This window comes from Gavia stellata, chromosome 16 (assembly GCF_030936135.1).
Source record: "Gavia stellata isolate bGavSte3 chromosome 16, bGavSte3.hap2, whole genome shotgun sequence".
NCBI classification, from domain to species: Eukaryota; Metazoa; Chordata; class Aves; order Gaviiformes; family Gaviidae; genus Gavia; species Gavia stellata.
Window position 1 is genome coordinate 14,038,350 of NC_082609.1, and position 72,089 is coordinate 14,110,438.

The following is a 72,089-nucleotide window of genomic DNA, read 5'->3' on the forward strand; positions in this document are numbered from 1 at the left end:
CAATTTATTCCACAGTTACTCCAGAGTGAAACGTTGATGTGTTGAGTATAAGAAAATATGTATTTGAGACATTCTGGATCTAATAGGTATTCATCTTACTCACAGCTACTGTAATAAATTACCATTTCTACATTAGTTTGTTACCTTACCTACAACCCAAAACCCAGTGACCTGTAGGATTCTGAGAGAAAAATATGGATTCTCTAGACATATAAGAAGTCATCCAGGCAACACAGTAGTTTAAGTGAGTCTGAGTAAGAGACAAACAAGCTCACACTCTCTCTCGCCCTTTTGTTGTATTTCACTCTTGTGTAAAAGCAAACAAAAAACTGCCGAAGCTTAAATGAGAAGTTCATTATTTCACCTTCCTTCAAGTCTAAAACGAGTTTAAGGTTTTTAATTATACTTTTGGAATAAAAATCAAGTATAGAAATACCCATATCTGAGAAGTAAGTTTATAAGAAAGTTACCTTTATCCAAAAATTATGTGGAAACGAATTAAATTTAACTCTAAGTCTTGACAAGAAAATAAACCTCATAGGGTAATAGTTGGTAAAGACATTAAATACACGTCTGCAAAGTGGGTTTGTTCCTTTAGGAGTACGCATTTAGAAATCAACCTAAGGAAATGTACTCAAGGAGAGAATATTAAGCAACGTATTACAATCTCTTCAATCACTTGTCTAACTTTTCTATCTTGTGCAGTCTTGCATATTTTTATCCAGGCAGCTTTATCTTTATATCAAAGACAATGACATTGAATGTGACTATGCTCTGACTGCAAATCCTTGATAGTCTACCATCTACGTGACTGATTAGAAACCCATTTATCTACTACCACACAACTAATATAAGACCAGCACAGATTTACCTGGCCTTTTTCACTGTGCATTTGGGCTTAACATTCTCTCTACACAATGTAGAAAAGGACTGACCTCCAGCAATCTTGAGACTTAAAAATCTGTGTTCACTGATTCTTGAAAAGTGAAGAATACCAGGCTAGAAACCACCTCTCTCTTGTCAAACAGTTCCTGTTCACTGTAAAGAAACAATCACCACCATCATTATTATTATATAGTCACAGGGATTTCTATTAGTTAACACTGTTGGATTCACTAAGCTTCACACCAATTCAGGCCCAGTGAACCTGCAGTTGCCAGGGCCTCCTACCCCAGGTGCTGCTGCTAAAGGGTTTCTGTCTCACCTGGAGCTTGCACTTTACACCTGTGCTGGAAACATACCCAAACAATCATAGAACCCATGTGTGCTGGGTTGACAGTCACATACAGAGAACTTGCTTCTTCTAGATTAGGATTGGGACACTTGCCAATGCAGTCAAGATAGCAAAGTTTATGCAAGATTCAGAAAAATAGAGAATATACAGTAGAACTTGCTTCTCCCCTACTATAACCGTCTGTCCTGGGACAAAGGATACTATTCTCGTCCTGATAAATTAACTTCAGTTCTGAATGACTCTGTAAAGACTACCTATATTGAAATAATAAAGGATTATTAACACCAAGTACAGTTAACATAGCCTAGTGAATCAGATTTTTGCTTCCCGTATAGCATCTCTGAGGTATGAGAGAACATCCTCTTTTAATACAGGTCTGTCTTTCAAACACACACTACTGAAATAGCATAAGAAAATTGTGAACCTGACTACAGAGATGAGATCATCTGGAGAAACAGCAAGGTTTCAAAAAGTACTTACAGAATGATCACTGAGCCATCAGCTCTACTGTTGGTGATGGTGCTTAAAAAATATGACTGAAACATGTAGAAGCACAGGATGACACAGACTGTTAAATAGTATTGCTGTCACTCCCCAATTCCTTTCCCTCTGCAATTGGGAATAGGAAACAGTTGCTGCCATTAACTAAGAGCATGTTTGTCAGTTGATATTGAAAGGTGGCTGCTGTGGCAAATGGCAAAAATGCTAACAAAGAAAAGGTCTTTCAAGTACTGAGGCAACGGAGAGTTACACAGCTTACTCCTATGTGGTTCCTACCATGTTTGTTTTGCAGTGTTCCACCTCTATACAGCAGGGAAAGAGCCTACGGGCTTCAGTTTGGTTTAGGTTATTTGTAGATGACACGTGTATGAGGCATCTAGAGAGAGCCATCAGCTTCCATAGAATGATTCATGGATGCTTTGCATTTCCCAGAAAGCTTTAATCATTATGACTGATAGAAATCACTAAGAAAAACAAGAAACCACACAATACTTGTATTGATTAATACACTACACAGCCAGTTCCATCGGTAGTTTGAAATGTCATTTGTATACCTGCATGGTAGTTGGAACAAGTACTAACAACTGAACAGCAGTCTGTCTCATATCCTTCAAAAATGTTTAATGAAGAATTTGTTTAATTTGCTGCCCAGCAGATCTGCCAAAAGCAAGCCTCCTTCCTTTACTGAAGTGTTTATGCTAGACTGCACATTGACTAATGTCTAAGAATCAACCTGAGATTTGGAACAATATGTTACGGTTTCTGTCTGTTTGGACCTTTGATTTTCCTGGAGATAAAAGCTAACTCAAGTTCAATCTCCTGTGCATACAGGCTCAAATATTTAAGCATTAAATATGTAAAAATAAGAATGTATGTTTGTATATGTGTTTGCAGGTGCATAACAAATTTGTACATATCAATTAGAAAATTATTTTTCATTGTGGTCGAGCTTTGTACAGGACAAGAATAAGTACGACAAAGGCACCTTTACCATAGTGTGCTCCCTCTGTTCTGAGAGCCTTGTGCCAGCTCCCCGTGTCGCAAGGTACCAATAAGGTAATCTGTGAGCAGATGACTCACCCGCACTCAGTGCTACCAGTGGCAGGGTGGGGTGAGCAGCACAGGTAGCAATATGTGAATGCATTCTCCCTGAAGATTTGTGAAGGCAGAGGAAATATACTGAAAAGGTAAACAGAGGAAACACTGTCCTGTGACAGAAAAATGACCATGAAGGAATAGCAATCTAGCATGCATCTCATTTACACAGAATTGTACATGGATAAAACTATTTTACCTATATCTCCACTTTATATCATCTACAAAATTAATGTCTTCACTGGGAAATAAATAGAGCTAGTAAAAAAAAAAAAAAAACCCAAACCAAAACCAAAAGAAATCCAAATTTTTTCCACAAAGTAAGGGCACTTTTTAAAGAAAGTTTCCCTATGTCTTTTCCATTAATTTAGTAATCACATCCACGTAATAAAAGCTTATTTCTTCTTATCTAGTGTGTAGATGCTGAGGAAAAAGAAATGGGGGGGGGACACATCTCTGTCAGGGTCTGAACAGTTAGCACGTACCAGATTAACTGCAAATACCAGAGACTTGACTGCAGTCTTGTAGCCTTTGTGCCAAATTTGTCATATTTTAACTTGCTAGTTGCCACAGAAACTTCAGTCAGAATATCTATTTTCATTTCAAAATTCCTCAGTTTCAAGAAGAAAACAAACACATTTCTCAAGAAGTTTTCAGCTGTTGCAAAAATTCATCTAATTTTCAGCAGTAGTATTCCCAAATGAATCAGAAATATCATCTTTCATCACAGTGCTAATGACATCCTACAAGGTGATAAAATTAAGAGCTGGAAAGTGTAATCTTGCCACCACACTTCTCAATTCGCCATTTACTTCTTCCAAGCTGTTGTCCACTTCATGCCACTTTCTCAACAAATTTCCAAATTGTTTGCTTAAATGCCCAAAGCATATGTTGCTGGCAAGCCTTTTATAAGAAAACATTTCCATTATTCTCACGAGAACCTGGTCTCCCAAGAAACTTCTCTTCTCCATGATCACTATTCCTTTATAAAGCTTGCTCAGATCACTTACTTACAAAATCAAAATTTCCAAATAATTTTCTCAGCTCTGTCTATTCTCAAACTGGCCTGATAACCACAGTATCATTAAAACTTACTGGTGCTTTGATCTTCTCTGAGAAAGGAATCTGTGCGTTTGATAGTGTGAGCATTTCTCTTCATAATTAGAAAACAAATACCAGACTATACAACTTTTTGTTTCAAAGAATTTCAAAACTGCTGAGAAAGGGAATGTAACTATTTCACTCTTGAAAATCCCAAATCCACAAAAAGAAAACATTAACTGAAAGTTCAAGACAAATTAGATTTAAAAAAATCTATGCAAAGCCTATTTCAGCTCATGACCATCTAGCTCTGCAACGGACAGTAAAGTCCCTTCTACTGTCTGCAAAGGCTGTTTTTAGCATTTTTAGAAGGTAGGCTGGAATATTTTGAATGGCTGTGAGATTTTTAAGCCTGTCTCTGACTCTTCTCTGCAAATTCCTTACAAAGAATATTATCATGTCATTTTCCTGCAAGGAAATCACAGACTGAAATTATGAGACTCATTCAAACACTGCAGTCCACTTGCCCACTTGCTTTGCCATCAGAGATCCAGGCTGCCATGCAAGAATTGCTAGGCTAGACTGAGAAGTGAGGTAATAATAGACAGCTAAGGGAGTCCAGAGAGCATTCAAGCTGATGCATGTGTATGCTTTCCTCTAGCTCCTTCAATACACATATTACACTAAGCTGGAGTTGCTCTAAACTCTTGTTGATTCACTGTACTTGGATTCGCATTCAGCTCCCAACTTGCAACTTACACTCCTTTATTTACAGCATTCATTAATTCATTTCAACAGTAGTATAGCAAACACAGCAAAGCCCAGTGCTGTGCAGCAGTATGAAAGCTAGCTCAGGGACTGAAAAGGGAATAGCTGTGTAGCACAGAATCCCATGCTAATTTACTTTGTTACTCCTGTAAATTATGCTTTTCAGCAGGCAAGCTGGCATTGAGAGGTGTGCGCTATGCTCTTTACGGTAGCAATACTAAGCTTCGATAACCGAACATGCTGCTGCTAGACCTCACTTAACTGTTGGCTGGGATTCAACACAACTGTCCTGTTTGAGGACAAGTGTCATGATCTATATTTATATTTTGAAGGCAAATACTGAATTGTTTATCTGTCCAAACCATCCCTTTAGCTTGCCTTATCTTAAGTGGAAAGGATAAACAGAGCACAGTGAATTCCTAGAACATTTAAATTCATATATTGTTTCTGGTCTCTGTTTTCTTTTTTTGTTTTCTCCACAAAGCACTTATTTTTCAGTCTAAACAAGTTAAGAAGTAGGCCTCCATGAATGGGCATATACCTAAACCCAAATTTCTTAGACCCTGCACTTACGTAGATGCTTTATCGATAAGACCATCCCAGATGTCCCAGAACAGCTGTTGCACTGTAGGTCCAACCTGGTCCAAAAAGTAAATGTATTAAACTCCCTCCATGTCCAGGGGAAAAACCCAAATATTCCATTTCTCGGACTCACATTCTGGTCTACTCTTAGTGAATGATACAGACTGTTTTTCTTTTTACACAATAGAGTCTTATTTGGAACAGGGTGCTATTGAACAAAAGGCGGATGTAAATTGTATGATTAACAGAAAATATGTTTTTGTCTAATTCACAACAATGCCAAGTGAAGTAAAGGAATGGTTGGTGGCCCAATGTAGCACTGGGCTTTTAATGCCTGGGAGATGCTTATTAAAAGAAGCTACTAAAATAAACCTTTTAAAAAAAGACAAATTGGATGTGTGCAATTAAGCTGGGAGATGCTGATTGGACAAGGCACGTGTTTAATTTTTAAAAAGTTTGCTTCTCTTGTACACTTTGTGAATGAAATTAGAATCCTCCTGCTAAATTTTTGCCAAGACTCCTTTTTCCTTTCATTCAAAAAGGAAAAGGACATTATTCCAAGAGGAGATGTAAGGTAAGCCACAGAACATAAATCTCTTAGCAGTGAATAAAGTGATTCAGAAAAAGAAAAAAAATACTTTAAAATGTGTTTACATATTTAATACTAATGGAAGCACATTTGCAAAATGGGTATTAGTGGTGTTTATATGCTAAATGCAGTTTTAATGTTCTGAGAAGAGTGATGCACACAAAAGCCTCGAACAGTCAGTAAGGTCAAACATTTGAAAAATGTGGTAAAGTTTCAAACTAGTAGGTTTTAAATTAGGATCAGATAGGAGAACATTACCCCAGAAGGTTCTGATTTGCTGGTTTCCCTTTTCTACTTTTCTTTTTCTACCTAGTAGTTTGTACAAGCTTTTGATTTTTCATAGATGCAGTGCTATTGTCTGTGAAAAAATTAATACAGACAAATGGTTCCGAGTATCAACAAAAATACTGAGCTATACTAGCTCATGATGAAGTCACAGAGATCATATCTTTGGTGTATTCATAGAGCACTAAAGCCTCTCAGGAATTTGGGTTCACAACTGTTCAAAGACAGAGCCAGAGCTCTGGCTGTGTGCAGCCAGCCCACCTATGTGATTATATGATGCTACTGCCTATGACAACAGGGAAAGGGACTCAACAACAGAGGATATCCTGTTTTTTTTATCACATTCTTATACTGTCTTGGTTTCATAGCATCATGACCTCTCTTAAATGCAAAACTTGAGCACAGAACCCCGGTGTTGGACTTTATCTAGTCTTACTGCTGAGTAAATACACGGTTCTCCTCGTTTCATGCAAATACTTCCTTTCCATTGCTTGATAATTAAATATATTTGCTTAGAAGCTGGTAATGCAAATGCAGTTTATGCAACAAATTTTTATGAAAACAATTAATTTGCTTTGGTCTAGTTATTTGTTCCTCTGTATTACCATGAGGAAAGAAAATGGACCCAATTGCTTTGTTTACAGTGTAGCTAAATGACATAGGTGCTACATCATTAATTAGCTTATAAGACGTAATAAGGTCACAGAAAAAGCTGGAGCCGTTCTGAACTTCTTTTCCTTTAGGGCTGGCTACATTAACACACTTACTGAAGGAGGGGACAGTAATGATCCAGCCAGTACTTATCAGGATAAAATTAGTAATGATATACAATCCCAGTGGTTTAAAAGTAAGGAGCTCCAATTCTTACAAAAGTCCTAGTAATACCCTGGTTTAAAGTCCGAGTGAAATCTGTGTATGTAACCCTCCAAAACAGCTTAGTATTAAAAAAAATGAAAATCCAAAAACCTGAACCAGAACCAACTTTTACTGTTCCATGTTCATACATTAATATGTTTAGATATTCGAGCCCTCTGTCCAGTTCTGAAGGACTGATCATGAGGAAATCTGTTGAGAAAGGTCAAAAAAACCCAGTGAATTGGAAACTGTAGGTTTGCTGGGATTTTTTTTCAAAGTTCTAATGATGCAGAAGCTGCATAATAATCTCCCTGTGAACCATAAACATAATAAAAGCTGAGGCCATTTCTAACATAATCTCTATCAGCAAGATGCCAGCGCTTTTCCAGATTTCCTAACGGGTCCCTGCTAATTCCATGCCAAAACTAGCAGTGGATTTCTTCCTTTTAATCTCCCGTAATGCCTTACTCGATTATTGTCACTGCTCTCCGACTGCGCACCGTCCCTTCAAACCCTAATTCCCCCCCGGAACAGTCAGATGAGGCTGAACGGCGGTGGCGAATCCAAAGGACACACGCGGCCGCGGACACCCCTCACCTCCCCACCCCGGGCAGAGGGCGGCCGAGGACCCGGGGGAAGGGGGTGAGCCAGCCGGACTCTCCGGTATCCCCACCCGGCGGAGCCCCTGGCCGAGAGGAGGAGGATGAGCACCCACACTTGCTCCAGGTGACGGGTCTGAGGGCACCCTCGCACCCTCGCACATACCTGAGGCATGGCTCTGCTCATCGCCTGGGTATGCGTCGCTGTGAGGTGAGTGAGCCCCCCCAGCCCTGCCGACCCCCAAAGGCTCCCTCAAGCCCCGCCGCAGCCCGGAGGAGCAGGCGAGGGGGGCCCAGGCCCACTTCCCTCCTCTGTTCTCCCCTGGGGCCGGTCCCGCGGCAGGCGCGAGTTTGGCGGGAGGGCTGAGGCGAGGGGACGGAGGTGCGAGTTTGGCGGGAGGGCTGAGGCGAGGGGACGGAGGTGCGAGTTGGGCGGGAGGGCTGAGGCGAGGGGACGGAGGTGCGAGTTTGGCGGGAGGGCTGAGGCGAGGGGACGGAGGTGCGAGTTGGGCGGGAGGGCTGAGGCGAGGGGACGGAGGTGCGAGTTGGGCGGGAGGGCTGAGGCGAGGGGACGGAGGTGCGAGTCCGGCGCGAGGGGGCTGACGGCGGGACTCGCCTCTCCTCGCAGCATAGAGAAGGCTCTGGGGGGCCAGGGCGACGGGGGGGACCTCTACTCGGAAAACATCACTCGGATCCTCGACAAGCTGTTGGACGGCTACGACAACAGGCTCCGACCGGGATTTGGAGGTAGAGGGAAACTCCCGTCCCCTCGGGGAGCCGGAGAGCGCACGGCTCGGTGGGGGAGGGCGAGCGGGAGCTCTCCCGCTCCCGCTGGAGGGGGTCGCCCGAGCGGGCTCGGGGGGAGCGTCCCGTCCCGGACCCGGCAGGAGGGAGGCAGTGAAACCCACGGGGCGAGCGGCAAAGGAGGAAAGTTTCCCGTGCCCCGCCAGCCCCCAGCCCGCCGGCTCCTGTGGGGCGGCCCCGCTGCTGCGCTCGCACGGCGGCTCCGAGGGGCCCCGCCGCGGGGTGCCGCGCCCCGCCAGCCCCGACCCCGCTCCCCTCCCAGCTCGTCTCCGTGTCCTGCAGGCGCCGTGACGGAAGTCAAAACGGACATCTATGTGACCAGCTTCGGGCCGGTGTCCGACGTGGAGATGGTAAGGGCCCCGCTTGCCGCCCCTGCTCTCCTTTTCCGGGATTCATTACGGTGGCATCTGAGTTGACCGTCATTAAAGCAGCTTACGAGGCTTAATCTTCTTGACAATCTCTAGGGCCCAGCGGAGCAGTTTGGCTGGAGCCGCATATAGCTATTTCCCCAGCAGAGCCAGCCAGGGCAGTCCGTGGCCCAGACCCGAGGCTGGGCACAGAGGGTAACACTAGCCTCGGGTGAGGGCATGGATGGGAGGTTAAAGATGCTTCTTTAACCTCGTTAAGAAGATTGTAAGCATCTGTGGCCCAACACATAGGTTTGCAGGAAGGCTGCGCATTAGGAGACAACGTAATGAGCAGCTGCCTGGGAATGGTGCCATTTCTGAGACAGCTGCCCCTTGTCATGCTGGGTGCGCCCAAATTCAGGTAGCTGCAGACTTGGGGGAACTCCATCAATTAGAGCAGCAGCCCCAGGAAACTGTTAAGCCATCGGAGTGAGGGTGGCATTGCTGTTCTCATTCCAGAAATTAACTTGTATCGCTATTTTTGCCCTTGCACACTTCCTCCAATACCTGCTCACCTGAGCCTGCAGTCCGGTTTGCAGGCAAGGAACTGTGGGCCTCAAGATACAATCAAAAGGTTTTCCACCTCTCTGCATCAGTCAATCTCAGAGAAGGCACAATCTTGCCTTCTTACACATTTGCCTGCAGCCAAGATTTAGCTCCATTTCCTAAACAACTTCTCTAGAGAACTTCTTTCTGAAGGTTTGTGAGATTATTACTAAGGATCCTTAAGAAAAATAACTTAGATTAACTTGACACCATAATCCTACTGTCATGTGACTCACTCACATCAGTCCTTTCTTTTTGAATATCCAAAGTAAGATGCAGAAGAGGCAACGAGAATGTCCTTTTTTTCTTGGCCGTTAAATATTGATAATTTGGTTTTGCACTTTGAAAGGATACTAAATTAGACATTTGTATTTCTTTAGACCTCAGTCACTTTGAATTAAATTATTATCTCTGAGAGAACAATAAGGGTTTTTTCCTTACTCATATCAAATTATCTGTTCACTGACTAATTTGTAACTATTCTTTAAATAAAAAGAAAATAGTATATTTTTTCTTAGACTACTTTTTTTTTAGTAACTACTTAATGGTAACAGGATTAAGTGTTTAAGCAGTAAATTAAATGACATTGACATGTGTTTTAGGTTCTTTCATGGAGTTATTTTGTACACAGCAACTTGGGACTGCTGGCACCCACACATAAGTCACCCACCTATTTATTTTCCATAGGAATACACAATGGATGTCTTCTTTCGGCAGACATGGACTGATGAGAGGTTGAAGTTTAGTGGGCCAACTGAAATTTTGAGATTAAACAATTTAATGGTCAGTAAAATTTGGACACCAGACACATTTTTTAGAAATGGAAAAAAATCAATTGCTCATAATATGACAACTCCTAACAAACTTTTCAGAATTATGCAGAATGGAACTATTCTTTACACAATGAGGTGAGAGCCTATTCTGTTTTTGCTTGACCTTTATTTTTGATTTTTTCAGAAGTGTTCCTGCATACCATTTTTTTCATTGTCGTCTACTATAATGTATTCTAGACTAACCATTAATGCTGATTGTCCTATGCGGTTGGTGAACTTCCCTATGGATGGACATGCTTGTCCATTGAAGTTTGGAAGCTGTAAGTTTTTCTGTATCTTTCAGTTTTTTTATAGTAATACAATTGGTCTACATGTAGGTGAGAAGATCAGAAGTGAGATCCTAGGACACTACTTAATAACATAGCTGAAATTTTTTATTATCCTTTTTATACTAGAATCTTACTTTCGCCTCTGAGACTCAGACCATTCATAAGCATATGGATTTATTCACTGAAGGGGGACTGTTGAAGCATATTTTATTGTTCAGTATTCTTACACATCTAGTAGTCAAAGTGGGTCCTTCAACAAGTCATAAGAGCTATAGTACATTTATTATATTCTAGCTTTGCAAAATGAAAATATTTAGTCGATCTGTGGTAATCAATGTATGTGGTTTTTAGCAAATTAAGAAACAAAAGCTAGTGCCTATCACCTCAACCATTCTCTTATTGTTGATTTTTTTGCGTTTTGTCATGAATGAGGTTAGAAACTTGCTGGAGCAGTATACATGTTTCTATTTGAGCCATAAAAAGGGTCATGCTACTTATTTTTTCAATTGCTTATAAATTACATAATTAATAATAGTAATTTTTCCCTCTTTAACTCAGATGCTTATCCAAAAAGTGAAATAATTTATACATGGAAAAAGGGACCCCTGCATTCAGTAGAAGTTCCACAAGAGTCTTCCAGTCTCCTCCAGTATGACCTCATAGGACAAACTGTATCTAGTGAAACAATTAAATCTAACACAGGTAAGATGTAGCCATGTGGGAACTATTCACACTATAAAACACATCTTGAAAATAAATTACAGGGTTTTTTTCCATATAGAATTGAATTAATTTAATTGTTTTCCAGCATTTTAAAAACTCAAATCCTTGGAAAGAATCTAACCATTGTCTCTTAAAAGATAGCTTTTCAATATGTCCCTTTAAGCATACAATTTTTCATGCAATTCTTAAGAATTCCCCCTGCCTCCCTGTCCCAGTAAAAACAGTACATAAAATGAATATTATTCTTCTCTGTTTCCATAAGGTCATTTTACCTTTTTTTAATCAGCTTATTTTTATTATGCACTAGGAGACCTGTAAGTGCTTTCCTCAGAACACAGTGTGTTGGGTTTATGCCAATAATGTTTACTCATATGTTGCCAAAATAATGCTGACATACTTGTCTCTTAACAGGTGAATATGCAATCATGACAGTTTATTTCCACTTGCAAAGGAAGATGGGCTACTTCATGATACAGATATATACTCCATGCATTATGACAGTCATTCTTTCTCAGGTGTCTTTCTGGATTAACAAGGAGTCTGTTCCAGCCAGAACAGTTTTTGGTATGCTGCATTAAGGTCTTTTGACAGCTCAGCATCACATATACCATTCATTCATTACTTTCATTGCTTGTTTGTTTTAGGCGAATATTCACTTCAGCTGCTCTATTTCCATCTTCAAAGGAAAATAGGCTACTATCTCATTCAGACATACATTCCATGCATCATGACTGTAGTCCTGTCTCAAGTTGTGTTTTGGATCAACAAAGAATCTGTTCCAGCAAGAACCGTGGCTGGTATTCATGTTTTGTTCTTTTCTCATTCACTTCATTCACTGTATTGAATCCATTGTATCAAACAGCTACTGTAATCCAGTGGGAATTGGAAAAGACAGCTAGTAGGTTTCAGTGAGCAAAAGTAAATACTAAAATTAAACCAAATAATATTTAATCGGCCCACGAGGGTCAAAATTCTTTAATCGGAATGTTTGGTTAGCCAGACTTGTTTGTGATGTTTTTCTTCCCCTCAATATTTCTTCATATGCAGGGAGGGACAATTTCAGAGTAAATGTCAACTGCTTCATTTTTTAAAGAGGATTTTTTCTATTGATTTATTCTCTTGTGAAATCAATCTCAGTTAAAGGTTTTTTTAAAAAAAACCACATGGGATGGAATTAATCTCATCGGACATAAGGTACCTCATCTAGCACTCATTCTGAAGTGCTCTCTTCCCCTTGCCTACAAAGTTACCTGAACAACTAGCAAGAACTTTAGATGGATAAAGTTACGTGAGATGAATCCTGTCTCTAGCACAGGTTGGAGTTGTAATGTGAAAGGTGTGTCCATATTGCATGGTAGGGCCCTTTTTTCTTTCCAGTGGTTTGAATTAATGCTCCCAAAGCTGTGAGTTTTGTCTCCTTAATTTTTAGTGTGTGCTTTGCTATTAAATTTGACACACACCCCCCACTTCAATGTTGATAGGCTGTGAAACTGCACTCATTGTTAAGGGGTAAACTTTCACTGACTGAATTGTTGTTTCTAGAAAAACAATCATAAAAATACTAAGCAAAAATAATAAAACTTGTAAAAAAATTCATGAATCCACTAGCCATACATACACATTTTGCAACCCTATTTTCTCTTAACCCAGTACTTATAAATAGAAAAATTCCCTTTGTGAGACTTGTCTTCAGTAACAAAAAGGCAGCTATCTCTTCCCTAATTACAAGTGATGCAAGTCTCATAATTCAAAGTGAGTCTATAATTGTAGTTAGCAGGATACAGAATTTTATTTCAATCAGTTAGCATTTCTGGCCTGCATAGAATGGTATGCATAAAAGCATTGCAAACTTTTAGGAATGCTAAGTGAACACAACTTCCTCAGGTGCCTCTGAAGGAAGATGAACACTTTTGTTCTTGAAATCCCCATTGGGAGTTGAGATGCAGTTTGGCATCATTAAGCACTTACAAGTATTATTTTCTGGCAATTGGGATTTCTTGAAGTGCTTAAAAATATTGAAACATCAGGCAATAGATTTTCCAGGGTGTTTATTGCAGTTGAAGCATAAAATATGTATAGGAGGTTTGTACACTAAATAAGATGCTACCTGATTTGGCTTTATATTGCATTTCTGGACTGTACAGTTACATCCTCTACATTTTGAGTAAAACATATTTGCTACCTAGTGGGCAGCGGAAGTCAATGCTATATGCTTGAAGTAATGTGCAAATAAGTCTTCAGCTGATTCAGTAATAATTACATAGAGACCCCAAACTCTGGAATAACAACTCTTAGATGTGATATTGCAGAGTAAATATAGAATTAGAAACAGAAAATATTTTTAAAAAATAGTAAAATAGACACCTTTCTCAGTATCGTGGAAAATTAGTCATGTTGGCATTTTAATATATTATTTCAATCTTTATTCCATTCTTATTTCTCCCAGGCACAGTCTGAATTTATAGTCCTTACTAATTCAAAATCCCATGGATTCTAAATACCTTCATCTAAGGAAAAGAGGGCAAATTCCTTGTGACAAAAAAGACTCATGTTGCAAATACTTGAATTATAAATTTTCAGTTTTACTTATAAGTTCCTAAACTATAAGTTTGAGAGAAGAGAAATTAATAGTAGAAGAATAACAATAGTGTGCCCAAACCAGTTTTTCAGAACAGATTCATTTAGCAACTCTATTTACCTCCAAAATGGATGCCAGTTATCCTTTGCAGGTAATATTACAATAAATACTCTGAACATTTTGCAAAGATAAATTAATGGTCATAAACACCTACTCTTTACAGACCTGCAAGTGAAAAATGGGAGACAGAAATACTTGAAGAGGCACTCTTGCATTCTTTATAATTGTGTCATTGGAAAGAACTGCAGATTGCTAGTATGAAATTCCTTATTTTATGTGGAGCTATGTGCATAGCCATGCATATACATATACATGTGAGAAGTTTTATGAACTGCGGCATTATCAGAAATTACTTAGAATAAGAAACACGGTTATTGGAGGCCTAATATTAAGTATGCTCTGAATCCATATAGCAATGGTTGTTATTTCACATTTTTATGTGCCTTTATCTAATCTTTTTTATTCCTGGCAAAAAGTTCATCTGTTGTTTTGCAGAAAGATAGTAGTCAGCTCCTACCTTCCTAGCAGGTCACCCTGGGAATTTTAAATTAATATCCAGTCATTAAACTTTATTTATAATAAAGTCTCAGATAGGGAAAGGTGTTTGGATTTTTTTGTTTCATTTTTAATAAGAAAAGATAACATATTTCAGTATTTGCATTATGTAATAGATTCTTCAAAACTTACCAAGAAGTGTTCAAAGTGGAAAGACAAGGGTAAACAATCATCAGTTACACAGTTTACAAACTGTAATTTGGCATGCAGTTTGATAAAGTAGTTTTCCACAGTGCAGAGCATTTCATCAATATTCACTCCACATTGAGAGAAGTCTTATCTGTATCTGTAATAGAATAGGAGTCCTATTCCTAAGTTTAAATTCCTGCTGCAGTAAGTTTTTATTCAGACACAGAATATATCATTTTTATTACTAACTAGCACATGGACAGATTCTAATCTAATCACACACCATATTGAAAAGTTCATTCTGGACCTTTGAAATTGAAATATATCTCAGCATACTTGTATTCATATTATAAAATGAGTCTGGCAGATTTGGGAGAAGTAGAGATCCTATATATTTTTATACCATCTCCTATTTGCATTTCATTAAAACACGTTAAGTAATGACATTGGGACGTAGTTAACCTCAGACAGCTGGCAAGCTACAGCATGTGAGAGAGTTGCAAAAAACCTCTTAAAATAATCAAGTCACCCTGTCTTGATGCTGCAGTACGCAATGACACTGCATCCTTTAGACTGAGCGTCATTCATAGCATATAGATTCATCATCACAACATGACATTATAACATCTTTTACTTTCCCATCTACCCTTTACCAACTGCAGAAAAGAGCAGAAGAGGGTATTCTCTGCCTTACTGTCTTTGAATACCTGTAGTTTTCACATTCTAGCAGGCATAATTATAAGTAAACATGAGTCACAGAGGCTTCTATGTTAATGAATGAGTTTGCTCTTGCACTTTTTGCTTGTATCAGACAGAAGTGGGAAGTAAGTATATTTCCTACATTATTAATGCTGTACATTCCAAACCAGAAAGAATAAATTCATGAGTTCATGTGAAGAGCACTATGGGGCCCATGAGCTACATGACCAGATTTGTTGTGTGAAAATAGATAAGCAGCTCTAGAGAAATGGCTTTTCTATCCTTCCATATTTGTAACTATGGGTGCTTTCAAATCAAGATACTGTTAGTCAATCTTAAAGACTGTACCCAGTGATTAAAGAAAACTGCACAGAGGACCAAACTATCTTTACTAGAAATATTTGGATCATAGCCTACCACTGATTTTAATGCAGAATTCGATTGAATCAGTGAGGGTTCTGTAAGCCATGATCTGTCTTGTGCAACAACTGGAGAAAGAGAGGATCACTGCTGGGAAATGACAGTGTGTTAATCTAGATTTCTGCCAGACATTCCACGTACTAACCCCTCAAGTAAAGTGTCTTTCATAGTTTGAGCCTGAATTTTGTTATGCCCATGTTTATTACAATTCAAAGAAGTTGCACCATGTAGTATGTAGTTAACTTTCAGTCTGCTCAATGTATTAAGGAAGTTTGTTCAGAGATTTTAGATGCTGAAGCCAGTATACATTAATTACTTAAGAATACAAAATACTTAGCAGTCTTGTTGGTTAGCTGGTACATAGTATGACAGCTAAAACCAAAGAGGAGTTGGGGTTTTTTTTAATATATATGAATTTAAGAGTAGCAGTGTTGAAGCAAAATTCTAATGCCCCTGTTTTCTTTCTCTTATTTTCAAGGAATCACTACAGTTCTAACAATGACCACTTTAAGCATCAGTGCACGCCATTCTTTGCCCAAGGTGTCCTATGCTACCGCCATGGATTGGTTCATAGCTGTGTGCTTTGCCTTTGTCTTCTCTGCACTTATTGAGTTTGCAGCTGTCAACTACTTTACCAATCTTCAGACTCAGAGAGCAATGAGGAAGGCAGCCAGGGCAGCAGCATTGGCAGCAGCACTATCAGCAGCAACTGTACCGGCAGAGGACGAGATTGTCTCGGTAATTGCTTGCTTTTCTGATAATAAGCATCGTATAGGAAGAGGCAGCTGAAGTAGTGAATGCAAAACAATATTAAAGTGATCTTAACCTGAAACAGATTATGTAACCAGATCATGTCTATTTATCAAAGACATTGTTCTTATTTCATAAAATGAAAAGACTTCATTTATTCATACTCTTTATTTAATTTTGAGATATGTTTTACTAGAGAGATGTTTATTTGATAAGATATTTAAGGAGAGCTATTAGACTGTTACCCACAGTACTTCTCTTGAGCAATGCTGTAGGCAGTGTGGTCAGGCAGCTGTGGTTCTCTCAGTAAGTCTGCAGAATTTGTAGGACACTGTACAATGGAATGAACATGTACATTGGCCAGATGATTATGGGATCACTGTAGTACACTGGTACATACCATAAGTGGGTCATCTGGAAGAAGAATAATTAGCCTTTACATACACTTGGCATCTGTTACTTTCATAAAAATCTGTGTTGGTGGAAGCTTGGGGAAAAACCACAAATGTAAAGATTAAGGATAGATTTTAGTAGATGCAAGAGACAGGAAGGCTTTCTAGTATCAACAAAGTATGTCAGAATTACTTGTAAATATTATTCCTTACATCTCGGGCTAAGTAATGAATGCTGTCTCACACATATGTTAATATATTTATCACTATAGCCCTCCTGTTTTCAAAATCAGTTTTACTACCACCACATTTCATATTTTGAGAGGAATAACAGAATTTGAATGACCTGCAAAACCTTTGAGTCTGTAGTTGACTAAGGAGGTCAATCTAAGAGCTGCTGAATATCAGGGCAACACCTTACCCACCGTATAGTCATTTTTCCACATTTATTTATAAAGAAAGCAGTTACTTATATAACGCAGTTAAAGTTATAACATTTATGTACATTCAAACTGTTAAATTCATAATTGATACGTTCCATATAACAGCGAAACCAAAGCTCCACAGCATCTTGCTACTGGTCCTCATTGGAGCTACTCAGCGAATGTTCTTCACTTCAACTGGGAAGCACTGTGCTTGTAAGCCATATTGTATTTTGCTTACGATTTTATTAATATTGAAAAAAAATGAAGACATTGTAAGATACAATAAAGAAATGCATTTTATTTTCACTAAATATATAAATGCAAAAAGAAGCAAATCTTTATACATTTTAACTCAGAACCACAGCTTTTTTTGTTTGTTTTTTAAACCACAGTTATATAAAGAAAATACAAAAGAAAGTAAAAAAAAAATTAAAAGGAGCTTGGAAGCAAATGTTCACAGAATCTTGCACTGATTTTAAAGTGACAGCAGAAAAGCTGATTTAGTTTTGACAATATTTGCAATGTTTATATCTACATTTATTTTAACTAGTAAACTTTTATAATTATATTTAAACCTTAAAAAAAAACAATGAGCGAAAAAGAAAGTCTGCATTTGCCAATATTTAGGACATACTTCTCCCCTCCCCAATATCATGATATTTGACTGAGAAGTAGTCTGGACTGAATAGCAGAACATTGCAACAGTAAAAGAGTGTAAAATAAGAAAAATACTGTTAAGACTGAAGGAACTTTGAAATGTACTAAATCTTCATTTTTATTCCTTTGTTGACTTTTTTTTGACGGCAAGCTATCAGAATAAAGTCAAAGAGATCACTTGGCTTTACATAGCGTGAGGAAAATATTGATAGCTGTGACATAATGAAAAGGAACAACAGCTCTGATCTTTCCGACACACACTTCCTTATTCAAGTTAGAGTTAATCATAGGGAAGTTTTCAAGAAGTAAAAAAAAAAAAAAGCAACTTTTTTTTTCATTGAAGTCCTTGCTGAGGGTTATGAAAACATTTTGGCCTACTCTGCATGTGCTACTGCTGGTGAATTTACAGCAGATGTTACAAAGCCACTGCCCCCCCGCCCCCCGCCCAATCTCTAGAAGACAACTGTTTCAAAAAATAACTCTCTGCATATGCCCAGATATACTAGAACATACTCCTGATGACTGTGCCTCCTCCAGTACTTGTGAGTGAGATTTACATGGTCTCTGTATCATTGAGCATCTAGGAATAAAATAAATGTCTAGGAAGTACACTGCAACGATTTCTTCAAGAAAACTGTTTACAACTAGCTAACAACATACGGATTTAGAAGAGTAGTAAACCCCCTAACATCAAGATCCCAATGTAAACTCAGTCTTTAAAACAGCCCACAGCATCCACAAAATTCTATAGTCCTGATCTTGCTCAAAGCTCATATTATCCAAGACAGTAATTTTCAATCCCTGTAAATCCACCACTTTTTTCTCACAGGACCAGTTCTCTATGAGAACCTACCTCTGCAGTAACAGAAAAAGCAAAATCAATGAGATCATAAAAATGAAGGGTACTTACAATTGAAGGAAAAATGATGTAGTCAAAATGGCTTCCAGAAGAATTAACTACTGGATTAAAAAGGTCCCATTCCAGAAAGGCATGCTGGGAAGAAGGAGTAATTACAGGGTAACAGATTTTAAGAAGCTTTTTTTTCTTCTTTTTTCTTTTCTTTTCTTTCTTTTTTTGTGTAGTGATGGTAAGGGGGAAAGAACTTTTGTATGTTGTCACATAGATGGATGTACTACATACAGTCAGTGATATAATTTCAGCTGAAGCAGACCTGAACTAGCTAATTTGAATGCTAACAGTGTAGTTAGCACAGGCTGATTGCGTGAGTATATGACCATTTCCTCAGGATTATCATCCTTTACTGAGCTTTGTACTTCTATAGCTACATTACCAGTCTTAAGTTATGTTCAAATAAGGCACACAGCATAATATGCAGTTTATTTCTTATTGTAGATTTAGGAGCTGTTTCTGAGGTTCTGATTTCCCCTTTTTTGCCCCATACCCTGCAACTTGTTCCATTTGTTTGCCTCTAAATTCTTTCATCACTTTTCCTTCCAGATTTTTCTTTTTTTGGTTGCTACAATGCCCAATTCTTATTCTTTGTCTCTTGTGTAATTTATCTTACCTCTCATGCTCTTCTTTTTGCCTTTGCTCCCCATTTACTCCACTTCTCTTCTTAAAATGTTGTTTTCTAATTCACTAGAAAAAAAATTCTATTAGAATCCACATCTTATACATTAAACTGTTTTTTAACTGTCTACTTTATTTGAATTAAAAAAAATAATTAAAATCTTTCCCTTCTCTCATACCGTGGGCTTTGGTACCTTGTCTTTTCTGATCTGTGATTTTTTTTAAATTTCTTTTTGCTCTTTTAGATAGGATAGTGAAGTTTTTCATCCACTTGTAATGCCAGTATTTTTATTTGTGATTTTTAAGTGCATGAAAGTTGTCAGAATTTTAGCTATATGAAAGGACAGGTATAGGATGAAGAGTAGTGAACAGTGTGTCAAAAATGCTTAGTGTCTTCTGCATTTCAGAAGTCAGGTGGTATTTTTACGTTGAGAAAATTTCTGAAGATTGTAAAGGTTTACTTAGTTTTGAGGAGTCCATTTGTAAAAATAAAAGTGAAAAAGTGGCATGTACCTACTTGAAAATTTTCATGGCTATACAACTGCTAACAGAACTCTGCTACCAGTAGCAACGTTAACAGTAACAACATAGGCAATATGTTTTTAATAATCTATTATCTTAAATTGCCTGAAGAGTGGCTAAAGAACGTTGTGGTGGGAATAACTTTAGGCTGGCTGAACTAGTACTTCCTATGTGACAGGAGACCCATTCTCCTGCTTTGCGTAAGAGAAGTCCAGGGAGACAGTTTTGGTATAAATGAAAATTCAAAGGAGTTATAGAACAGCCAGCTTTTGCTGCTTGTGTGAGGGCCTGAACTCATCAAGATAAATGTATTTACAGAATATATTCAGGGTTTTTTTAATTCCAAATTAATTATGTTTCCTGAAAAAAAAAATCAAAAATCTTTCAAAATACTATCAAAAAGCCTTCTTCCCCCTTCAGTCTAGTTAATTTTATTTAAAATCTTGCTTTATTCAAATGAACAAAAGTTTTTCTCATGGGTTTTTATATTGTAGCCAAAAAACCCTGTACAGTCAGAAAAGAAAGATGGCAGAAGACCCAATTCTGCTCTACTGTGCTAATGAAAGTAGGAGAAACTCTGCTCAAGTCATTGGACTACACTAGTTTCAGTAAGAGAGACAATGGTCTGACTATGTGCTCAGTTAACTGATGACAGCCCAGCATGCCTGTCCTGGTTCCAGGAAAGCCACTCTTATTTACCTCAGTTAACTGAGAGCAGAATTTGGCTTGCTCTCTTTGTCAGCTGCAGGCAATCCCTGCGTGAAGTACAAAACTATGGGTGTTCCACTCCAAAATATGATGGCAACAAGCTGAGTAGTCATCTGGACCCTGACAGAAACCTGTTTTTATTCATATGGTGACCAAGCTTGTTCTAGCATGTCAAAACCAAACATTATATATATACAAAACATTATGGCGTTCAGCTTTTTAATCCATTTCAAATGTGTATTTTCTATATCAATCATACTGTTTCATCATTATGGCTTCCTTTATCCAGGAATATCCCAATACTGGCAGCTGGAGGGGAAGGGGAACTGGTGATACTGTCTGGAGTGCACCATTTGAAGTAATGCTCTGTGAGATGGTCAGGGAGTACACACCATGGATCAAAAGACATCCTTTCCATGCGAGAGACTACATGTAAAAGACAAAAGATTGTTACAGGGTGGTAGCTTGATTACAGTTATGTTCTAAAAGACCAGTTGTTTTAACAGAAAACAGCACAGAGCATTGAAATACCGCTGGGAGAGCTTCCTTCTCCCTACAAATAGCCCTGTCTCTGTGTTCCCAAATAACATGGCTTGGGCAGAAAAGGATTCTCATTCTCTTTAACAACCCTGCCCAACTGCAGAGCAGCCATATGTCACTTCGGTATAGAGGATTTAGTTTTCTATAATTACGTCAGAATATATTGAGTGTGTTTAATGAGTATCCTAGTGTAACTGAAAGGAAAGCACTTCTATTTGGATTATCAACAACCCTTTATGAGATCATCCTAGAAACAGCTGTATGCATTAAAGTCTTGACTGAGAACATAGCACTTTCAATCAAATTAGGGAGACCTTCCTGCTCCTCCACAATTGCAGATTATCAAGTAAACTATGAAAAAAAACCAACAACTTTCAATGATACTGACTTTTTGTTATCCCAACAAGAAAATTAGATGATGATTATTTGGTTCTGCCTGAGTCAAATATTTGTCTGATTGACAAAGCCAATGCAGGGCAGTAAGGAAGGTTTAGAAGTAGCTGATATCATACACCAAAATCGAAAAATTCAAGATGAATTGGATTTAGACATTTTTTTGTTCAACATTGAAGTCTAATCCTAGTACCTTTTTTGCACGGGGCAGTGAGAACAAAATAAAGTAAGTTAAATTACAGAAAAAAACCCCAAACAAACCTCTCTAGTGCTGTTTTTGTAATTCTGTCTCATTTAGACACTAAAAGAAGTAGTTTCTATATGCTGCAGAAATTTAGCAAAGTAAATGTGGAGACAAGGATTGTTCTGGACTGACACTGATAAGTTTAAGAGCTGAACATGACTTTGAATATTTAAATCTGTTTAACATAAACACATATTTTGACAGAGGCTCTGTGCTAATTATATGATTTTTCTGATATGCTACATATAAATGTTAGGAAGAGACTCTACCACAGTACATTCACACTGAAAAGAGGATGACCAGGGTTCCAGTCTCTGCTCTTCTCAGTTTTATATGACAGCAATTTTAATACAATGGGCATGGTATATTTTTCAAAGTTATGCTTTCTGCCTCTAATGGCTCTTTAGATTTCTCCATGCAAAAATAAAACAGCTTTGAAGTAATAAGACAACAGCCTCTCCCCATAACCATCTTCACCTGACGGTTAGGCTATATTTTGATAGAGGTGAATTTCAACCTGAAGGTTAAGAAAGAATTTGGACATGGCTTTCCCATGCTCCAAGTAATTTAACCTGAGTGATTTAACCCTTTTACTAGGGTAAAGCATGAAGAAAACAATTTTGCGTGTTATTCTTCATAATATTTCTAGGAAAGGAAACTTAGAATTCCTAAAGAGATGCCTAAAGCTAGGACTATTAATGACTTCTAAACTATGTTCAGCTTTTAATTATGCAGAACTGTGTTTATAAATGTTTGCAATACGCATTTTTTGAATCAGATCCCACAGATAAGATATGCAAAGAAATGTCTAAATCATAGGTTATAAGGTATTTCTGGCATGAGATGGATACTTAAACTGCACAGGACTGTAAAGATTGAGGTACCTTAGTGCATGCTCAAAAGGAGATCTTACATAATGTGGTGAACTTTCCTGCTGCAAGGCACTGCATATGGATTGTTCAGTAGCTAAGCAGAGTTTTTACAGACCACACTGTTGAATGTAGCGGCTAAACTCTGCTTAACTCCCTCTTTGGGAGCTAAGTCACTAGCATGTGATTTTATGTGTACAACATGGATGGTTGGAATTACTCAAACTGTATCTACTAATGAGATGGGCAGGGAAAAAGAATGTTATATATTTAATTTAGTATTCTGCCTTGTACAGACATTGAGTTTTAGTGCTAGGTTTTTTTGTTTCTGGGGTTTTTTTGTGTGTTTTGTGATGCCAACAAAGTTCAATATCCTTAATCCAGTAAATTATAAAGAAAAGGAGGAATAACACATTTGTGGAATAACACATATTTTGTCTAAACTTTTAGCGTTTATTCTCACATACCTCTTCTTACTGCATTGCCCACAGGAAAAAGAGACATATGTGAGTAAAAGAGAGATAAGTAAGGACATACAGATATTAATTTGTTTAAAGTAAGCCAGTATCTGAATGCATACATAAGATATTAATGTTACTGATCTAAACTGATAGTGAGAATATGCATTTGCAGTACAAAGGAACAGAGAACAGTAGAGAATTTTGCAAATATGAATTACAGAAATCTCTTGAGGAACAGAAACATATAAGAACAAAGCACATTCATAAATCACAGTTAGCATCCATATAAAAATCAGAAAAAGCAGACCAAGAATTCCATTTACTCCAAGGTTATATATGCTGTATTTTTTTAAATCTGGAAACAAAGCAATTTGCTGAGAGCCTCCTGAGATATTCTGAGCATAAGCAAATTCTAGTGATATTGATGAGAGTTGTGAGAGAGCAGCACCTTTATAGACAAGATGAGGCTGCTTTGTTAGCTTTCTAGGGGATCAGGTAGCTGAGCTGCAAAAGCTTAATAGGAGCCAGACTGTACCTTACTAGCCCATATACATACCAGTCTTTGCATAGTCCAGTTTTATGATATCTCACATTAAACAGAGATCTTGCAATCTGTTCTGTGTCACTGGGTAGTCACATGTAGTGACAAGTTTAATTGCCTGATGGGACTAACATTCCACATGAGTGCAAGAGTACTCCTCTGAATCAGAATTCAGTAACTTAAAAAAATTTATTATTTCATAATGACACAGTGTGCCATGCCTCAGGATTCTTGTTGTTACTCTTGTTACTTGTAAAACAGTCCTGACTATTTGAATGATTGGTTGTGAACAATGCAAAATAGGCTATTCATTCCTGTTTTCTCTCTGTGTTTTGCTAAAGTTTCATGATGTCATTGTAGGTAATCTTTGTCAAAAAGAAAAGTTAAATCTAAATATAGTAGACAAATTACTGTAGCTGCTCTTCACAACTCAACTGTAATAAGAAATATACGGTTTCCTCCCTCCGCCTCCTCCTCGTGGTTTAGCAGTGAATTCCAACGAAAAATATGAGTTGCATTTCTGGGGCAGCAAGTCTGGTCTACAGTCAGCTACCACACTGAGAAACACCTTCATTACACATCCGAGATAAATTTGGACTTAGAATTCCATATACTTTCTTAATGATTTATATCAACTCTAAACCATCTCCTCAGCAGGTGAAGAGCATGACAAAAAACTGTGGCTTTACTAAGACAGTAAAATGCACAGGTCCTTCCCGAATATTGGAATAGGCTATTTTAGGTAATGAGAAGTTATTAATATCACTCCATTGATAGAAATGCACCAAAACTGGCCCCAAAGTGGCAGTGTAATCAAGTTAGTGCCCTCTCCAAGTTCTGAGGATACACACTGACTCCAAATCTTCCTGCCTCCAATTTGAGATGAAATCACATGGAGATAATCCTCCTTCTACAGAAATGAGATTTAATAAATATTATAAATAAAATAATGACCAGGATTACACTTTTTCAAGTGCCTATTCGGATGATCACAATGATTTTACTACCTCTACATTCTAAATATGTTCAGTACTGAACATCATCCACAGACCATATGCTACATCTGTTCTGCCTACTATTAACTCCATCACCTCAGTACAATAACTTCTGATTCATGCTTGAATGAGCCAGTGCAGAATTTGAGCCACATTATACCAGAATATTGCAGATAAAAAGGGCTAAGATTCACCTTAGCACTTATATTTTTAGGAACCACCCATTCTCCACAAAAGGTCAAGCTATCTTGCAGTAAAGTGAAAAATAAGCTACCTTACGACTTCTACAATTCCGTTGAAAGCAGGGCATACAAGCAAAACGGAATAGCAACTGGAATGAAAGCAGTAGCCCAGGCTCTGTCAGTCAGTCAGTTTATAGAGTGGGATTATTATTATGACTAGAGCAAGTGGACGTGGATAACCCTCCTTCTGTTTCTGTGACACAACTGTAGATCATCCTCCATTTAAATCTGTCTGTTGCTTGCTGTGTTACTGGAAAATACAAAACCAAACATCTGCGTTCCAGATAGGCACAACCCCAGAATATGAATGCCATTTAATATCCATTCAAAACACGATACTAATCATTTAATGCATAGATGGCAAAGTGGAAGAAGGAGGGATATGGCAAGTTGGAAGTGTTGATGGGTTGGGGGGGAAGAAAAAGGGCAATAGATAAGTACTTTTTTTTTCTTTTTTTTTTTTTTTTTTCCAAATAAGATATTGTTCTCTCCACCTTTTAGTTAGACTAAAATCAGCTGTGAGGAATCCATCTCTCCCCAATTTCAGTTGGATACCAGTCCATTCATCCATGAGCAGAACTTGGCATCGTGTAGCAACGTCACTTGTTCTGATACTCTGGCAGTAACATTGACCGCTAAAAGGATAATTCCTTTTATAACTCTATTTTAAGTCATACATGAGATACTAGGTGTGTTAGGCTAGCCTTTTATCTAGAAATTGTGGCCCAAGTACAAGTCTAGGCAACGTATTTCAGAAGATATTTTTTTTCTTTTTAAGAACACAGTCATTTGTCCGTCTGATTAAAATCTGTTTCCATGCATAGAAATCCTGCAAGATAAATCCCAAAAATGCTGACAGTGGGCTACATTTAAGTGAATGATTGTCACTAAGTCACTCCCAAAGAATGACTTTGGAAATTGCATATCTAACAGAATTTTGCTGCCTTAAAACCATTCAAATGTTACTCTTCCATTTAACAATAGATATATATGCTGTTGTATTGTAAGTTATTTACATTATCTAAGAGTTCCCTCATCAGTGTCACTCGTTCAGTCATCTAGTTCTGCTGACCAAAAAAAGCTGCTTATTCAAACCCAAGAATAGCTCCGTATCTTGTGCAATTTTGTGCACAAGATTTTTCATCAATAATCTGGAACTAAATTTTACAATCCTGTACTGATGAAGCTTTAGACTCAATCTCAACTAAAATTTTGTCTGTTAGCATTGCTTTTTAGAGTCTAAGGTATTTCTATCGTTCCCTATTAACAGAAAACCTGAGTACTTCATATCAAAACAATAAAAAACAACTTGACACTGTAGGCATTCTTCTGTATTTTCTCAGCCATCAGATGAATCTTAATGCTTCTGCCATGCATCCACATTACTAAAGGTAGTCCTGGGTAGTGGCAGTAGCAGCAAGGTTTTTGAAAATATCCTCCCATTTGACACTACTGTGAAAGGGCGTAACTGATATCCATTGGAGCAGGCTTAGAGGCTGGAGTAGGTCCTATTCCTAAGTCATTTCTGCAAGGAAGAAATCTATTACTTCTACTCTTGTGAAACCAAAAAAACGGCAACTTGGCCACAAATAAAACAGGTGTACATAATGAATATACGTGTCAGCCTAGCAACTGAAACGTAAACTCTAAATGTTCCTGGGGTCTGGTTAAATTTTTAAGAGTTTTCATACAGCTTTCTGAAGAGTAAGTAGACCTGACTGTGAGTATTGCACAAAATATAGGAATAATTTGGTTTCATTTTACCATAAATGAAAATAAAAAGAGTCCCGTTACAGTTAGAGTAAGTATTTGTCTTCGGTTGTATGCATGAAACTGCTGTGGGAATCATGACATATATTTGAAAATGAAATTTCAGCCTGGAATAAACTACAGAACAATTCAGCATTCATGTCTTCAGCACCTGTAAAGTTAGTCCATTTCCTTTTGTGCAGCAGTTTTCTAGTTCATCAGCAGCTAGTTTAGGGACTAATAACAGTGTGACAGCTTGGCTCCATTCAGTGAGTTTTTACCAAAACTCATCAAGGGGCTCACACAGTGAAGACTGCGCTTGAGCCAGCCCATATGTGCTATTTTGTTTAAACTTGATTCATACCTACATAAACTTCAGTCATACTAATATATTGCAATTTAGAGACACTATTACTTTCTTTTCTTTTCCTTTTAGCTCCATCGTTTCTTTTTTTCTCTCTTGTAGCTTCTGTTTATTCCCATGTTAAAAATATGGAAAGCACATATTCTTTTATGTTTTTACAGCAAAGCTTTGGGCCACAAATGTATCTCTGTATATTTGCATTACTTTTGTGATTTCCTTAGTTTGTTCTATAGCAGAGAAGCAGCAAGAAAATCAAAAAGTTGAGTAAAAAGCTGGAGAGAAGCCTAAAGATCACAAAAGCTAAGACTCCGTATCCAAAAATCACCCTTTTTTTTCCCTCCTTTTTCCTTCACAGCATTCTGACTCCAACTGTAACCTGAAGAAGCGAGTAAACTCCGTAACATCTCAGGCAGATCAGTCTCCTGAAGCCAGCATAATATCAAATAGTGCATCCCAGTGTCAACCAGTGTCTGTTCTTCCACCTGCCCCACCACCTATTGGAGGCACAAGTAAAATAGACCAGTATTCTAGGATTCTCTTTCCAGTGGCATTTGCAGGATTCAACCTGGTATACTGGGTCGTTTATCTTTCAAAAGACACTATGGAAGTGAGTAGTAGAATTTCTGAATACTTGCCTATAATATGTAATATGTTTACTTGACCAATATTATTTTAATTGTTCATTTACTCTTGCAACTCCAGTTAATCAGTCCTTTCTGAGGAAGGTTACTAATAACAGCTTTCTCTAAAAAATCAGCTGTGGCTTCCAGTAGTAAGGGCATACAGTACAATGCAGAAAGGCTATTTGAAGATGAGAAATGTAAACACTCATCTCTATGCCATGTTACACTGAGCAGAACACATGGTGTAAGACAACGTATGACGCCATTCTCAGCAAACAAACTAATCTTAAATCTTCCATTTCTTAATCTCCCTATCTGCAGTAAGGAATGGTAGAATTATCTGTTGAAGTAATGCAGTGAAGCAGATAAGAACTTTAATATCTCCTAAGGTTTGCTCAGTGAGGTAATAAGATACCAGTCTCCCCCAAAAAGTTTGTTATTCATTCTAAACATTTATCAATGGTGTGAAGAATTGACAACTGCAGTATACAGTTTGTGAATCAAGAGTCCCTGTTTTTTATGCATTTTAACACCGATTTTTCTTGTTTCGTCATATAGCTGAACAGTTTTATGCAGATAAGCTGCTAAATTCTTTGCTTAAGTTTATTTAAATCAGGCAGAGAGTGATCATGTCTTTAGATATTGATGAGGTCCAGAAGAGATGCATGCCCTGCAAATTGAGCATGTCTAGAATAATCAGTCAGTGATTAGTCATTAAACTTTAACTCTTTAATGTTTTAATTCTCTAATTTTTCCCTTTTGCCTAAATGCAGCTAATGGTGTCCCATTTCCTTGGTAAAAAATATATTCATTTGCCTCGTTGCCATAGAGTTTTTGAATCTCACTGTACATTGCAGTCAATATGATTGGTACATTTAGCTTTATTTAGGGCAGCTAGAGAGATAATGATGGTATTTAGATAATACTGAATGCAAAAAATCCCTACATCAATAAAAACAGAGGCTGGCAATCTGGTATGAGTGGTGAGAAGATTGTACCTGTATTTCCTAGATTAGAGGTAAAGCAGGCCAAGGGAAATCTATGGACAGCCAAGAGATGTTGCAGTTCAAAGTAACAAGACAGTGCTGATCATCTGATTGGTAGCATCTTGCCTCTGCTTGAAGCAGAGGCTACTAGCCTCTAATTTTGCTGATTTTTGCTACTAGTATGATCTGGAAAATGCTGTCTCTCAAAGACAGAGTGTGCTGCCAAGCAGCCTATATGAAATCAGGAGGGCAGGAAGATAGGAGGCACTATCTCTTACAAATGTTCCTGCAGATGTCTCTCTCAAGAGGTCACAGCTGCTAACTCCTGGCCACTCAAAATCTGCCCAATGCTAAATTTAGCATTTGTGCCAGAGTTACTGATCCTGCTATTAAAATATTGACTACGTGTGCAAATTACTTATTTCAGTCAGAGAAGGGAAGTATCAAAAAAGCTCATGTATAATTATTACAGCTTCTGTTTAGAGGCCAGTTCCTCAGCTTGTGTAGCTTGCCGTAACTACAGTGCTTTCATTCAACCATTCACATTTTGGGTCTAAAAATATTTGGAACATAGTTGCCATTTCCCTTGGTAGTGATGAAATATTTACACTGAACCTTATATATTAATAGTTTTATTAGAACTAGGCTTTTAAAATACTTCTAAAGTCTAGGACGTATATGCTGACTATAAATATTTTTTAAATGCCACTTTTGCAAGCTCACAAACATCCTCACAAACTCAGAAATTATATTCTGTAGTAGCCTTATAGAATGACAGAAATCCAGCAGCAAGATTTAGAAAACAGAGTAGTATTGACAGCTGGGGTGCTTTGAATTATGAAGAATGTAAACAATTATGTAAAATGTTAATCAAGCTCTTCATAAATTATATTTTCCTGTTTGTGTACTCAACTGTAACTGATAATGGTTGTGACATACATTGCTACGTTTCTAATTCAATATGTTGTATCACTTTACCAATTGTTACTTTCAAGGAAAACCAGGATTGTTTTTGCTTTAAAAATATGTTCAGAACAGTCTCCTACAAAAGTTAGGTGAACAAAGCATAGCATGCTTCAAGGCCAGTTCAACTCAACCACAGGCTCAAGCCCAAAAGATTAAGTACTGGTACAGTATTATTCAGTTAAGAAATTTAATTTTATATAGAAAGCGCATTTTGTGCAATATTTCAGGTATATTAGCTTTTCTTTTTTGAGTTACTTCTTTGAGTTCATTTGGCTTTTGTTTAAAAAACAAAATGGAAAAAAAATATCTAATCAGTTCATTGAAATAGCCAAATTTCCCGTGCACAAGTTCTTGTAGGGCAGCTTTCTAGGATTTTGGTTAGTGTAGTTTGGAGTGCAGGACATCATTCACCAAAATCTGTCATTGTGGAGGTTCCTAAACTGAACAGCTACCTACCATCTTTGGATGGTGCATATAGAACAAATCAAAAAGCATTTCATGAATCTATTTGTAAAAGCAGGCTATTAGCACTGGAATCAAAGGTAATTTTCAACTCATATCATTGTCTTCTGGCCAGACTCTTCCTTTGACTTTTAAAGAAGTGCAAGAATAATTTTTTACTTCATGTTGTGGATTCGGAGCATCAGCTAGAATGAGCAGCCTTGTCATAATGACACGGAGTTGCATGAAGTAAGGAGCTCTGTCCTAAGCTGTTTGGTAGAATTTCTGTGCACTGCTAAGCAGTTTTCTTATGGCTTAAGTAATGGACCATATGTTACAGAAATGAAGAAGTCATTCTTGTGTACAGTATCTGATAATATTTATAGGAACCTTGGGGCTTGAGTACTTTTCAAAGTGCTCCTTGGAGTCCCTTTTCTTCCCCCTCCATTTAATAATTTTCTTTTTGGAAGACTTCAGGTTAATCACCCTTTCTCTTTACTATACATGTAAACTAAGAGTATGTTAATTACACAGAAATTTTAGGATTTGGAAGTTTGTATAATGAAGAAGGTGTTTCTAATAAAATGTATGTCTTTAAACATTTGAATATTATTTTTCAGAGCAGCCGGGATTGGGCAGATAGCAAGAAGAGTATCTTAGACTAAAATATGTATTTGTACTTCCATATACACTGAATCAAGTCCAGCTCAGCAAACCAGGAAGTTTAGTAGCAAACTTTCATTGTAAAACTAATCTTTTGCTACATTTTTAAGCAAAATAGCAGTACTCTCTGAATGAAAAAAAAAAAAAAAAGTCCAAGTTGAAATTAAGTGCTTCAGCTGAACGCTTTTTATATGTGGTTGGAGATAAAGTGATCTTCTGGCCTTAATATTTAAATAAATGGTTCTATTCTCCACTGGAACAAGTGGGAAAACATTCTTATTCAGTAGCGGTCATCCACCATGCAACTTGATATGTAAAAGATATTTCAGTGTAAACTGGTTTGTATTGTGGAGTAGCAATACTGTTGCAGGACAATGGTTACATTGGTAAAAGTATAGAAAAGATGCTAACATAGTTCTCTGCCTGAATTTTGTTAGACAGCATGTTGTTAGAACCCAATATAACCAAAGAACAACACAAAAGTAGAAAAAAGGAGGTACTTGAAAATATGGATATGAAAGAATCCCCAGTTGAAATAACATACTAGTTTTTAGACCACAGAAAATGCTGATACTTGTATGATAAGCCCCCCTTTCTCTCAAAAGGTTTTATAACTCTAATACTGACAGATGCCTAACTATAACAATATCACTGTGCCATTTATAATATGAAAAAAATAAAGCATTAAAGTTACTCTGAGAAGTCTTACTCCCTCACGACATAAGGTCAGTTTGTAATTAATTTAGATGAAATGTCTGAAGATGTGACACCCCCATGATTTATGCATGCAAAATGGAACAGGCATGTTTCTGTGGTGCACGTTCTTCCGTAGAGTACAGTGATTCTCTGCCATCCACAAAAAGCTCTATACAGTAACAAACAATACAAATTTGTCCAGATTAGCCAACTAGAGAAGTTCTTGAAAGAAGAACAAACCTATCTGACAAATGAGAAAAAGTTTTTCTAGCCTTTTATTTTGTCATACAGCATTTTTTGGCTTTGCTTTTGGTTTTAAATCTTGCTAAGTCCTTGAGCTGAATACTAATTTATGACAGTGACCTTCGTAGGTGAATTGCACACTAGTTTATTTTAAAATTTGCTTGATTTAGAACTCAAAGAGTGCCCTTTTAATGAGAAGAATACAAGTACTTCGTCTACGTTTGCCATATCATTCACAATGGATATGCTGTTCTCATATATTCTTACACATCTTCTTTCTAAAGTAACCTGTCTTAATTTTGATATGTAATGTTATATCACAGTTTTTAATGTAATGAAACTTGGCATGATGGATTGAATCAAAGTAAAGAAGGATATGATGTTAAAGTTTTGATGATTAACTGCAGAAAAACAAGCAGAGGCCAGCTTTTATGTTTGGGAGCAGAGGAAGGTACAAAGTCACTGAATGTGCTAAATGTGCTGAGTCCTGGATATTATTTGGACACAGGGAACATAGTATGATGGCAGAAAAAGAGTTACATAACAGGTTGAAGGAGAAGATGAGATGTTAGCGATGTAAAGTGGGAAGAAACAAGAACAGAGAAAGAAACAAGAACTGGAAAAGTATTTTACTTCTATTCATAAAGCTTGCAGTGCGTATTGTTACACCATGTTTCAGTTTCAATACTGGAAAAATAAAGTTCAGGAGAAAACAGTCATTGCCATGCATACTTACAATTGGGCTTTGATGATCCACGTAATGAACATCAAATTCTAAGAGGATTCTCCCTTGTAATGCAGTTCTATTTTAAGTCTGCTGAGCCAGTTAGAAATCAGGTGGTTTTGTTGGTTAACCTAACTTTTAGCAACACATAGCTTAAACTTCTCTCTAAACTTTTCTTCCAGTTTTTTGAACCTACTGCAATGCATCTTTTAACAACCCATAGCTTAAACTTCTCTCTAAACTTTTCTTCCAGTTTTTTGAACCTACTGCAATGCATCTTCAAAATGACCATCAGTCCGACTGAAGAACAGCTCGAGCTTTCAAAAAAATCACTAAAGGTCATCTGGAGTTGAAGGGACTTCAAAGGATTTGTCTATCCACAGGTGCTCTCAATTTTCAAACAGGGAATATTTATATTGGACATCACCTGGAAACACACTCTGGACAAATCAAAAAGATAGAAACTGCACAGAGTTCTAACAACAATTTCTTAAGATTTCTTATATTGATTCTACTATAAAAGTTCTTCTTAAATTATTTTGTTCAATTGTCAAAGAAAAGAATGTGCATTTGTTCTAATTCTGTTATAAACAGTTGAATGTTTACATTTATATAAAACATCAATAACAGCATTATTTTCTTATAAAATAAGCCTAATTCTGAACTGGTATAACTTGGCATGGTTTCACTGAAAGGTTAGGGGCTGCACTGATTTGCAGCACTTGAAATTGACCCAAAATAATGTTAAGAAATCCTATGAAAGAGCGCTGCAATCCCATCATGCTTTCATAACCCTTTCCTAGAGAAGATGAATTATGAATTCTGATTTTCTTTAATTTCATTTTCATCTCCTTTAATTTGAGATGATTTTTATAAATAACAAGATATAAGAAAAAAGGAAATAGAAGCTATTGTTTATGTACTGTAGCTGATTAGTTATGATAGTGTAACTTGTTTTGTTGAGTGCCCATGGAAGTACAACCAGACTAATAACAAGCAATTTCTCAGCAGGGTCTAGAAATGCTGGACTGAGATGTCAGGAAGTTTTCAAGGCCTAAAGCTGCACAGACAGAAAGATGCAGCTACCCATCAAGCTAAATGCAAGCCCTCCAGCTCCAGGGAACTTCCTGGAAGCAAGTCTTAATAGCTAGTTAGGGAACTAGCTGCATTTTATCATCTGATTCTACTGAACTGCCCCTAGCAAACTCCCTAGAACTTTTTTCCAGAGGCAAAGTACTGTCAGCATATTCAGAGTTTAAAGGTAATAATATTTTAATTTGTCACTCTCAACACAAACAGTCACAGGATTTCTCTCTATCTATTATTTTATTGTATATTCAACCTTCATCTCCATAGTCCTTCTTAAGAATGTAGTTAGGAAAGATATGCCAAATCAAATCAAACCCGAGCCAACTTTGTTGCAGGTGTAATGGACACTGGTGGGAGTCAAAAGCACACAAATAAGTTTTGCATGCAGCCAAATAAAAATTAAGGACTCCTATCTTGAAATTAATTTTAGTACATTAAAATTAAATTAAATTTAACAGAAACATGAAATGCCACATTGATTCAGGAAATTCAGGGGTTTTGTCTAAACAAATATTTTAGTCACTGTGAGAAAATTTTTAGGGACTGACTAATTGACTGCAGTAAGTTGTCAACTGCTTTATTGGCACTGTAACAATTTTAACTCTCTGATGACCTAGCTCCAGCTGTTTTTCTCCTCCTATTTCAAGAGGAGTATATAGCTTTTACTAGTGTGGTAGCTGGACTGAACATGTGAGATCATTTTTTGTACTCTGTGTTCTTTAACTCTGAAGAGCTTAGATGGGGACAATTTAAGTAGATTTGAGTCAATAATAACTATTTTTTGCACAGAGATGTCATGTTTGCAATTTGCTTTTCCTGACTGGCTGCAGGCTGGCACACTTGGATATATTTGTAAGTGCACTGAATTCTTTCTTCATTTTGCTTTGAAACTAAAATTGTGACAATTTTTCCCATTTTCAGCCTTTATATAGTTTTTTAAAAAAATTAAAATATGGACACTGGGCAAGTATTTTTTAATTTGTAAATACATCTTATCTTGCAAAACGCAAATTGTGCTGTAAGGACCCAGAGGTTATTTTTTGGTATATCTATACTCATTCTTGCTTCGCTGACTAATTTTCTATTTTGAGTACATTAATATCTATAAGAGTTTTCAGAATACTTTAAAATTGGTTTATGCACAAAATGAAAATGTTTAAAAGCTATGGGAGAACAAGTGACACTGAAGAAGCTACATTTTGTATCTGATCTTTGTTTGAAAGAAATCTAAACATGAATTTTACAGCAGATGCAGGGAGTTACTAAATAGTTACTCTTTCTTGGAGTGTAGTATTTCAATGTATAAAATAGTGGTAATTTCCTGATGAGGAAGCTATATCAGCTTCACCTTTGGCTATATCACCTTAAAAATGTACTAGTAGCTCTTGGTATTTAACGGCGTATTACAACATGACAGCAAAGACTGCTTATCTTTTTTTCAAAGGAGCTTTTAATGTGGAAAAAAATAGAGAAGGGTTGGTTCTCCACATCTGTTTGAATGGTAGGAGGGGAATATGTATTTTTTGCTATTACATGTTTTGTAGAGACACAGACATAATCAATAATAATGTTAATAATGTCAAGTTATATCTTAGAATAAATTTAATTACTTACCATTAATGTCAGTTCTTAACAATCCTGGTTATGGTAAAATATTAACCAAACAAGTAATACAGTAAAAAAAGCAGATAAATAGAAAAGGGTGGGTTTTTTAATATACATATATGTATATATTTATGTATGCATATATACATAAGTATCTCTGTAGAAAATAGAAACAATATATATTTCTATATTTAATACAAATTTAAAGGAAATTAGGGGATATAGGTTTCTTCCAGTATTTTTGACTGTATTGCAATAGGAAAAGCAGGAGCTAAAGTTGCTGTAAGATGGGAATTTGTGTGTGCAAAACAGGACACTGCTGGGGAGAAGATGGGCAGTTACTTTGAGTTATCGCACTCTGGGAATACATTATTCAACATTGACCTCACTTTCTATGTATCCTGGTAGAAAGGATGCTCTGGTTTTAGCCCACAAACCCCTCAAAGGGACAGTGTAGCTTAAATTCATCTTTATCATGTTCTGCGTGATCAGATGTGCAAGACAGAAGAACTAAGAACACAATTACAGAATTATGTCATAGTACAATAGAAACCTCAATTACATATTAGTCTTTATTATTATTGATCTGGGTTTTTCTCCCCCCTTCCATTATTTTTTTCATAATTTCTAAACCAAATAAAAGTCCAGCAGTTTTAAGACAGAGAAACTATGCAATGGCACACTAGATCAGCCCTGAGATCACCCACTACTGTGTTCAAAGGATAGTCCTTACCAGAAGCTAAAGCAAGAGTTGGATAAATCCTGGAAATATGAAGATGAGTCCTCAACACTCTTTTGATGTAGTGTACTGTCCAATGTTTTGATATTTTGATGCATCCTGTCATGTTACTAACTCAAGGCCTTTCTCTTATACGTATGCAAACAAAACTCAGAGGTGACTTTGTCATTGCTTAGTTCATTACGCTCTTGTTTCTCTTCCAGTTCATGACAAGAATAGCATTCCTCATCTGCCTTCTTTATAGAAGTCATTCTTGCAGGATTTTCCTCTCATCAGTAAGCAATCAAAGCCTTTCAACTCTCCGCATAAATACTGTCCGTCACCTGGCTTTATGGAGAAACCTGTGAAGAAAAAAGTCCTTATCTACAGGCAGAGTAGGTAGAAATTTGGGGAGTAAACGATTCTGTTCTGCATCACTACTTCAACAAAATCATCACTCACTCATGGTTGGAGTGGTGCTTGTGTACAAAGAATAAAAATCCTCAGTTCATTTCCAGACAGCGGTTTGATGCAAGTGATAGCAACTGTCAACAAAGTATACTGGAAATAGAAGACAGTGACAAAGCACGAATGAGACTCAGTCATGCTTTCTGAGATGCAAGTCTTAAAACAGAAAGTTTCACCAAAAGAAACGAAGGAATCCAAAGAAACCAAAAGCATTCATACAATTGTAAAGTAGGAAACAGAATTCCATACAACTTGAGAGTCCTTTTTTAAGAAAAAAAACCACCAAACTATTCTTAATCCTGCCCAAAACCAAAATACATGTGATCTTTCAAACAGAGATGAGGAAAAAACCCTCACTCGTATACTTAATGTAGTTGTATAAAAGTAAGACAACACAAGTCAATGCAGAACTTCATAAACCGTGCAACATGCATTTTTGCTAAATCACTTTGCAACACATTTGGGTTGTTGTCAAAGAGGTCATTAGTTCATTAAAACATGATCTGACCTCAATTATGACTAGACTTTTTTTACTCCATGAACAAGAGTAATCTCCAATAGCTTTAAGGTACTAAATTCTTTACATGCCTTAAGGAGCAAATAAGCTGTCTTTAGGCCATACATAGTTACATATTCAAGCACTACTGCAAAGGTTTTTCTCCCCACCTCACACCTGCTTTGTTTATAATAATGTTTTCATAGAGCAGATAGTTTTATTTCGTTTTAAATTACAAAATATTTCTAACAATCTAAAACTCTTCACTGGCATACTTATGTCTGCTATTCCTCTACACTGAAAAAGCTTCATTACTATAGCCGAATGCCAGCTTTGCTTTGATTGAAGTTAGGAAATATCAACTGTTAGAAGTGACTTTTCTAAGGGCTGTAAACTCAGTGTGCTGATTTAAACTACATGGAGACATGGTGTTCCCAAGAGAGATGAAGTCACGGGTTCTATCCGCATGTGAAACAAATCATAGTAAAAGACAAATACTAAAACTCAGACTATGCCCTTTATTGTCTACTTTCATCCTCTTTGTGCCTACCAAGTGATCTGACTCAACTATTATTTAAGTCAATGCATAACATTTGCAATCTCATCAGGAAATTATATTAAAGAATTGTTAGTTCCATAGATGAGTCTGTGGGAAAGATTGGATTGCGATGGTGAGACAGAGTACAAATGATCAGAAACAGACTAGTTCTTTAGCCAAAGATTTTAATTTCACTGGATTGAATTTATCTTAAAAGGCACAGACATCTTTGTGTGAACAAAAAGATGAGGTTTTGGTCAATAAATGTAATCAATATGCATTCTCAAGTTTTAGTTAAGTTATACATTCCTTACGGGCTAAAACTTGGCATACTTCCGTCCCCTCCATTTTAGATGGGTAAAAGCTGCTGTTTCCTTTCTGATCCAGTCTTCACATAGAAACCAACATTAATTGCCTGGTATGAGATGTCTGCTTGCAACTCAAATCTATTCAAAAGTAAAAAAACGTTTTCTTTTTAAGCGTCATCAGTTTTAAATTTTACCCAAGTACACTTTATTTTTAAACACTCTTTAGCCTTCTCACTTGTTTTCCTATGGATTTTTGTGAACTAAATGAATCTACTTGGACAGGGACCTTTTAGAACTGAGCAGTAAACAGCTATTTGAGTAAGTAAAGTTTATAAGGTGTTACTGAGTTACACCAGATCAGCTACACAGCCCTGAAGGAGTAGCTGAATAAGTATTAATAAAGAGTAGTTTTAGTGTTACGAATACATACATGAGAAACCCAGAGTGCAGCCTCTGAATTACCTACTGATCTACCAAATTGATTCCTGTACTACATGATGCCAAGAGCAGGATTTCTCTTTTGTTAAGTAATTTAATTCAAAACAGAAAAAAGAAAACATTGTTACAACAGTAAAGCAAAAAAAAAAAAAAAAAAAATCGCATTACATATCTCAACGTGAGCAAAAGCTTGTGAGCAGAGTGATACACGATTGCATATGGTGTCTTCCATGAATGAGATTCCACTAATGGCAGCTGGAGCTCAAAACATGGACTGAGGGCAAGAAATTGCCTTATCTTCATATCTGTAAAATGCAGACCTAGCATGGAGAATCAGTAAATTTAATGTTACCTTTGGATTTTCTGAATCTTACTCCATTTAGTTACGTTTCTTAGTAAGTTTTGTTTTAAGGAGTAAACTGATGAATCACTCGCAGGTGGAGCAAGACCTTAATAACACTAAATATGGTCTCTGTAAAATAGTTCAAAACATTTCACAGTGCAGCAACTATAGAATTCCTGTTTTCAATTTATTACTTCCCAATTTAAGAAATAAGAAGCACATCACCTGTCTAGTCTTGGATTTGAAATCATTTGGACATTTATACTTCAATCTGTGGACAGATTATACTACATCTGTCTCCTCCAAAAAGTCCTTTTCTGATAAGGTGGACAGAGCCTTTGCTGACAGAAGTCAGTGTATGTGTCGACAGCTGGAGTCAGACTTCATGCTTTTAATAGTAACTAAAGTTTTTTTTCTTGGTAGATTTTTAAATCAATATGACAAAGCAGTAAGTTTTGCCCTTATGACTTTAAGGGCTTTATTCTGATGTTACTTACAACACTAGAGTAATTCTACTGAAGCAGATTAAATAAGACCAAAGTGAAAGGAAATAACTGAGACTAAGTGGTGCCATATTTAAGAAGCTATCTTAAATACCAGGTTTTAAGCCTATGTGATAGCTCAGTTGTAATAGTAGTATATTACTTAAATTTAATGTGGAACAACCTCTTACAAAAAAATTACATAAACCCATTCACCATAGATTGAGATGCCTTAAAAAGACCAGCTAAAGAAAAGTAGAGTGTCTACAACTTTCAGTAATTATATGAATTAAGGCAATTGTATCCTTAAATGCTATACTTAGGAATGCCTATTATAGTACTTTTTTAAAAAAATGAAAACAAACCTTCCTTTATGTGCCCCGTGAAGGGAACATGAAGAGATTATAACCATGAATAAAGGAGAAAATCCTCAGGGGTGCAGGAACTTACAAGCCAGAAAGACCACAGATGTCTTTATAAGGAGCTCTATATACAGTGTACCTATTTGTACTTCTATTCTGCAGGCATACAAAAATTCTGTATCAGAAAATCACTTCCTGTGTTTGAGATCTGTTCATTAACAGCTCTTTACAGAGCAGTCACAGAAGTATTATTGTGTGCTTGAAATAAATTAAAACCATTGGGTAAATGGGCTCTATTCAGGACCAATAAGCAGCAAAAAAAGCTAAGTGAGTTTAAAGCTCTAATTCCAGCTGTACTAGAAGTTAAGATCCACATGACTCCAACATCCTACCTTTATTTTAAGATTGGAAAGTAATTTATTCGCTCACAAGGTATTGTTTCATTGGGGGCTGATCATGACTTTTATAAGTGAGCACCTTAATGTTCTGAAATCACCAGGAAAATATTCAGGTCAGTGCTGTGCAAACATAACACCTGTTCTCTCTAGGAGTTCCATTTAAAGGTGCAGCAATCTCAAAACATCTCGATGACACCCTCACAAGGAAAAAACAATTCCTGGAGACATTACATTGAAAAATGTAATTGGAAACTCTTCTGATTTTAGACCTAAAAGGAGAAGGCAAAACTGGATTTTGTTACTTACATATTTCTGCAGGAGACAGTTTGGCCATTAAGATTATTCAAATAAGTGTCATTTGTAATGGTCTCCAAGAAGGCACACTGACAGTAACAGGCAAATTAAGACCCACATTCACCATCTGAGCTGTATTCCTTATTGGCCGCACTACTCACATTGCCTTAAAGGATGAATAGGTGGTAAAGGTTGGGATGATTACAGAGAAAATATGGATCAAAGAGCAATTTTTTTTATGATGTTGAAGGACGGTGGGCCTTCTAGTTCCTTAACATCACTGGAACAGCAAAAATTGAATAATACATGGCCTTGAGTGCAATCCGAACACTTGCTGCTAAATGAACTTTAGCTGACATGTCATGGTTCATGAAAGCCAAAATATCACATGAAAATTAGCATCAACAAAATTGGTAAGCAGACAGCATTCAAGTCAGTACAACTCTGCTCTACATGGTTTTCAGGGGAAAAAAGTTTCATTCTAGAGACAGTAAAAAAATTCCTCAGAAATTGTCAGGGAATGGTTTTCCTCTGTCAGTTCTCATATTATTCTGCATATGTTTCTGGATAGTTAAATAAAAACTCGATAGGTTAGGTCAATAGATGGCCACCAGTAGTGACACCACTGATGTGTCATCCCCACGTAAGCTATTATTAATACAAATGCTTTCCTTAGATGGAATGCAGGTTCTTCTGTCTAGGAGGAATTCTGAGTAAGGTTTTTATTTCTGTGAAATGCAGTGCGTCCCACACCAAGGCTCAGTTTACAGCTGTGTCAAGGGACTGCAAAAGGCTGCTGGATGGTTTCTCCAGTAGAAAAAGAAAAGGGCTGTGGATCAGACTCATAGCGTAAGTGGTTCTTGCACTAGAAAGCTTATATGTAGAACTGGACAGAAAAATAATCCTGCCTTCCCCTCCCTGTGAGATTTTGATCATCATAGATTAAACCAGAGCAATCATACGTTATTCTGTGATTTTATTAAAATTAAAACATTCGTTTTCCAAGTAATCATTTTTCTTCATTTTCATCCTTCTGGCTAAAACTTCTTAGGTTTGGGTCTAAACTGTATCCCCATCCCCACCACACCTTCCCTATAGAAGGTGGATGATTTTCCACTAAAAAAAAAAAATTTACAAAAAAACCCCACAACATTCTTTAGTGGACAAAAATTTTGTTTGTTGAAAAGACCAATTTTCCATTGAAAAACAGTTTCAGCAGAAATTAATCAGAATTTAGTTACTTATGATGTAACCCAGATGGAAGAGATTTGGTAAAATAATAGAAGTGACATTCAAGGAAGTTACTTCTTTCCTAACAATTGTAAAAAGATCAGTTCACAGTGGGATAAGTGATAAAATGCAGGCCACGCATCCAGAATACTATCCCTAGGATGGCACGCCTTTTGTTATGAAGAACTTCAGAGGGTAGGAACTCCTTTACTTTGAGAGGCGACGTTGTGACTCTCAGTTGTGAGAATGCAACAGTTCCTGCTGCACATTTGAAGATGAAACAAAGAAAATTGACAGCAATCTCAACATTCAATCCAGTCCCCACATACCAGACTTAGTGCACCAACTGCAGTGCAAAAATGCACGTGGCCTCCAAAAGAAGATTGCACGCTTAGAGAACTGTGGCAGCCGTCCCAGATACTGCCCGAGATACAGAGACAAAATACAACCAAGATTGTCAAGGGACTTTCAGAAAGGGCACAAACTGAGTGAACAAAGTACCATGAATGTGCCAGCAATGTAATCTGGTCGATCTAAGGATAAAAGGAGGCAGTGCAGATATTCATACACAACAGTAAGGAAATATGACCAAATTTCAGAGAATGGTTATAGCCTGGCTTACACAGCCAAAGGTCTTCTGTTCCAGACACTCCCTAGAAAGGAGTGAACGCTCCATTATTAGTGCTGAGCTGCTGCTAGCTGGAACAAGAAGAGCATGCATCTGCAGCTCTCTCACAACTGTGAAAGAAAGCAGCCTCAACTATTTCAGTCATCAAATTATCTTGCTGAGTCTGCCTACAAATTTCTTCTTGTCTTAGAAGAATGTCCCAGTCAGTCCTGTGAAACCAACTGGTTCACAGATTCTTTGGTTGCTGAAGATCACAGCAGTTGGTTATTTTTTGTTTTTCCGGTTCGTTCAAATAAAAATGATAAAAAGAATAGCAAACTCCGCTTGTAAATCATTGAGTTATGAGATACATATTGCTGTGGCTTTTATGACAAGACTGTAGCCATCACCTGCTATCACCCACTCAAGCCCACGGCAATCAGTCTCAGCATTTCTTTCTCATTTCAATAAAGTGTGTTTCCCACAGTCTCATTCTTACTATTTCGAACAGCACTCACAGAATTTTCTTCCAAAATATCAAGGATATTTTCTTTCATAATGCCAAAACCCCAAACTTGCTCTATACAATTACTTTATCTACTTTTTCCACAGTAAAAAGTCTTTCAACACATGGCTGAATAATACAAATCACTACTTTATGACACTTTTGTCAACTTCTGAATACATTATTCATGAATACGTATTTATTACTGCTGAACCAGCTCTAGAAATAGTGAAACAACCTCCACTAAGTAGTTTTATTGTGCTTTTTACTTGTATAAAACAAAATAATTTGGGAGCATATTACTTTTTTAATCCAATATGTGTGTTCATTTTAGGGGCAGTGTACTCTTGTTACAAAGCACTTTCATAAATGCATTCCCATGAGGCTGGAAGACTAGCCTATCTCCCGATGGCTATTCTAAAGTAAGTATTCCAGAGTATGATACCATCCGTGTAGCTAAGGGCAGGCAAGTGATCACCCTATACCTAAATCCCATGGTCCTTTTTGGGACACAATTCAGTCAAACCATTGTTTTACTCTAAGTGCTATGGACACATGTTTTTGCAAAAACATGATGGTACATAATACCAATAATAACCTAAGTTAACAATAATTACTTTGAGATCTTAAACAGGCCTTTCATCATCTTACTACTAATTTAAAACCAATTTGCATCCAAGGCTATTAACAAGGTTTTAATAGTACATATTTGTAACTTAAACAGTGTTTTATGTCCACCTTACAATGTGCAGCTTAGGAAAAGACATTTTACCTCTTTGAATACAGTACTATTTTCTTTGGGGAGAATGAGATGAGTCCTTAACTTTTTGTGGCACATACAGCACGAAGAATAAGTTAGCATCATTTATTTAATCTCTATCACCATCTTAACTGTTAAAACATGCATTATCTGCTGCTAGAAACTGTATCATGTGATACCTACAATACTGCCAATGAACTTTTCTCAATTAGCACCAAATGTCCTCTGTCTTCATACTGTTTCAGTTCTTACCTTTATCTCATAGCAGGTTCTAAATAGGACATAGACAACTTAAAAGAGGATAATAAGCAAAAACATTTAAAGTTTTCATAATATAGGAAGAGGCCACTTATAAATCCCAAGATTCTAAATAAGTGCCACTCCAATGCATACCTATTCACAGAAAAGAAGTCGTCTGTGAAAGTCACTTAGTGATCAGATCCAAATACAGACATTTATAGTAAATCAATATTAATTCACTATTACATAACCTTGTACATGTCTCAGATCAATTGGATGTTGTCACTTTGTCTTACAATACAGTACAAATGGCTCAAAGGTACTTTTCCACAACAGTTTCTTCAAAAGTCCATTTCTACCTTTTCACTTTTAAATGTTTTGATTAAAATGCTTATGATGTCCCTGTAATTTATAGAACTTTTATTTACCTTATAGACACACTTTTGCTCATCTGCTGTTTCAGTGTACACAATTAAGCACCCATAATGCATGGTTTATTGACTAAAATGCCAGTTGTTTGCTGGAACCCAGACAGACTTTCAGGTCAATAAGAGAGCTGGTGCACTTAAGTAATAAAATGATGCTAGAGTTGTTTTCCGTACTGTATGTGCCAGGCAAATACACAGTTTAATTAACCTCATGACAAAGTAATTATGCAGAAAATGTAGTATTTAAAGGAGATGTTTCCAGTCAGAAGAGTTGCACAGGCAAATATGCTGAGAAGGCTCTAAAACAGCTCATCATGCTACAGCTGGATTAACAATTGTAACTAAACTCTCCAATACTGCTTATCTAAATATTGTATATATAAAAAGCGTGGACTAATCTGTGGTGAACAGGTTGAGAAGAGAGCTGGGAGAAGAAAGGGTACTTTTCAACAAAGAGCAAAAATTTGCATGCATGATATTTTACTGTAAAAAATAACTGATTGATTACAAGATTGTCAGAAATATATTTGTAAATTTTAAATATACCAAGGCTATCTAGTTTTACTACTGTATGTTATATAACGCAGGATATAAAAGTGTATTCAAGTACGTCATGAAGCATTGATGAGTCAAAAGTTCAGCACCAAGATATCATCTGATTTTCAGTCTTGTTGAGCTCCCAGTCAACCATCAAATTAGATCAAGATAAATTGGGTCTAAATAACACCTGTTAACTTTACTTGGTCTCTTTACGACCAGTAGTTTCTCACTGGAAATATTTGGAGAAATTTCAAAGTAGAGTTGTCATTTTCTAATGCTAAGAGCAAAGTGGCTTACTTCAGAAAGAGCCTTGGATAACTTGCTGGCTGCAAATGTCACTTTGGGGAAGGTCCAAGGAAACATTTCCTTAAACATGTCTTTTATACCTTATTTTGACCTGTTTGGTATCCATTTTGCACATTTCTTAACCAAACTGCTTGATACTTTAGGTGTAATTGTCATTCTAGAGAAAGCACTTTTGTATCTATAGTTTATCAGCACTTTAAGCTGAACTTATTATCCTAGTTATATTATTAGTACAATGACAGCTTAACCCTGCAGTTCATTACTAACCAAAATCAGTTCTAGCATGCAAACCTGTCTAATTTTATAAAAACGTCAAGTGTTTCTTTTCCTTTCTAAACTTCAGTTAATTGCTATAGCCTTTGTGGTGATGGGACAGTTTCTAAATATAAGCATATTTATAGTCAATTCACTTGAATTGCAAAACTTATTGGACACACATGTTGCCTATTCTGTGTAAGTACACCTACAATGTCTCCATAGTGCTAACTGGCAGAAAATTAATTTTCTGCAGCCATCATCTTCTACATCTACATCTTTAAGCAGAAGTTAAGCATGGGACATTTCATTCCCAGTTTGGGGACTTAAGGACAGTGAAAATAGAGTATTTTCATGTTAATTCCTGAAGTCTTACCTGAGTATAATGGAGGTGGGGGGGAGAGGGACAGGAAATGGAGGGAGGACGTCATCATACACACAAAATGAAAAAAAAAAAAAAAAAAAAAAACCAAACCACCCAAAAAAATAACCCCCAAACCATCACCAAAACCAAACAGGCAAAAGGCCAAGTTCATAAAAGTCTGATCTAGGGATCAATAGCATCACAGAATCAATTCTTATTTTAGCGTCTCACATAATGCTTCTGAAGTGTGACTTCCCCCACCATTGTAGGAATGGAGCAGGCAACGAGCTGTGCAATAATCCTAAACTAACTGTGGAGACCCCCTCGGCAGTATTGTTCTGCCATTTGGAATGAGACAAAGAAAGAAGGCACAAAATCCAGCATTTCTGAGCAAATCAGTCTGTATCCAAAATTTCCAAGCCAAACAAAGACTATTTGGGAAAACAATTCCCAAGCATTCTAAGCAATTCAGGTTACTAAAGTTTACACTGAGTTTTGCGAAGAGAATAATGTTCCTGTTTTAGGCTTATTTGTCTTATATTTCCAGCTCATTACTTCCTTGCAAGATGTGCAAAATTTGCCGTTGCCTACTAGAAGCTAAAAGCTGGTATGAAAGTCCTGCTTTAATTAAGAGCAAACAATGTTCACACAGCTCAGGAATTGTCAGAGGTGCTTGTTAACATGAGAAGATAATTATGGAAACTCATATACAAACATAACTTTCTGACAAATTTTCACTTTGTGGCCTTACTAAAACAATGTTAGGTACTACTATTACTAGTAAAGAGGTGCAAAGACTGAGAGGTGGGTGAGCACATATCTGCCAGTTCCATTCAGCAATTCTGAGACTGAACTGCCAAATTTTTCAAGGGTTAGAAGGAGCAAATTTATTTCATATATTCATCAATAAATTCTAATGTATCACAGGCCACTTTCACTGTATCCTTAAAATAGGGGATTTTCCAAAGGCTTCGGCAACATCAAGTCCCATTCACTCATTTCCGTAGAGCATGAGAACTCAATATGGAGTTGGAGGAAGCTAGCTGTATAGTTCACCATCTTGTTTCCAATGGCACAAGAGAAGATTGTGAACGTTTCCAAACCTAAATTCTGCATGCTATTAAATTACTTTTAAGTAATTTTAATCTCTCTTGTAATTCGCTCTAGCCTTTCCGTTTCTTTCTCCACCTGACGTAGCTTTTGTTATGTAATTCTGAAAACTTGTATTTCTGTTAAACCTTTTTTAAGATGAGACTATCAGCAAGAATACAATGTTCCACAGAAAATTATACATGTATTAAATATAATAGTAATTGGAACTTATTGTAATGACAGGTAGCACCAGATGGTGCAGTTACAGGTAGTATTACTAGTTCATTTTCAGTTATGAGTGATCTATTTACTTTAACAAAATAAAATGTAATTGTTTGTTTTGCAGTCCAGATTCTACTGGTCACGTGTTTCAATAGAAAATGGAAGTGTTCTCTAATTTTTTTGTCTCTAACTTTTTAGGGGGTGTAGTCTTGGTATGGAGTTACAAATGCTCCCCCCAGTTCCGTCCCCCCCAAAGCCAATAAACTAATGTTTGTACTATACTTCTTGATTAAGAAAAAAGCTACGCCTGCATTCTCTTGATGAGCAGCTGTTCAAGACAGTTTTATGCAAATTCACGTTTCTTGTTTAATTTGCTGGGTGGGCTCAACATAACTGAATTCTCTCCCCATAGGAGTACTATACCTACTGATACTCAAGTAGGCTTGCATTGTTCACCCCTCAGCCCTTTCAGCATCTCCAAATATTGAGAGTTTTCTTCAAACACTACCACACCTGTAGCTGCAATGAATGAGAATAAGCAATGCCCTTTGTAAAAATGGCATTATGTCTGTAAATCAGATGTAAGAATGCAAATTAGCATCCATTTTGGAAACAAGAGTCTTTACAAACAAAACTTGAAAGATTTAGGTCCCAAGTGCCTGACACTTTTTCCTAATATGTATCTTTAAAGAATGCTTAAAATTAGAGCAATTCCTTTAAAACATTTTGATTTGTTTTGTCCTGCTTTGCAACAGTAATTATTTTTACTAATAGATTTTTCAGAAGACTTTTCAAGATAAACTACTTAATTTTACATCATTCCTGTGAAGTGAATGCAGATGTGTTGGGGTTTTTTTTTAACTTATGAGAAAACTAAGATGGCAGGGTCACCAGCTCAATATGACATCCAGCACCAGATGCACTGGAAAATTCCCTCTTTAATTTAATTTAAGGTTGTATGTACAACTCAGCTGACATAAGACATTCAAAATTACAGACTGCTTTTAAAGACCTCAATGCAACTTTCCAAGGTTAGATGAGTCAAGACAGAACAAAAATGAGAATTCATAAGATTCCTCCTCTGTGGCATGTTTTATAATTACCAATAGACTAGCAATAACCATACAAAGAACTCTAAGTGCTGTACGATTGCAAAATAATACATTCTGCAGAGGGATAAAGTCCACCTGCTCTTCTTCTAGCTGAAATTTTCCAACCTACCTTTGTGTATTCAGCAAAACCTGAATTCCTATTTTAAAGAGGCAAAGGATAGCGCTCACCTACCCAATAGGAGGATTTCCTCAAACATTCAAAGTAGTGAAGAGCTAACAGAGTTTTCAATCACAATCCAGATAAAGGTATAACAATCTGGGCCCAATTTTCAGTTACCAAAAGGAAACCAGTAAGATATAGGACATTATAGCACATGCGCTAAACCAGGATTGAGAGTATTTAAATTTGTTTCCTGATGCTGTCAAAAGTCTCACATATGACCTTGAGAAGGTCATGATCTCTCTGGAATTTACAACTGGGGACTCCACACAATAATGATTTCTATCTTTTCTATATATATTTTAAACTTTTCAAATCAGGGTCTGCCTTATTACATGCTTCTTACTGCAAAAATCCCAAATTAGGTACCAAAACCATCATTGTTTTTGGAGTTTCCACAATATATAAATACACTAAGAATAATTTAAGACTTCTAAATCATGCAAGTCAATGTCAGGAGATGTTCTATCTTGTTAAAGAGAATGTCAGGAGCCTCTTCATCCCACTTATTCTGCAATTGGTGAACATTCATCCACCTCACTGTGGGTAGAAACACCTCTCACTTTCAGAAGATATGATATTTTTATGCACACACTTATATGCAGCTGTTATTAAGAATGCAGTCACATCATTTTTTATTCTAATAGTGGGAGTACATAATCAGTTCAAGTGCTGCACTAGTAAGGAGAATTCAAGACAAATTATAAGTCATAGATAATTACTATTAATAGAAAACATGCCTCAAGGAGAATGGAGTTATTAGATAAACATCATTGCAGTGCTTAGTAGCTCAGGAGTGGATAAAAGAAAGGAGAATGAGTTGCTTTGGGATTCCTCCACCCTGTAGTAGTTGGTGAAGGGATTTTTTATTTTTTTTTTAGAATCCTTTCTGTTCCTAGCCACATAAATGCAGATTTCATTTTAGAAGAGGCATGAGAAGCTATAGAACAGTGACATCTTGAAACAGTGCAATATTTGGTATTGTTGCAGGAGATGCAATAGCTCCTCAGCCAAAGCAAAGACTCACTCTCACTCCTGTGCACCTTTCTGCCACAGCTGGTCATGGTTGAACCTCCTTACAGCAACACCATTGAAGACAGTAATTAGTTATCAAAAGCAAGATTTTTTTGTATGTGACCTAGCTGCTTTAGATTTTAATCTGCATAGAGGTGACATAATTTGCTTGCTGTGTTAAGTTTTATGCCCTATACTGGAAGAAATCTTTCCAAGCCTGCCCTCCTTCCTCTCAGCCCTGTTTCAGTTGGACAACTGACTGTCATTCTACCAGATAGCAGATACTTTTCCTTTACTATAGCATTAAAAAAAAGTTAAGAAAAAACCTAAAAGAAGTATCCTTTCATCTTGAAGAGGAAAGTGTGATTATTGAACCACTTGATTTGCTTGATACGATGGTATAATCTTTGAGTGACCCACATTTCCTCCAAACATTTGGTGGCTGGTTTCCTTTAAAAGTAATCCTTCCCAGAGTGCTGGTAAAGTCGCCCAAAGCAAAGTCACAGCAAGCCAGCCTGCTTTCAGCCCTGAAGTGGTTGGCTGCAGTAGAACACTACTGGAGCACACCTAAGGTGGGAGACAAGAGGCCAGAATGGTAATGCTTTTGACAACCTGAAGAAAATAAATCAATAGCTTACTAACACACACCCTGAAGTGTCTCAGTGCTAACAAGGAACAGATTATAAACCTGACATATCAAAAGGTTTTAAAATGAATGTATATTATATTGTCCAAACTATTAAAAAAAAAGCTTGTTTAAAAACCCTGTTGTTACAGAGAGAAAGAGGAAAGAGATCACTGCAATATTTCTTTTTCTACATTGAACATATCTGGCTTTATTATGAATCCTTCCCCCTTCTGTAACTAAAAGAAAACAAAATTTTCCCCAGTTATTTTTAAAAATGACCTGCAGTTGTTTTAGACTAATCTCTTTGTGCTATTTGAAGTCAACATGTTTGCTGTAAACAAGAAAGGTTTTCTTCATTATGGTCTCTGTGCAACAAGAGGAAAAAGGAAGGCAACACAGAAAGATGAGGATTGAAGAATCTGGGAATAGGCTTTCCTGGCAGATACAGAGGGGCTACAGTATGACCTTTTAGTCAGGAGGGTGTCTTTAGTAAGCAATATCTATCCTGAACTGCTCTGTTTGCTTGTTCAGTTGGAGTAAATAGTGCAGGATTTTATATAAAATTTTATTCTTAAAAGCAGTTCTTTTCTTAAGTTCTATTCTGAAAATACTTCCAGTATTTCTGGCAATCAATGACCTCACACTTTATGATAATTCGTGATAAATTAGCCTGATTTCACACTGCTTTGCAGTCAAGGACTGCAGAAGAGAAGTGTTGTCTGGCATTTTCTAGTCTGTATGCCTATAGGCAAGGTAAGCATATAGAATATTTTTCATGGAAAATTTCCTTGGCTTACAAGGGTTTCACATTTCACAGAAGGCTGATGTATTATGAATTTACAAACCCCATTCAGTGTGATTTTTGTAAAAGCAGAAGACTAGGTAACTGTAGAAAACTGAGCATTATATAGGGCATCTAGGAAAAGTAGCATTACAAGTGTTCATGGCTGGAAAAATGAAACCATTGTTGCTCTACAGCTCAGAGTGATGCAATAAACATCTGAGAACAGCTATTTTCCACCTGATCCTTTTTTGAACATTGGTTCTTTCTGAAAAATATATGAGGGAGGATGCACAGCCTCCTTGAATCACAAGTACTTACAAACTGTCTTTTTTACCCCTGAAATTTCTCATAAACCTTTTGCTCTTTCTTTCCACTCCACATCCAAAGCTGGACAGGGTGTGTAACCGAGTTGGTTGAAAACATAGGGAGCTGATCCCTATGGGATATTGGCCTGCACAAGGCTGTTAGAAGCTGAGGAGGAGCACTCAAGGCAGCAGCAACATGAGAGTTGGCATAAGCACTGTCTTCTCTGTGTTTTGTGACTGAAAAACATTCCCCACTGGAGTTACACCATAAATCACAATCCATATAACTGTTTGTTTGAGTCTGTCACATTATATGTGACTGCCCAGACATAGTTCAACACAAGCTCACAGATGCATAACTTCCCCATTGCATTGAACAGCAGTGCCAAGTCTGGCACAGTTTGATCACCCTCTGTGTAAAGACATGTCTCAGAAGGGACATCTGTGAACTCAAGTGGGAGGCAATGACGGACCTCTCCTGCCAGCTGGCCGAGGGGCAGCATGGACCTCAACTGCGAAACATCTGTTCTTCCACCTGCAACAGTCATGGCAGCAAGCTGCTTTCAGAGCAGTGGGGGAAAGATATAAATGGATATTTTCTAATTATGCAATTGCACTCTCCTGCCTATTTCCCATTTGGGAAAGCAGAGCAAATTGGCACAACTAGAAGCTTTGCTTCACTAATGCACACATGGATCAAACTGGAGTCTGCATTACAGAACAGAAACAATAGTTAAAACAATTCTCAACCTCTACTCACTGTAATGACAAGAGTTATGATGTCTAGTAATTTGATGCAAAGAAACTTAACAGTGCTGTAACAGAGAAGAAATGACATAAGGAAAAATGTAAAGCCAAAGGCTAGATTCCATGATACATAAAGATTTTCCCTTTTGCAAGTCACAGCAGTCAGAAATGACATGATTTGTCTTTGAGACACTTCACAGAAGAGATAGTTCATGAATTAGAGAACCAATGGCAGCTTTATTTATTTATTTGTTGGAGGCATGCCAGAGCAGCCCTGGGACATACACCCCTGTTTGTTGCCCACAAACCAACCTGGACAGAAGTTTCGCAGTGCTCTGCACAGTTCTACTCTTAAGTCCTTGACAGCTTGACTTCTGCATGACACTGGCTAGGTACAGAAATAGGGACTCAAAGCAGAATATGTAACAGCTGGTTTTGGTCCTTGCTGCAGGGGTATTCTCCACCAAAATACAGGACATTGAGAAGGCCTTATTGCAGTTTTGGACCCTGAAATACTTCTCTGTACAAAATATAAAGTAGAAAGGTGTGACAACAAAGACTGAGCAACTTCAGCAAGCCTTCTCAATCATAATACTGCATTCAGACTCACTGTCTGAATAGCATCCTAAATTTCTCAGTCGGTCATTCCTAAAAGCCTTCATATGAAAGAAAACACCATGTTCAGAACAGTCACGTAGTAATAAATTGCCTCCTTCATCCTCTTAGTATTAAAAAAAAAAAACAACACAGGTTCTAAATAAGTGATACTTTTCAAGAAAAGGAAAACTTTTCTTAAGAAAGCAACTTGGGCAAATAAAATACAAAAGGAAAGCACATAGCTCTTTCTGCCAGTGTCCTGGTCATAGCTAGTAGGTCAAAAGCCTGAACAATATGCACATGTAGAGAAAGGGGAAGGATCCATGTTAAAAAAAGTGAAGTGGAAATCATTAGATAAGGACTTAATATTTCTGAATGACCCCTGCTTTGAATGAGGGGGTATCCACAGTCAAATCCATCTTTGGAGCTGAGCTTGTCAAAAGCTCTCAGAACCAGATTTTCAGGCTCTCACTGTTGATGTTTGGAGCTGTATTTTCAAGGGAGGGCAGCTGACAATGAAGTGCTGTCATTAAGACCGTAATACTAAAATTTTCTTTCAGGAAACAACAAGCAACATATAAAAATAGTAACAGATATTGAAGATTGTTTTGTTGTTGCTTTCTGTTTATTTTGTTGGCTTTCTTAAAGATGGAAATATCTCTTCCAAAACCAATGTATGAAAAGTGTCTTCACAAGGCTGACTAAAATTAGAATGAATAGAACTAGAATAAACGTGATTTCATATTAGTTTTCATCTGTTATTATTTTCAACTCTCTATTTAACTGTGAATGATCATGAACAAAATTTGTTTCTCTTACTAATGATACATTCCTCTTACTCTTTCATGTGGGATCACTCAGATTGAAACACACTAATGAGGCTTTCAGAGCTGAGCTCCCGTTTCCCACTTTCTTTGAGCATTGCTTCAGAAAGCAGATTTGCTATTTGTGGAAGCAGAGAAGAGGAAGACACTTTAGAAATTAACCCAGGGCAGGTCCAAGGGATGATCCTCAGAATGCAATACTGCCTCATAAAGCAAGGAGGCTGGGGTGGGATGATGGAGGAAAGAATCTGAACTACCTGCACCCAACGATATTCCAGCAATACCTAATGATTAGCATTTCAAAGGTGTACAGCACTCCTTAATTTATACAGAATCAGGGAGGTGATGAGCAATACAGGTCCCTTGCTACACCTAAGTAATTCAGCTGTTAACCCAGCACTTCCAACAGGCTGAGAAGGAGAGAGGCACCATGAATGGCCAAGAAAGAGTCTACAGGAGTTCACTTGCACACAGCAATAACAAAGCTCTCTCTCAAAAACAAAAGCCAAAACAGTCAGGCAGGTACTTTATTATTCCATAATAGGTCTTTGGTCAAGGCAAAATAAAAGTTAGAAATATGACGTCTTGTTTTCAGTAGTGTCTTAAGCTGGCAGGAGTAGATGCATTGATAACAAGAGCCTAAGCAACCTATAACTGAAAGTTTTAGGTTAAGAAGCTTTTTCTACTCCTATTCATACACTGGAAACACATTTAAAAACCTAGATTAGAGTGATTAAAAACCAAGAAGCCTACAGTAACAGAAAAATTTTAAGAGAGAATCAGAAACTTACTCAGAAAAATCATTAGAAGAATGCAGTTCTAAAAAAGGACAAAAATGAAAACCTGCAAATATTAACAGGAAGGCAGGAAAAAAAATTAATACCAAACATCATTCCAAAGCCTTGAGAAGGTGATTTCAAAGGAAACAGAGAGATAAATGGATGGCAACATGCATATTAATAAGCCCAAAGCAATTCTCAATTACAGTTCATTATCATTAACCATTTGAAAAGTAAAAACCAGATAAACAACTCAACCTACTCTAGGAGGAGTTGAAAATTGCCTGGCAAGAGATGCTTCCCTCTCAGGAATTCTAAGTAAAGGCAAAGAGCCTCTGAATGTAACACTTAAGATTCAATTCAGATAATGAAAAAGACTTGGGGAAAGGGGAATTGAGTTGCATTATCCAGAAGGACAAAAAGTAAAACCCAAAGACAACACACTACTCAATATTCTGAACCCTCTGTTAAATACATCCTCCCATGCTGGCTTGCATTAATACTCTGGTCTGAGCACCAGGTTGCAATGCAACTTCCCTGACCTCTCCACCTTCATCTAACCTTATCGTCTCACACCCAACGCTGCTCACTCTGAAATAATGCCCCATCAGCAGGTTTTGGGGTCTGCTGTTTGTTTTCTTGGTGCTTACTGCTGTAGAAACCTTCCCTGAAGACTGCTGACTAAATACAATTCCCATGCAACTGCATACATGCTGGGGATCTATTCACAGCACACACATTATAGGTTCAATGTCAAGAATTTCTTGCCTTGTAAGTATAAAAATGAGTCACATGCCTTGTTTAGAACCTGAATTAAGTTTTGGAAGGGACAAGGATAGGAGAAGGGGACAGGATTTAGAAACTAAAAAAGCAAACTAAGGCTGGTAGAGAAACTTCAGGAGGCAAAGACTCATCATACTTGCTATAGAGTACAACTGCTCTATTTGTCACACTGAAAAAGTTTTAGAAACTTTCATTCTCCTCTCGGAGCTTGTGGCTGACTACCATGGTGAGCCTAAACCATCACTCAACCTCCTCGGGACAGTGTCTGGAAATTAGTAATTTGCAAACACCTGAAGGGGTTTTGGTGACTTGCAGAAGCAGGAAATGAAGGAGTAGAGCATGTATCGTGCAGCAGCTTCTCATCTCTGCCATCTGCCAAAACAAACAGGTTTCGCTCTTCAGAGTCTGGCATGAAGCATTCAGTTCACAGACCAGACGAAGCACCTAAGGGAAGGTGCTGGAGCACTCTCCTGCAAATTAATTGAGAGTTTGGCGCTTCTGAAGAGACTCCCAGAGTGCTACCTTGGAGTCAGCTCCTCTGCTGACAGAGGGGTGTAATTGTGCTTTCCCAGGGAGGCTGCCCTCCCTCGAGGCCATCTGCAAGGGTTTGTGCCCTGCGGATGCTGTGGGTGTCCCTGTGTGGCACAGAGGCCTCATGCACCACCCCCACTGCCCTCAGCTGCATCACCCACGAGTGGGAGGACCCTACTGCCATGGTGCAGGCAGCACTTCCATGTTCAAAACCGCATCAGTGTAATCTCTTTCAAAACTGTTTCATCTATATTCTATTTCATCTGTATTCAAAACCAGTTTTATCTACTCCAAAGCTTCATCAACAGACAATTTAAAAGCTCTTTTCCACCAGGATTTGGACCACTCAGACAGAGGTGGGGCTGTCATGACCAACACAACTTCTGTTTCAGTCAGAATAGATTTTTATTTATGCCCTGACTGTCCCTTTAGAAGTCAGTGTCAAGAAAACAGTGGGAAAGAGACTGTCAAAGAAAGAAATCTTGCAACAATTCCGTATTAAAGCCAGAGAGGTTCAATGGCATTACTTTTTTCTCTTTTACTTGTTCAATCTTATTTTCTTTTATTTTTTTTATTTTCAAACTAGCAACTTTTGGTAAATACTATGCATCTTGGTATTTTCCCTCTTTTTGATGTTAAAAAATCTTCTGCTTTCATAGCTCCATTTTATACAAAGTAGGAAGCCATTTTGCTAGCCTCCAAATTTAAGACTTTTATAACTGGAGCTTGAAAAAAATTTGTATCCTGCCACTGGGTCAGCAGTGGAATCAATGATTGCCTTGATGTCAGAAACAGTCATTATAAGTTTTCTGAAGTAAGTTGCTTTAAACTTTTACTACCATCCTGCATCTAGTACAGAGGGAATAAAGCATTTGTCTAACACTAGATGATTACAATTTCTATGAAGATTTTATTTGCTAATAAAAAGCTGAGAGTTTGTGCATACCATCAGAAATATAAACCGTTTGGGTTTGTTTAATGACACCATACAATGAAGTTAGCAGACAAAGAACTTGTTCCCTTGAAAGAAATGGAAGTTCTGAACAACACAGTTCTTTCTCGTTGTGGTGAAATTAGGCAATCATTCTGTTCTGTACAGTATGGACTTCATACCCTTTTTTTCCAAAGCTGGTATTGTCTAGTCCTAGTCAGAATTTCCAAACAAGTGCTAAGACTTGGAACCATTTTGAAAGTGTTCCTCTAATGAAATTAGCAGAATTGATGCCCAGTTCTACACAAATACTTTAGCACCTCTAAGTGAAAATAAATTGATTTTCCAAACTTTTAATACAGTAAGCAGGAAATGTACATATATGTAGCTGTTCAGTATTTGCATTTGGTCACTAAGATATAGGAATTGTATCCTGATATTAAAAGCATTTGATTAGTTCAAAAATATCCTTTCAAGAAATAATTACACAGCAGCTTCTAGGTAGTACATAAATCTGATGCTATTTTTTAATTGAATGTTGGAACACTGTGGGATGCTTTTCCATAAGGATAATTATTTTCCAAAGCAATTATTCTTTTGTTTTCTTGAAATGTACATGGTCACTACAGGGTTTGGGAAAACAGAGCACAAATAATTAATCTGGACCAAGAACTTGAAACTGTAAGACTTGTTCATTTGTGCAGACATCCTTCAAACGTTTAAACCAGAGTTAACCTATCATAAGCTCTTTGACTGAGAAGGGCTCTAATGACATTTCTTTTAGCAATTAGCAGTACCTCTTCTGCATTCAAACGTGTTTAAGCAGGCAGAGCTAGGGTAGAAATCAGGGATTAGAGAAGCACACAACAATTACGAGACCTATTCAAATAACATACTCGTCTTTTAAAGTACCTCCCTACACAGCAGGTCCATGACGCTCAGGTAACAAGTGAGAAGAATATTCTAAAATGACTTTCCCAAGCAGAAATTTTTACATAGGATTATCACCATTTTGTATTTGTTCATTAAGCGATTCTCTGCTTCATTTATAGGACACCTACACAAGTTCACACAACACACTGGCATCTCACTTATTTGTGAAGTTTCATTTACTCTTCACAGTGGCAGTTTGATTCATATGACTTCTGGTAAACAGGTGATTTGGAGAAATCACAAAATTCTTTACCAAAGCAAAGCCTCTGAAGAAGCCTCACCAACAGCTACTATTTCTCCTAGTCCTAAAGTCACTGTCACAGACAGCATTAGAAAAAAAAGAAAGTAAAAAAAGCCCATAATTTATCTGGTATTCATTTTTTTTCCCCTGCAGCTTTGATTAACAAATTTCACTGTTAAAGACATTTTCTGCTTTATTGCTCAATATTACAACAATGCTGCAGTATTTCATTTCAGAAGGACATTTCAGTGTAACATCTATTGCTGAAAACTTCTTGCAGCCTACCAAACCAACAAAAGTTTCACCATTAATTTCAATAAGCATAAGCTGCCAAATGCATATTAAGAAACATATTTTGCTGATGTGCCAGTAAGCAATGCGATTATAGGGGTATATTACCCATCTATCATTTCACCGCATTGCTATTGCAATAAAACACTGGGTTTCACTAAATGCTTTGATGTCATCAGCATCCATGAAAATGGAGCATAACGAATGTGTGAATGGGAGACCTCTCCAATCTGGAAGTTAATTTGCATGACATTATGACCTTGTTTGCATTGCAGAATATTAAAATATTCCTTTTCGAAAACACTGGCATTTTGAATACCCCGGAAACGCAGTGCTGAGATCTTAATAGGTTATTAGTTATATTTCAGCTTCCCCAAATTTTTCCAGATGGTGTAATATAAAAGAAAATAAATTCTTATTATGGGAGAAAATGTATGTTTTTTTTCTGTAAAGATCCAGAACAATGTTAACACGTATTAAGAGAAGAGTATTAAGCCACTGCCAGTCCTCCCTGTTAATATTGCACTACATTTTAGAAGAATACACACACTATCATTTTCTCTAAGAATTTATATTATTCAGGATAAAATTATTACCTGTATTTTCACCTTTATAAAAAGTTGAATATTGTTGTTATCATATTCATTAATGAATGAATGCAATGAAATAAGGCAGGAAGACACTTGTTTTCATCCAACAGTACAAAATCTTCAGCACTTACAGCTTTAAGTAAGCAATGATAGTTTATTACCCTCAAAGACAACTAAAAGGAAAAATTAGACTAGGAGCAAAGCTCTAGCCCTTAGTTACTACTTGCTTTGGCTTGCAGGGGTCAGGACCAGAGCCCATGCTGTCCTGCTGCCCTCCCCTTCCTGATACCTGAACTTAAGGCAATCAGGACCAGAGGAGCTCAATTGAGAGTAGGGAAAGCGAAGTCTGAGGCCAAGAAAAGGCTGAGTTGCTCCCAGCTCCTAACGACAGCAGCAGCCGACAACATTCTCAAATGGATTAGTTCAGCATGTGCCCCATCCTGCATAAGATGCTGACAACCCTGACTTCAATGGGAAAGCAAAGAAAGAGGCAGCAGATGCACACTCACATTTGGTGTTCAGGGTAAATGATATTTTGATGCACCAAGGCCTTTTTGACCAATGGAAACTAAGCTCCAGAGGTATTTTGAGAAGGTATCATAAATCCTTCAATCCTGTAAATCATGCCATTGCATATGAATATATAACCGCTGCTATCTGCATTTGGAAATTCATCGTGAGGTTCAGGATGCAGCACATTTTCCCTAAATGCCCAGCTTCTAGACCAGCTGTTTGGAAAGCATTCATCCACAGCACACGAAGAAAAAAAAAAATATATATATATTTTTGCACTTAGGTTAAGCACTCCAAACTCGACTCCAAAAAGGGACCTAAATATCCTTAAGGCAGGACAAAGATTATCTAATGGCAGTCCACAGCTAAAAACTCCTATTTTCATACAGAGCTATCTACTCCTTCAGAAAGCACCCAGGAGCAACTCTTATTTGCTGGAAAATTGTACTTATTAAATCACAGTCTGATCTTTTCAAGAACTTAGAGATGAAACATCTTCCAACAGCTGGTCATAATGATCTTATTTTTCTACTTATTGTTTTGCTTGTATTCTCTGCAATACGTTACCATGCTGCTCTTAATGAAAATATTCCCAGAAGTACATCTGTGAGAACAGAGACAAGTGTAGCCAAAAGGCAGCTGGGTCATTCACAGCCCTTGAGTTAGAGGGGAATGCAAAGTCCCTGCAGACCCACGAGTGCACATAGCCCAGTCCCAGGGACGGGCTTAGCCCTACCCCTTTTAAGTGAGATTCACACATCATTCAGACATGTGGCACACTAAGGGAGTCTGCAATCTCTGACGTCAAACTTAGTTATGTATCAAAACTTATATCCCATGGGATTCTCTGGCTATGCAACTATTTCATCTGTCAAACAAACATCAGCTGTCTTCAGGGAAGGGGACGGGCATTTCATTCAGAAACGCAGAGGACAGAAATTGGAGGAGAAACCTAAAGCTCTTCTCAGAAAGCAGTGCATGTCTGATGATGGGATGGGAGGATGAGGGTCCTGCCTGTAGCCATGTCAGTGACAGACCTGCAGGGGAATGCAGAGTCCCACCAGTCTCTCTGCTTTCTCTTGTAGTTATTTTCCCTTTTCATTCCTACTACGCTGTTCTTTCCCTGTACTTCTTGCTTTCGCTGCTTTCTAGACAGTTTAGACCTTGTCCAAACTGCCAAGTGTCATATCTATTTGACTGTGATATCTCCTCTTCCCTGAGGAAGTACAGAGCCTAAGCTATTTCCTCTGATCCTTACCTTAGAGGGGCCACCACGTGCTCACTGGCTGCAAAATGTAAAAAAAAATTCTTAAGTGATTCCATTTTCATAAGATATTACCAATGCCACAGAATCATGAATTACACACAGGACATTAAGCTTTCATTCAAAGGAAAAATCCTTGCTATTCTTTATGGGCAGAGATGAGTTGGGAAATTTTTGCAGTTTTCCACACTGGCTGACAGCTTGTGCCAGCAGGTCTGAGTTTATGGAAAAAGTGTGACAAATCCAAAACACACCAGAGCATACAGGCACCACCTTTGAGAATTGCTGGGTGCATAGCAGGAGTAAGCAAATGCTGGAGACTCCTGGCTATATATGAACAGAACAGGAGGTGTGATTCACAGCATATTTAAAAGTGCTGGTCTTCCCCCATCATCTCAGGAGAACTCCAGCCTTCGTCTCCACTCCTGTGTGGCCTGCTTCCTTGCAGCACAAGGGACTGGAGGGTTGGCTAAGAGGGATTCGCATGTCAGCTTTTGCCATGATCTGGTGACACCTGTGCCCAGCTAATCTTAGTGTTGTGTCCTGCAGTTCAGGCATAGTCCTATTGACCCATCCAAGCAGATGTCATTCAACTGCTGCAGTATTTAAAGCGGTAATGAAAAGGGGACCAGTAACATAAATGTTGCTTCTGACTTTTGCAGCAACATTTGAAGGATAAGAGTCAGCGAGACTTTTTTGTTATTTTTGATGGAGGAAAACAGTTCAACCTGAAAAGGAGCAACTAGAGAAAGTTTAGCCAAATGAAAATTTAAAAAGGAACTAGAAAATTTGCAGATAAACCTCAGAAAGTTCACTGAGTAAATTTCCAAGATTTGAATGCTTCCTAAAGCCTTGAGGTCTTGTAGACTATTGCCCCAGCTACTTTTAGAGAAAAATATACTCTGACAGAATCAATTTTGAAAAGATACCTTGAGCAGAGTGCAATGTTATGCTCTTATCAGTGACCTGAAAATGGAGTCATGGCTGCTGCTTCCTTAAGTGCTATTGAAAGCATTATACCCACTTCACATGAAAATGGGACGAACTAGGCGGGCTATAAGGGCAGGTATGCCCTGAAGCAGTTAGCATTTGGTTAGCAGGTACGCTAGCATGCTTGTTTTAGTAATGTTCCAGGTAGATCCCAGGAACTTTATAAAATGGCTTTTTCCAAATTAAAATAAATATAATACTGAAACTACAAAAACAATTAGAAAATTTTCAGCCACAAGAGTCTATTATGTACTGGCAAAGCACTTTGAGTTTAGTCACACATACATACGCATGTAGATTTAGCTTTTTGCAAAAATATCATTTCATGCATTTAGAAGGAGAGATTACTATCTTCTGTTAGAAGAAAGACCCATCAGTCATTTCTTTCTGGTTTGCTTGTTTTCTGCAAACAGCATAGTTGTGCCTGATACCAACAAAAAGAATGTGTCTTTCCTTTAGCAGCAGACAAAGGAGTCTATTTGACAGGAATTTGTTTTAGAGAAGGAAATATGAACAGCCTTATTTTTTACTGTGCAGATATATAGTTCCTTCTGCTGGACAATCCAGTCATCAATTTACCCAGTCCAGTCCACAGGCTAATCCTGGACCTTGCCTATGATAGGTTTGTCACACTAAAGGGCCAGAGACTTAAGAGGGTCTTTGCTTAAATAGATAACTTCAGATTTGTTTGGTTTGGACTCATTCAGTAGTGTTGTTGGCAGGTTACACCACTCTAGTCTTTTCTTTGAGTCAACATATGATTTTATCAATGCATTGCAAGCTATGTTCATTTATGTTTTTTTTTTTTTTTCCTTTTCCTAAAGGAAATAGTCCCCGTGTTTCTCTTTAACCTTTCATTATTTTATTCCAGATAGTATGGAGGTGCACTTCCCCAAAAACATTCCACCAGATGAAATCTTCAGGGAGGTACACTACTGCTTCAAGAACTTGTGAACAAAACCCAGCTAGGAGTGGTGTGTGTGGAGCAAACTGAGGTTCTCTGTTGCTTTCCATTGTGACTTGGGATCACTTCTTAATAAGGGAAGCTTCATAAATTTGGGATAGTTTGTTTTGTTTCAGAGGTCTTTGTGAGAACACCCATTTCACCACTTTGAAAGGTGCTTGAGCCTAGGGGAGGCAGAAGCTTCTTCTGAGCATCTGTTACTTTGCATGAGCAGGTGCATCTGATTTCAGACATGAATTATGCCCATGGTCAGATAACACATCTGAAACCTAAATGCTCTGTTGCCTTGATATGGCCATTCCCCCCTCCCCCTAAGCTTATATATAGCAAGAATATTTGTGTGTTCTGAATCATTATTTTTCTTTGAAACATCTAAAAATACCATTGCTGGAGGAAGCCAGCCATTTGAACTATGTATATTTAGTCTTCTCCAGCTGCTGGAAATGCTGATAGGATTTGAATTTATCAGAATTTTGGTTTAGGCTGCAGGTTTTTTTCTTAGCAACAGTTGCTATGCAAAATATTCAGAGAGAGTTTCTGTTGCAATTGATGCTAGATAGAGATTTGGAATATCAGATTCTTAAAAATCTTTGCTGTAAAACACCTCAAGTTCTTCACCTTTTAATGTGTTGAAAGTTGACAGCTATATCAACAGAATAACTTGCCCTTCCCTACAGCTCTTCAGCAGTGAAATCTTAATACTTAATAATACACAAAAAAATTAGGGTTTCTAGTATTGCACAAAAGAGCACCTGAACAGAGATGAAATTGTCCTTTTCTCTACTCTTTCATTACCACAGAGGGCTCAGTTCTTTGTAAAGTCTAGTGGCAGTGCCAGACTATTGAGGGGAAAAAAGGGAAAAAAGCAGAACTCCCATCTAGCATTATGTCTGTTAATATCTTTGTGAAGTTTGAGTCAATTTTGCATTCATTGCACAGATAGATAAATCAAGCCATGACTAGGTTAAATCAGCTGTGTTAGAATTTCACAGTAGAACTAGGAATAAAATAATCCTGAACTTCAACATTTCCAACACTCAATGCACGTCTGTAATAATGAAACACGTTGTACTGATCGTCTTTCCCAGGTCACTTCCTGAATGTGTTGAATTTCCATTATCTGCTACTATGCATTTATGCAAAAGCATCTTATATAACCCATCTTGTTCTGCCAAGAGTGGCAGTTGGCAAACTAACCTAATGCAATCGCTGCTATTTAGAAGTAGATATTAGATATGGGCTGAGTTCTGATCATATTTCAGTCTAGTTTAAGCAAGGTTTCAGTGTTTGAGCTTCTCAGTAAGTCAGAGCTATAGTTGGATACTCAGTCAGGACTTTTCTTTCTGCTTCTAAAAATCCTGTGAAGTTAGTGAGTGATTCATCTTTGCGCACTTTTATTGAGAGGTTGTGTTCAGTCTGGAGTGAGAAAATAGGCCCCTAAATAGTTTGAAATCAAACCCATAAGCATGTTTCTACAGCCACAAATCTGAACAACCTTCCCTTAACCCAGGAAAAGGACGATTTAAAGCCAAACTTTCAGCTCCCCGGGTTGTTTTGTATGACAAACACAAGTGAATTTATCATTTTGCTCATTTACTTAAATGGGGGGGTGGGAAGAGAGGGGAAATAATCATCAGTGACCAGCTGATAACTCCTGAACTTGTGCAACACAACTACAGACCTGCAGTTCTCACATCTGCTTATGTTTTGCATATTGTTACAGTACTGATCAGCTTAGGGGAAACCTTTAGTTTCCAGCTGGACTCAATGGCAAGTCCAAGTCACCTCCAGAGGAATGACTAAAGTGACCAAGGTGAGGAAACACTAGAGAAAAAAGCTAACCCTGTCATAGCCAACTATGGGGTAAAGAGTCACAAGTCTATAGAGAATTTCAAAAACTGAAAAGAAGCTGGACTATTTGGAAAATTTCCCCATAAATTATAGTTCTATACTTCTGCTGGGTGTGGTGATATTGTATAACAGCTGTGGAGTTTGAGCTCAATCTCTACATGCCCTTCTGTAATCAGTGATTACTTTTGTAAATGTCATACTGATTAGTCAGATTCTCATTGTCAGAGAATTGTGCATTTCTGTTTTGTGTAAACAATCAATGAACAAGAAGTCCTCTTCCAAGGGCATGACAGGCAAATACATTATGTAATATCTTACATTAAAGAAGTGAAAAGCATAACGTTTGGGACCTTGTAGACTCTCCAGCTAAAAATGGTGTATCAGCAAAAAAATGACATTTGTTGTTGTGAAGAGGATAATCTAGATTTCAATTATTATGTTAAGTAGCATACAATGGAAACAAATTCACAATTTAGATACTCCCGTCCTCAACTGCTATAAGCCACTACAGCTCAGCAAATGTACTGTGCAGTAACTTAACCTTCTTCTGCGTCAACTATGGAAGCTGGGTATTTTGAAAGACATAACAATGAGCACCATATAAGCCTTTTGTATAGGTAGCTTGCAGAGCAGGGAGGGGGGTAACATGTATTGCAGTAACTTCTTTGTGAACCATTAGCAATGAATTTACTCACTGAACTGAACTAAGAGACAAAATGTTAATAAAAGCTTGCCTTGGGCAACAGCTTTTTTTTTATTTAAGAAATTCTATTTCTATTTCCATCATCTGAGCATTACGAAAATCTTCATCTGACTTTTTTCACAAGAACACTTGTTCCTATGGCAGAAGAGCTGCACTACCGCACTTGGGGTGAACACTTACCTGGCATGTCTGCTCTTTTGTGCAAGGTGTATCTCACCTTGTGTTAGATGTGCTGTAACCAGCTCCATCTCAACAGGGAGTTTAGATTCCTTTTAAAGACACTGGGGAGAAGCAGGTTTGTTCTAGATACAACTAGTCCCATTCTGAGGCAGTTGTCTGAAATAATGGACAAAAATCACATCCTAGAAATGAGTCTGTGAGGGAGTCTAGCTAACCCGCTCAGATGTAGGCACCTATTTGGTTCTATGAGTTGAAGTCAGATGAGGAAAAAATCCCAACCATTCAGTCTGCAGTCTTAGTCTTGTGCATATCTGAAGCAGCTTTCTGCATAGGCTGTGATCAGACAAATCTAGAATGACTATTTTAATCACTGGTTTTGAACATGGAGGATTACCAGACAGCTTCCTTCCTTCTTCATTCTGCTTATTCCTAATACCAGTGAAGAAGGCTTCCTTCTGCCACAAGAATTGTCTCTTCCATTAGAGCTTTAGCCATTAATATATTTCTGATGATTTGATTCTCCAGGGAATAAGCTGTCCTCTGAAGCCTTTTTGTGCCTTGCATGTATGACATGCTTCAGATACGGTCACAAAATAGGGCCTTTCACTAATGGGTCCATCAGATGGGTCACCAAGCTAAAAAGGAAGGGGAGGAATATCCTGTTGTATTAATTGTTATAACCAAATAGTCCCCTTCCACTTTAAGAATTAATAGTATTCTCTGAGTGAAGAGTAAGGAAAATTTACTCCCTGTTCCTTTCAGAAGAGTACCTGTTCCTTGCCGGGGCAGCACTGTGCTCATCTAGGGCAGTTAGAAAAAACTAAATGAGTTTGGTTGTTAAATTTGAAGTCCAGGCCTCAGATCTTTTATATTGTATGCTATGGATACCCAATTTTATCTTCAATATCATTCCTAGAAAAACAATAGAAAAGTCATGAAGATTCTACAAGTCTATGCACAAAGTTATAAGATGGTCCCTTGCAAGAGTGAGGAAAGAGAACCCTATCTTCACACAAAAGGTTCAGCATGATAGGCTATATTTATTTAAATATTTGTTCATTTTTCATTTCTTGTAGCAATTAAAGTGGACTATTATCATGAGTTAGATAAAAGACTATATAGCTCATTATGATGATATGGCAAATTTAGTATTCTTCATGACTTTGCTGTTAGACTATAGGTTGCTAAGATTCTTTGAGAGATTTGAAAGCTAAAGTTGATTTTCCACTATGAAAGACCCTTATTCTTTCCTCCTCCCAACCTATTGCTTAGATATGTCTTGTATTTTTAACTTTTTCCATAGCCTCAGCAACCCCAGACTAAGAAAACTAATTGCTTTGCTGTTTTTGAAATTGCTGTGAGCATTCCACTGTAGAGAAGCTGCTTTTCTAAAGCAAACATATATGAGTTTCTGAGATAGAAAGGCTTCAATTGACATCAGAGGGCTTTAGAATTGCTTCTTGCTGTTTACATACTTTTTAACAAGGCCGAATTCCCTTTGTAGAAATCATTAGTGCAAAATTCTTTAGCAGACTACATTCACTTCAGTCATTTCAGTGGCTGTTTATTCTGAAATGATTTAACATTCAAAGCAAATGAAGGTCTGCTGCAGTAAAAAGACAACTTGCTGTGCCACTCTGTGCTACTGCATGTAGTAAATACAGAGCAGACAGTATAACAGAATTATAGCAACAGTGATTTGAACCATAGTAATTTTTCTAATATGTTTACTACTGACCGCTACTGCTTCGTATGCTGATATAACTAACAGAGTTCTGGTATTTTTAATGTCTCATTTCCCAGCCTTTTGTACAAGTCAGATCAATTTATCTGACCTTAGTCTCTTAGCACAATAAAAAGCCAAAATCCTACGTCCAGTTAAGGAGCTAAGCACATTCCCCAGTTAAAAGCTATTATATTCTATGAATCTGTCTCTAGTAAGAATCCTTTCCTCATGATTTCCAAATCCATAAGGTAGGTTTGGGTCAGCGTAGTGTCAGACCTTACTCTAGTTTCCACAGTGTATTCGAGGAAACCCTGACAGACATGGTCCTGATAGCTGTTCTAAACCAAGTAACAACTAAATATTTCACCAAATCTCTTAACAGTGATACTTTCTGGTAATGACAGGGCCAGCCAGTTGGCACTGAAAATCGTAATGGAATAAACCAACAATCCTAACACCCATGCAAAATTTCACAAACACAAGGCACAGGGTAATGAAGGGGGATTGCTTCGAAAGGCAATCTCGTACCTTTTCCCTTTGTACAAACATGCTTCCTTGGCAACCATCAGCTACTGTGTTAATAACAGACCTGAAGAAATCTCCCCTCTCATACCAGAACTAAATCATATATGTGAAAATTTGAAAAGAAATGGAAACAAAACTATGTAGGTCTTCTGCCATATGGGTTCTATTGAGTTCCTACTGAAAAATTCTCCAAGACTAGTCAAGCACCAGTCCACAGACTAGTGCACTTAATATTTTCAGTATTTGACGACCCTACTTCTTAAGTTGTGAGCCAGACTTAGAGCGTAAACTACAGAAGTTTGATATACAAAGGAAAGAGGGAGCTGAGTGAGTCCATTTTCATCAGCATTCCTCTGGCACTAGCTTTAGTTACATGGAGACAGCTCACACGGTCATACATAGCCCACTGTGGTGCTTATTGCAGCTATGAAAAAAAAACAGTGCTGTCATTTTTGGCTGGAAGAAAGGGTATTGCTTGCTGGACAGGACAATGTTATCCAATAGAAAAATAAGAGACCCCCAACCAACCTGGGATGAAGTGTAAAAAAATCTTCCCTTTATTTATCTGCAGTTTCTTTAAACAAACCCAGGAAAACTGAAAAAAGGAATCTGACTCTGCCTGGAAATTTTCAGTCTTCCATAAATGTGCACATGAGAGACTAAGGAAGAAAATCCCTCCAAACTATGTTTTGAACACCTTTAAATGCATCAGTTCCTGTTACTTCTCTGCTCTTTAAACTGCTTTGTCAAAAGAGGCTGTCCTACACTTGATAAATTCCACTTTAATCAGCAGGTGTCTCTCTCTATTTATGACTGAGAAGAATAAAAAAAAAGGTTAATCAATCAAAAGTGTATATAATCAAATAAAGAAAAACTCATAGAAACTGCAGGAGAGAGTATCTGGAGGTGATTAATAATTAACATTCTTATTTTGAAAAGGAAGTTTTATTCTTAGAGGTGACTAATTCTCCAATTCAAGATTCCATCTTCCTTATTTGCTTTAATATCCTTTTGGAGAAAACAGAAGTGCTCTTCCCAAAAATTCATAACTCTCAAATAAACTCAAAAATAACACCACTTGTTTTCCAGAGGTTAGTGTGGAGATTGTTTGTTGTTTCCCTTGCTTTATCTATTTCAAGGGATATTAAATTGTTACTGTACAGGATGAATACTGTTCAGAAATGGATGAAATTAATTAATTATAAACACTGTACAGACATATATGCTTGCTTGTCAAAATGGCTTCCATCTTAAAACAATACCCATAGTAAAATATTTGCCGTAATGCCATTCATAGTTTCCTCTGTTCTCTCTCATTCCATACAGAAATATTTGAGAATTGAGGTTGGAGATTAAGGGTTTTGCTCCCATTCTAACATAAAATAAAAAAAGAATAGGTGAGGTAGGAAATATTTGATACGTAGTAAAGAAATCAAGGAGCTGCAGTATTTTTTCCTCTTGCAGAACAGATTAACAGAATTGCTGTAAACTGTTCCTGTCTAAAAAGTAGAATCCAGTTTACATTTTCTAGTGGACCATGGTCAGTAGAAATTACTTGTAGTTTTACTATCCAGAACTCTTTAACACTTAAAACTCTATGACTTAGTGAAAAGCACAGTGTAACCTTCAGCAGTAAACCTCTTTCAAAAGAACTTATGTGCTTAGACTGCCAAGTGAATTTAAATACCTTCCTAACAGTGAGAGAAACAGAAATTCCCTGTACTGGTGTGAGCAGGCATTAGCTACATGAGTATCCCCCAGTCCAGCTCTTACAGACATGGCACATGAACACTGTCTGTGCCAGAGGGCTCTCTCAGGGGCTCTTACAAGCCCTTTGTTAAAATACCACCACCAAATTGAAGGTAGGATTGATTTCCCTGTCTCTGACTGAGTGCACCCCTTTCTGGCTACTGCTTAATCATCCCTGCTAGAAATAACTTTTCCCTGGGGCTTATGGAACAACTTCTGAAGAGAAATCTTTTGCTCTTGGAATGTATCAGGCTGCCCAAGATGGCAGGTATTTTCAAAGGCAATGTTCCCAAAGGAGGATAACCTCCCTACAAGGTCTTTACTCTCCCTTTACCCAGCTCCACCAGCTGAGCACTGCACCGGCATATTAGCATGCACAGCATCCCTTTATGAAAAAGCATAAACATTTCCAGCAAGGGCACTCCGTGCAAGTTTGTCTGCTAAGTGGCTTTGCCTTCTTCTTAAGATATGCTTAAAATAAAGCCATACTCAGCAAAATAGATGCCCTATTATTCCTTCCCCTGTGGAACGCATTCAGAGCCAGGACATTTTTAGACCCTCTCCATTAACTCCTGTGAGTTTGCAACCAGCTCCTCCATCTTTTTGTGGAGGGAAGATCTTATTACAGGCTAAGGTGACTGCCCCGTGCCTGCACCTGGCTGATGGGCTAGCAGTGCGTCACTGCAGAACTAGCTCCCTCCACTCCAAACGGGCTCTGTACTCCCTAGGCAAAGGTAAGTCTTGGGAAACAGATACATGCCATTATTGCAACATCAGTACAGAAGATACCAGTGATCTGATGGTTACACATGACATTGTAGATTTGGCTTCAGTATTCCTGTTGGACATTACATTGTACTGGGAAGAAATACTGGGAGGAAACCTATTGGCTCGGTTGTTCTTTTTTTACCTAATAATTAGCAGTGTTAAAGTGCCAAAATAATTCACCAAATACTTTTAGATTTCTCTATAAGAGCTATCATTTCTGGAAAGGTACAAAAACCACAGCTCACTTCACTAACATATCAAAGGTTATTATAGTGGCTCCCCTTTCTTGCATTGAGAGGATACTTTCTTTAAAATTAGTCCCAAAGGCTCTGCAGCCAAGGCTTTCCTTGTGGTTAAAGATAAATAAACGGCTCTAACCTGTAGCTATGAATATCAAATAATACAAGTTTATAAGAATTATTTTTATTATTCAGTGTTCATGGCTACAGATCAGATAGTCATATCAGTTTGCATAGAAATAATCAAAGATATAAAATGAGACCAACATATATGCATATATATATTGCTATATATACATACATACACACACATATGGGTACACACATCCTGCAAGTCCACATCTACTTCAAAGAACAGATACTGACCAAGACTATTCTGAATGTCACAATGGTACAACAGAATCTGTGATTTCATTTAATGACACAATTGGATTTGAGTCTCTAAAATTTCATCCCAGCAGAAATAACGATTTCCCACTTTGTCATACAGTATGGATTATATACTATCAGATCTTAACTACAATTTGAAATATTTAAAATCCTTTACACATTTCCTATGAATTTTATATTTACCATTTACCTTTCACATTGCACAGAGGATCTAACTAATTAAAAATACATATTACATAAACAAAAACAACAGAAGACAATCAAAGAGAGACAATATGCAGGTTGATGCTTCAGTTTAGTAAAATACTTAAGTGTCAGCTCCTCTGAGTTCACTGGAACTATTTATATATTTCAAATAAGTTACACGCTTTGGGCCAAAGTCCCCGAGGGAATATGGCTATATTGATAATTAGCATGGAAAGACTTCACTTCCATGGCCACTTCTGGCTCCAGCTCAATCTCGAGGTAGACGAGTGAGCTTCATAAACCCCAGGGGATGGGTATCGCCAAGCTGACTGCACAGGAATGAATGCAGCTCAGCCACCAAGAAACACGGGAGCAGAACAGGGTTTTGCCCCACTCCGGGGCGTGCTCAGCCATCCCAGCCAGCACAGCTAGAGCTACAGGAGGAGCAGGTGGAAAACAGCGAGACGCTGTAGGTGTCCCCTACTTCACTACTCATAGGTGCTTATACTTGATTATGCTGAGCACAGAATAGGAACAAGGCTAGCAGAGGAAAGAATAGAAGCTTAATGAAAACTACCTTTTAAAAATACCAACTGATATATTATAAATATAGACAATACAATCTCTGGCAAAGCCCCCAAACCTTCAGATCTATAGTTAGCTCAGCAAGTGAACAGGAGTAGAAGCTAAACTGAAAGTGATGGTATATATTTTAAGAGAACTAATAAATCATTCATCAACCTTTAATTATCGTACTCTATAATCACAGAATCAAGCAATAAGCATTTCATATCCAAATTGAACACTTCTACCAGGCCATTGATTAAAATTGGAAAGCACTTAAAGACTTTTGTTTTGATTATAGACAGCCCAATTTCAATCTATTTATTATGTCATTTGCATCTCATCCTGAAAAATACATATGCATTTCAGCTTCTTTAATTGTGTGATTAGACCAATGACACTAAATATCTGCAAGACTGTTTCTTTTGTATTGAATAATACTACTCTAGTACCGGAACAGATCCATTCTGAAAATACTTACTCACATTTTACAGTATTTTAAAAATGTTCTTCAGTACTCAAATGTAAGTAAAAATACAAGAAAAACGTATTTTCTTCCTTGACTGTTCCTCATTGTGATTAACACACTTAAAACGCATTATTTCTACTACAACCCATGAACTCTTACCTGGAACTCCAGTGAATCAATTATGTCACTATCCCTGGAGTAAACGGCCTGCTAACAAACCTTCCTGTCCTTGTAAGAGATGGAAAGAGCTAGAAATCACTTTGATGTCAGAATCTCCACTCATAATTTTTAACATGAGGAATATTACGTAAAGAGTTGGGTAGTAAACATATAATTTAATGACATTTTACTAATTCTGAGAAAAGGTTAATTAAGGTAATTCAGAGGTGAGAGAGAATTTTTTTAAACTAAATGCCAAGTTTTGTCAAAACCTCTCAAAAGCAAACCCTAACTTCATCAATTTTTCCTACAAAGAGAATACATTAGCAAATGTGTGGGTTTGACTGCCTTAGAGGGTATTTTTCCACTTAATATTGTTACACTTTTGCTCTGTAAAGAAATTTTTATGTAAAAGAACATTCAATTATAAGTTTAGAAGAGGACCAGGGCTTATACCCTATAAGGATGAAGTACACATGCAAGATTGCCTTTTTATTATGTTAATGTCACTTTAACAATAATGGAGAACCTCTGAGACATTTAAAGGCTTACTCAGTCAAAAATATGCATTCAGATTTTATTCGAGTTTGCCACGTCTAACATGACATATAATCTAAATAAAGAAACAACCTTGATAGTCTGTTTAAAGCATGACCATAAGCAACTTTTGGCATTCAGTTTACACAATCACACCCAGACCCACTACAATTTCTGCAGTGTATTTAGCCAGCATACACAAGTACTTTTCATTAGAAGGTCCAACAAGACTTAAAAATGAAAGTTCATTTTTAAGTAGGCGTCCCTTTGAATAGGGAATTCTTCTTCCCGCACCTTTGTTATCAATACCTGCTCTCCAAAATGGATTCAATTACGTTACAGTGCCCTCACACATGATCTTGGCTGACTTCATATTTTAAGCAAGTTAAAAATAAATCTTCCAAATCTGTCTGCCTTTGATATTAGTGAACATTTTTCCTCTTGCTTTCACTTGTGTTGGTGACATAATTGGTTGGAAAGTTTTCAAGACCTGGAGAGTCATGACACTGTATTATAAGTTTCGTCAGTGACATCTCCCTGAAATAAGGCTGGTATGGCCCAGCATACTGCTAGAGGCATCTACTGCCAGAAAACTTATGAGATTTGGACCTTATCTTTAGGCTTTGCATTTTTTTATTTATTCAAGTCTCACCATATGTCCAGAAAAACCAGTTTCC

At 37.4% G+C, this 72,089-nt stretch overlaps 1 protein-coding gene across 1 annotated transcript; it reads left to right on the forward strand.

Annotated features, from left to right (window-relative positions):
- The first annotated feature begins 7,722 nt into the window (after positions 1–7,722).
- On the forward strand, positions 7,723–32,601 carry GABRA6 (gamma-aminobutyric acid type A receptor subunit alpha6). The gene is made up of 11 exons (XM_059825343.1): positions 7,723–7,760; positions 8,178–8,296; positions 8,636–8,703; positions 9,994–10,214; positions 10,317–10,399; positions 10,967–11,110; positions 11,543–11,695; positions 11,776–11,928; positions 16,051–16,310; positions 27,311–27,562; positions 32,551–32,601. The coding sequence occupies exons 1-11, from the start codon at positions 7,723–7,725 to the stop codon at positions 32,599–32,601; spliced, it is 1,542 nt and encodes a 513-aa protein (XP_059681326.1).
- Positions 32,602–72,089: the final 39,488 nt, after the last annotated feature.

Coding starts and splice junctions, on each gene's coding strand:
- GABRA6 (XM_059825343.1), top strand. CDS start 7,723: ATGGCTCTGCTCATCGCCTGGGTATGCGTCGCTGTGAG. Junction 7,761..8,177: donor TGGGTATGCGTCGCTGTGAG/GTGAGTGAGCCC, acceptor CTCTCCTCGCAG/CATAGAGAAGGCTCTGGGGG. Junction 10,400..10,966: donor TCCATTGAAGTTTGGAAGCT/GTAAGTTTTTCT, acceptor TCTTTAACTCAG/ATGCTTATCCAAAAAGTGAA.